Source organism: Benincasa hispida, chromosome 1 (genome assembly GCF_027475165.1).
Source record: "Benincasa hispida cultivar pf3 chromosome 1, pf3_genome.v1.1, whole genome shotgun sequence".
In the NCBI taxonomy this organism is placed as follows: domain Eukaryota; kingdom Viridiplantae; phylum Streptophyta; class Magnoliopsida; order Cucurbitales; family Cucurbitaceae; genus Benincasa; species Benincasa hispida.
This window is the reverse complement of record NC_143478.1, coordinates 51,418,274-51,490,362: the sequence shown is the minus strand read 5'-3', so window position 1 is coordinate 51,490,362 and position 72,089 is coordinate 51,418,274. Positions and strand designations below refer to the sequence as shown.

General features: G+C 30.8%; 3 protein-coding genes across 10 annotated transcripts; 1 reads left to right on the top strand and 2 right to left on the bottom strand.

The window, feature by feature from the left end:
* Nucleotides 1-4,899: 4,899 nt before the first annotated feature.
* Nucleotides 4,900-6,822, bottom strand: TCP20 (TEOSINTE BRANCHED 1, cycloidea, PCF (TCP)-domain family protein 20). The gene is made up of 2 exons (XM_039042525.2): nucleotides 5,266-6,822; nucleotides 4,900-5,138 (listed from the first exon to the last, which is right to left on the bottom strand). The coding sequence occupies exon 1, from the start codon at nucleotides 6,493-6,495 to the stop codon at nucleotides 5,569-5,571; it is 927 nt and encodes a 308-aa protein (XP_038898453.1). The 5' UTR covers nucleotides 6,496-6,822; the 3' UTR covers nucleotides 4,900-5,138; nucleotides 5,266-5,568.
* A 34,665-nt stretch (nucleotides 6,823-41,487) lies between these two features.
* YSL6 (YELLOW STRIPE like 6) lies at nucleotides 41,488-47,805 on the bottom strand. Its single transcript, XM_039038364.2, has 7 exons — nucleotides 47,439-47,805; nucleotides 45,667-45,839; nucleotides 44,883-44,980; nucleotides 44,589-44,726; nucleotides 43,718-43,907; nucleotides 43,131-43,263; nucleotides 41,488-42,602 (listed from the first exon to the last, which is right to left on the bottom strand). The coding sequence occupies exons 1-7, from the start codon at nucleotides 47,803-47,805 to the stop codon at nucleotides 41,674-41,676; spliced, it is 2,028 nt and encodes a 675-aa protein (XP_038894292.1). The 3' UTR covers nucleotides 41,488-41,673.
* Nucleotides 47,806-47,872: 67 nt separating this feature from the next.
* Nucleotides 47,873-56,540, top strand: LOC120082983 (regulator of nonsense transcript protein). Of its 8 annotated transcripts, none has more exons than XM_090317223.1 (8): nucleotides 47,873-48,011; nucleotides 48,389-48,512; nucleotides 49,161-49,367; nucleotides 53,414-53,460; nucleotides 53,539-53,605; nucleotides 54,235-54,974; nucleotides 55,528-55,801; nucleotides 56,235-56,540. In XM_090317223.1, exons 4-8 carry the CDS (start codon nucleotides 53,455-53,457, stop codon nucleotides 56,252-56,254), a joined length of 1,107 nt encoding a protein of 368 aa, XP_090173349.1. In that variant the 5' UTR covers nucleotides 47,873-48,011; nucleotides 48,389-48,512; nucleotides 49,161-49,367; nucleotides 53,414-53,454; the 3' UTR covers nucleotides 56,255-56,540. The 8 variants fall into 8 exon arrangements, with proteins under 8 accessions (XP_090173349.1, XP_090173341.1, XP_090173362.1 ...); XM_090317215.1 differs by having other exon boundaries at nucleotides 47,874-48,011; nucleotides 48,376-48,512; XM_090317225.1 differs by lacking the exon at nucleotides 47,873-48,011 and adding an exon at nucleotides 48,859-48,911 and having other exon boundaries at nucleotides 48,352-48,512.
* Nucleotides 56,541-72,089: the final 15,549 nt, after the last annotated feature.

Below are 72,089 nucleotides of genomic sequence, written 5' to 3'. Positions count from 1 at the left end.
TCTAGATTGGCTAGATTAGACAAACAGAACGCCAAAAGACAATTAGTAGATTGATAATGAAAGTTGATCATGATTATTCTTAATGTCATGCTTCTTAATTTAGTTTCAAGAAATTAGTAATTAATTATGTTTGCATGAGAAAATGTTGTTATTGAAGGATAATAATCCAAAAAATAGTTTCTAGATTTAGGCATATCTTTAACACAATATTGCATAGAAATCTTAGCATGATTTAATTAAGTAATTAAGAAAATCAATATCTAACATCTTCATTTCTTGAATTTCAATCTTTATCTTCCTTTATTTCCTTTTATTTTCAAAAATCACATCACCTACATTCCAATTTGTAAATAAAATCAACACGATTCTAAAATAGATAAGTTTAATTCGAGCATTTGATCTCTAGAGAACGATACTCAGTCTCTTAGGTCGTTTCACTATATTATACTTAATACGTGCACTTGCTTATTCCACATTAATGCCCCTTAGGGCACTGTAGCGCCATTGCATACTAGCAAGGCAATAGCGCCCAAATGGTGTGGCGCTATGGCACCACTTACGATTGCAGCACCGTCGCAACCCCAACAACATTGCAACAACTTTTCCCATAGAGATGCAACTCCATTTACAGCACTACAGCGCCATCACGTGTCCTATTTATATGTTCTTTCATTATAGGGTTGAAAGGAGGAGAGTTAAGCCAACTCTTAGGAGCCCGAAGCTCAGTTTTAGCTATCTTTTGTCAAAACCCATGAGATTTCTTTAATTTTTGCTTTGTAAGGAAGATTATGGCATCTAGATTCAAGGTTTGATGACTGGTTAAGGCCCAAATGTCGATTTTAAGATTTTTTGGGCATGGATTTTATGGGATTTTCATGAATGTTTATGAGTTTTTCTTATTGTTCTTGGTTTCTATTCTTTTCTTGAATCCATGTTTCGGCTAATGTGACAGTAGTTGTCTCAAAGCACAGGGTATACATATATTCTATGTGTGTTGGTCCTCTTAATTTAAGTAACGAATAGGTTGAGTTATAGTTATGGTCTTCTCTAGCACTACCAAGATCATCAGTAAGGAAAGATAAAGAAATCTAAGGAATGTATAAAAAAGCATTAGGTTAGACTAAGTTGGTTTAATCTAATATCCTAGTCAATCTAAGAGTTTAATGTGATCAATTTAGTAGTAGGCATTGCATGACACCTATTTAGTTAATTTAAGATTTGACATTCAAGTTGATTTTCTATCAAGGACGTCTGACCAGCACTAGTGACAATCGATGTGACAATCCAAGAGTTTATTGGGTAATTAGATAACCCAATAACCCAATTCATATCTATCAATCTATCTTATTTTCCACGCTTTAATTTCCTGCCTTTAGTTTATCTTGTCAAACCCCTCTTTCACTGCTTTCCAAAAAATTTACTTTAGAGAGATTATATCTTAGGTTGCCTGTTATTTGATTGATTGAATGCCTACCTTCTCTCTGTCAATAAGGCACCACATGCTCCATTGCCATTGTTGTCTAACGTGGGTTTTTAAATGCCTCAAAGTCTATTACAAACAATTTGAACTCTTTTCAAGTAGTCGTAGTCTTCATTGGAGGACCAAACGACCATGAGGCAATGTTTATTGGGGCAAGAAGGGTTGGACATCCAAATATAAACTTGATAATGATTTGACTACTGGAAAACGAGAATATCCCAAGCGATGATGGTAAGGAAAGGAGGCTTGAAATTATAGCAGACAACTACAGAATTATGTACATAGAAGAGGAGGTGAATGATGACAATAGAACAATCTCTATACTACATTCCATGGGTAGCAATTTTGATCTCCTTACGGTTGGAAGACGACATAGCAAATGTTTGGCGTTAGTCTAAGGCTTGGTGCTTTTGAATGAGTGCAGAGAACTTGGGGCAATTGGAGAGTTATTGGCCTCTTCATATTTCATGAGTAATGCCATGATCTTAGTTGTGCAACAACACACAAGAGTGGCTAATGAAGACCAGGAGAATCATCAAGAAACTATCATTTTTCATGGATAATACAGAAGTACAGGATATAGCAAGTTATAAGAGTTTTGATTCTCCCCCTCTCCTTTACTAACATTTATAACTCAGAGCTGGAGAGGTTAATTTTGTTCCCTCTTTTTCTCTTTCTTCTCTTTTTCTTTCATCTTTTCAACATTGCAAATCCTCTATTCATATCCACATGTTAAGAACATCATCTTTACAAATCTCAAACTTTAGGAAATTTTTTTTTAAGAATGAACTGTCAAGTTAACTAATAAACAATGTGATACATAGGAGTTCAAGCTTTAGCTCAACTAGCTCATGTGGGCATTCACAGATTATTTATTTGAGAAGTGTAAACTTCCCTAAATGCAGCTTAAATATATTAAATGGTAGGAACTAAGAATGATTTTATGAGACGACATAAATGTAATAAAATGTCTGATTTTTTTTTTTTTTGGTAATGAAAGTATGTATTAAAACACTAAACATAGTCTACATTACCAGCCTCCTCATCAAGGGTTAGGAGCGAATTTAGTATGGACTCAGGAGAGCTCGAGCACCCCTCAACTTTATGTTCTTTATATATATAATAATATATTATTGAAATCATTAGCTAACCCAGTAGTAAATCTACTTTTTATCCCCTTCAAAACCCAGGTCAAGCTCCACTCATTATATTTATTTTTATTAAATTATATAAAGTCCCCATCGACAAAATTTCTGGATCTACCAAGAATAGTGGAAAACCAATCTGGAAGACAAAAAGAATCTCATCCAACATTTTTAGAGAAGGAAAAAAAGGGATTTACAAAACCCCAAATATCACCGCCCGAGTGAGATGGTGAAAAGGGATTTACAAAACAAACTCGAAAGCAACCCCAGATATTGCCGCAAGGGCAAGACGGTGAACTGCTCCATTCGCCGAATAGGAACACCAACCAAAGGACTACTGTAAGCTATAATTGAACGGGAAAGTTAATTGGTTGCAAGACTCAAAATGGAAAAGCACAAGAAAAAAAAAAAAAATTGAATGGACAATTTCTTTTATTTCTTTTTAAAAATACGGTTAAAATATCATTTCGTCATGTAATTTTAATTTCATTTTATTAAAAGAACTTATAGTTTTACTTGTCCAAATTTTATCCTTATAATGTTAAGGAGTCTTAAATTTAATTTCTATATTTTCAAATTTTTAAATTCCATTTTGTCATATGAAGTTAACCGTTTTTTATCGAAATTGGTTAAATAATAATATTAAATTTTAAAAACACCATGCAAAGATATTTTAAAATTTTATTGAAAGAAAGGTAAGGTAGAGTTAAAAAAAATCAATGATAAACCTAATATTAAGATTGGTTGAAAGTACATGTAGACAATTAAAATTATAGAGACTAAATGATATTTTAACCCAAAAGTATTTTGATTTTTAATGAAAAATGTCGGTTTATTAAAAAAAATAAACGGAAATTACAATATCAACAAATTTATATGGAAGTCATTAATTAACATGAAAGGATTATTAAGCTATGTATTGATGTATTGAAAAATCGTAATCATAGCAATTATTCATCTACATAATTTTCCAGCTAAGCTAAATACAATGCGTGGATGACAACAAGGATGTTAACATAAGCAAAACAGATGATGAGAGAGCAAGCTTTTAATGACAATAAACACTTGAAATAATACAAAATTTCATCAAAATCAAACAGCAAATTCCTGTGTGTATGGCAATAAAATGGATACTGAGTTCCTGTTTTGGTTTTGGCCCTTTCCCTGCTGAGTCTTTATAGAACTATTAGAAGCTTCATTACCCAAATTTTCTCTCAGAATTGAGAATGTTTTCAACTCCTAAAGAAAGGGCAACAATAAACTCCATACTCTTACCTTTTTGCTAGAGAAAACTGAAGCCGGCATTCATTGAGAAACTCCGACCTTGACTCATTTAGCACATGCTTTGAACTTATGACATGATAGGCTCAACGGTCGGACTATAACTGTGTGTATAAATGATATGCCAGATCTAACAGAGGTGACTCAAGAAAAGATATACATGCTCGTTTACTGTCATATCCTAAAAGTTTTTTCAAGCATATGAAAGCAGAGTGGATGATGTAACGATGCGTAGTAGGACAAGAACAAAGGAAATAAATGTCGAAAAATGAGATCGACTTCCTGACCTGACTAAGAGAGAAGTAAAGATCAACATTACCCATGTAAAGCTCATAAACACATGCATGTGAGAAAATAGAGATCTCTCCAAAGGTTGTTCTTCTCAGCATTGATGTCAAATGCAACCTGCAGATGGATACTTGGTAAACAATTGTCATAGAACTCAAATGCTACAAAGGGAGAGCTCAGGAGCGGTACTAGAACCAAATAAGATATCCCATAGGAGAATGTTGATCGTATACCGCCTTGAACAAGTATATAAGCTCATGAAACGAGCACATTCTATAGTAGATATCAGAAAAGGCATATGACAAAGTAGCAGAAAAGGATGCCAAAATGACTAGAGTGCAGATAGATCTTAAATGCTTCAAACAGACTTGAGATGTCTGTCTAATGTACAATGTAAATATAAAGCTACAAAGTGTTACAATCGCCTTTCGAGTTAAGGAAAAGGCAACACTGGGATTTTTGGTGTGGACCAATGCAATGACTATTAATATATAGCATAAATACACATTATGTTAACTATTTGAATTAAAAGATCAATGAATGCATTAGATGCTTACCTAGCCCGACGACCAACAGTAAGTGAACATCCTAAATCGTTCCTCCGACATTAAGTGCACTCGGCCAGGAATAGCAAAATTTCAAAGATTGTAAACCAAAGTAAGCAGTTTGAGATTCAGAACTCAATGTTGTTTATAAGAGGTGAAATGCAAAGAACAAACTAATAGCTCCTTTGATTATTCAGAAAACAGAAGACTTAGGGACTGGGGAAAAAAAATTCTATCTCAAATTTCACAAACCAATTGTTCACCATTCCAGCAAGAACTAGAGAAGAACTGAACAAGTAAACTTACAATATGATCAACACACCTTTTTTAATAGAGAAACAAACAGAAAAAATGTAGTTAAGCTCAAGCCAAGCTGCTTTCAGTTGTATACAATCACACCTGCAAAAGCCGAAAGGAAACTACAATCAATAAGATAACAAAACAAATAGAAAGAAAGAAAGAAAAAAAACCTCCATGTTCCATACATCCAAAGGTTTGCAAAACTTTCAAAGAATCAAGAAATAACCTGGGATGTGAAGAAGAGTTTGAAAGATTGCAATCACAAGGAGGGTGCAAACCAAATAAAGATCACTATAGAATTTCCTCTCAGGTAGGTATCTCTCCCTCTCTCTCTCTCTCTCTCTCTCTCTCTCTCTCTCTCTTTTTTCTTTTCTTTTTGTTCTCACTTTGAAATTATACAATACAATACAAAAACCCATTAAGAAAAAGGAAAAACCAAAAGGAGAAAAAAAAAAAAAGATAGAAAAAACCCTTATAGCCATTTGCCATCCTCTCTCAAAGAAAAAAAAAATCCTTATTCTTCCATTTTCTAGCCTGAATCTTGAGAATCATCCTTAGCAGGAGGTTGCTGGTGGTGATGGTGTTGATGATGATGATGATGCTGATGATGCTGATGAACTCTAGGCTGTCCCATCTGTTGGTAAATCTGGTTGAGTGCCTGAGGATTTATAACCCCAATATGGCCATCTTGGGACAATCCAAGCTCCAAACCAGGTAATTGTTGAGTGTTTGCACCTAAAATGGAGGTGAAACTCATAGGACCCATGTTGGTTGGGGAACAGTCAAAAGGTGGGAACCCAAGTTTGTGAAAGTAATTTGAAGTTTCATTAGCTAAATTAGTAGCTGATTGAGCAGCAACAGCAACAGCAGCAGCAGAAGCAGCAGTTGAAGGCTGAAATCCAAAGCCAGTGACAGATGAGGGCCAAAGCCCTGTGGGTGTAGCGGCCAAATGGGGTCTCCCCAAATTCGCCCAATTGACCCTACTGGACCCCCCACCTCCTAATTCCTCCAATTTTTGATGCAATCCGGCCGACAGAGAAACCCCCTGTTGCGAAACAGAACCTGCCGCCGCCGCTAGAGCAGAAGCCGGAATGGTTCCGGTTCCTGTGGCTGCGATTATCGACGGCTCCGCCTGCTGCAACAACCACTGGATGGTCTCGCCGTCGGATTTATGACCCAATTCTCTGGTCAACTGAAAAATCCTAGCCGCACATAGAGCTGGCATCCGGATTCTTCGCCCTCTGCCTTCCACTTTGGTGTGACGGTCTTTGTTTGAGCTTCTTTTTGGGGCTAACTGTTTTTTCCCTTCTTCTTTCTCTGCAATTGCTATTTGGAAATCTTTTATTTCAGCTGGTTTGTTTTCACCCATGATTAATTCTTCTTCTTCTGGAGGCTTCAAAAAGTTGGCTACCACTTCTTGGGGCTGCTTTGTTGTTGATGAGGTTTTAGGATCCATAGAAGAAGAAGAAGGAGAAGGGCAAAAAAAGAATAAATTTTCTTTTAAAAAAAAGTTTTTTTCAAAAATAAATTGTCAAAAAAAAAAAAGGGTTGTGTTGGGTTGTGCTTGATTGAAGAAGTTGAGCTGAAAAGTCCAAAACTTTCATGGGTTTTCACTGTTTTTGGCAAGGAATGAGAGACAAAATCATAAAATAGTTAAAATCCCAATGTGTCCCATTTGTCATTTTTTTTAAAAAAAAAAATCATTTTCTTTTAGTTTCTGGGTTATCTCTGATATGTCCTTTCTTACCACTTTTCTCACTGTTTTGGGCTTTTGACCAAGCCAGATATGAAAGCAACTTTAACTGCCAAAATTTTTTCACCTTCCTTAACTCACTCACTCACTCACTTCCAAATACAATTCTTGTGTTCTCATGTGGAACATTTTTCGTTAATTGATTGCCACGTCAGCATTCGACAGAAATAACGTATATTCGAGTAGTATTAAATAATTATTTATAATATAAACAGCACTTGAAATTTCCTTCTTTTTCCATTTACATTTTCTATATCTCCTTTGAGACTTATCTTTCTCATTTCAATTCATAATTTCTCACCCTTCTTTTCTTTGTCTTCTAATTGCTACAACTCTCTCTTTTTTCTTTCATATCATTCAATCTCTCTTCTAAGTGACTCAAATGTACACATGGACAGAGGAGATTCCGCCACTTGGACCGTCATGATTGGCTTGTGGGGTTGCTTCAAATCCACTCTTTGCTCCATCCATTGTCAATGTTTTTCCAGAAAGACATGGAGGAGAGAGAGAGTACTGTTTTTTGGGTTTTGGCATAAAAAGAAGGGTTTTTTAGATCAATTTTTTTTTTTAATTTATTATTATTATTTGCCCTTTTTGTTACATGGAGATTAGAGAAATAGAGATACTCTCTGCATGGTCTAAGTGGGACCCTTTTTACCCTCTGATCAAATGAAAGCAAATTTAACTTTTTGAAGAAACAAAGAAAAAACAGACCCAAAAAACCATAAAAAAAACATTGTTTTTGTGTAAGCATCTAATGACAGATTAAAAACTTGCAGTTTGAGTGGATACCTACACCACCTCAAGAAAATGACAACATATTTGAATTTTTATCCAATCAAAAATGAATTTTTTGTTTTTTTTCTTAATCTAAAGAACAAAAAAAGAAAAAGGAAAAAAAAAAGTGGATACCCCATTAGTTTTTGGAAGCCTTGGTGTCAAAGAAAAATACCATTATATATATACATAATAATGAACCATCCTAACTTTGAGGGGGAGAATATATTATTATATATTTGGCTTTGAGGTAGTCCATGTAAACACCATAATTACAAGCATAACCCTTCCCCTAATAAACACCCATCTTATTTTATTTTACTTTAAATAATAGTTAAATCAACCACTCCTATTATAAAAAATATACAAATATTCTCCCATTGAGGCACCTATTCTTTAATTTATTTCATTTTAATTTGTATGTTTATGATTGTTAATTTGTTGCATTTCCCATCTGAGATTTTTGTAACTTTACCTACTTTGATCAGAAGTAGGAACCAAGAATAGGTCTTTTTTTTTTGTTAGTAATCATGTATTTATTTGTTTTTAATTGTTGCTTCTATTACTAGTTTAGTTTCCAAATTTTTAAAGTTGTGTTTGATAAAAATTTATATAAACTTTTAATTTTGTATCGAATGATTGGATTTCTAAAGTTTGAAAATATCGACAATTGAATTTTCAATTTTGTATCAAATGAGTCTTTTGTTTTTTAAAATAACATATTTATGGACCTATTATTAAACATATAATACTAAGAAGTCATAGTCTTATGAATAAGAAGAAGAAGAAGAAAAAAAACAAATTTTGTCTTAGAAACACTAGGCTCACATTTGGTAATCATTTGGGCTTTTGTTTTTTATTTTGAAAATTAAGTCTATAAACACTATTTCCACATTTAAATTTCTTCCTTTGCTATTACTTTTTACCAATGATTTAAAAAATCAAACAAAATTTTGAAAATCAAAAAAATATATAGCTTTTGAAAACTTGTTTTTGTTTTTAAAATTTAGCTAAAAATTCAACAACATTGTACTTAAGAAAGATACAAATCATTTGTAAAAAATCAAGAGGATATAGACTTAATTTTCAAAAATGAAAAACAAAAAATGTCACATAAAATTAAAAGTTCAAGTATTTATCGATGTTTTTCAAAATTGAGGGACTCATTAGATTATAACTTTAAAAATTAACTGACTAAACTTCTAACTTGATAAAATGTATTGAGTTCTATGAATGAAACTAATAATCCATTCATTAGATGGAGTTAAACTATCAATCATTTGAGTTTTTTTAGTTTAGTGATAGCTTAAGATTATGATTCAGAACTCCAACTTTGTGAAATAAAAAAATTAAAAAAAATAAAAAAAATAAAAAAATTAAAAAAAAATGATGAGTCTCTATCCATCTAGAACAAACCTTTTTTTCTTTGACAATTCAATTTGAACAACTGACTTTATTCACATCTCTGTTTGGTCTTTGGCAGGTGCAGGATCTTTGTTTCCTGTACCTTTGCCTTCCCAAAGTACAGATGGGAATATATTAATGTCAGATTTTTGTGGTTATCAGTGAAACCATGCATGCATCAATATTTGTATTAGAGAAAAATAATAATAATAATAATAAAACTCTACATGTTTTAATTTTTTTATCTTATACTTCGATATATCGATATATCTATTTATACATTAATATATATCGTTTGAGTTTTGATGTTTATTATTCAACCATTGGTGTTTCAAAAGAGACCAAGTTAATGTGCTATCGTTTAATGCTATATATTTGATGATCATCGGGACCTTATTCTCCCTTTCTTTTGTGTTACAAGGATCATTGGTGGCAAAGGCATCCACCGATCGAATGAGTTGGATGTTTTGTATATATTTTTGAATAATTAGTATGATTAGAATGGAGTGAACATCGTATAAATATTTACACTTTATAGTAAAAATTTTTAAAAATATATTTGTATTTTTATAACTTTTTGTTATAAAGTTTAAATATTTTTAAATATTTTTTTTATATTTAAAAATACCCTTTTTTAAAAGTTATTTCTTTTAGTTTTCAAATTTTGACTTGGTTTTTTAAACTATTGCTAAAAAGTAGATAATTAAGGAAGAAATTTGGTGGTGGAAACAATATCTATAGATTTAATTTTTCAAAATAAAAATTAAATGGTTACCAAATAGAGTCTTACTTTTTTTCAATTGAACTTATAAGTTGTTATAAGCGGAAAGATTTAGAACCTTTATTAGGATTATATTTGAAAATCGTCAATGCATAAATTCTTATAAGTGCGTATACTCCTACAAATATCGATTTGACGAAATTGACAATTTTAATTTGAATGTCCAATATTCAAATAAATCTTAATTGATAGTATAAATTGATTTCGCTTTATAAGTTTAAAGATTTAATTGATAAAATTACAAGTATATTTATCCAAATAAAACATATGAAGAATTATTGATATACTTATGAAAGTTTAAAGTTTAAATTAATACAATTAATAGTTTTGGGTTTAAATTAATACAACCCTAAAGTTTAAGGATATAAATTGATATTTAATTTTAAAATAATATTATAAAACTCAATCAAAATTAATTGATACGTACTCACTCCATACAAATTGGAGGGTCAATTATCTCCCATCACATTAAAACAAAAACGTCACTAACTTTCGTTCATGAACTATAACTTTTCTAAAATAATGAATCTGAACTTTTTTGAGTTCTTACCTGCGATATCCATTAGCATCAGTAATTAATAAATAATAAAATTTTGCTATCTTTATAAATAAGTTGGCTCATTTTATTGCCCATAATCTTAGTCTTTTTATATAATCATTTTATCATTTTTTATAGAAATTTTAAATTACAAAACTGTTGAAAATATTTACAAATGATAGCAAAATAACACAGTCTATCTATGATAGATCACGATAGACTAATATGTGTCTATCATGATATAGATAGACAGTAATTTATAGCAACTTATCGCGATCTATCGTAGATAGACAGTAAAATTTTACTATATTTATAAATATTTTGGTTCATTTTTCTATATTTAAAAACAACTATTTCCCATATGTATTTTGGAAATAAAAATGGAATAATCAAACTTTTTTAATGCCGCAACTTCATTTAAAATTCTCTTAGATATATATTTACGATTTTATAAACGAATGCTAAAAGAATTTATATTCTCTTCACTTATCAACCATCGTTGCTGCATTTACATTTTCATTAACATTTCTTAGCTTATTATTTAAATTTTAGTTAATTCAATCTCATTTTTAATCAATAATAATTTGTTTAGTATAATTATAATATTCAATAAATTATCGAGTTAATTTTAATTTCTATCAACATCTAAGAGATTGAGATGAAAAAGGAATCAATTTTCTAGTAGTAGGAAATTGAAGAGTTTATTCACTTTTTTAATATTTCAAAGTAAACTCTATAAAATTGTCTATCAATTAAAGTTGATAAAAATCTTCTCGAGTATCTGTTCCAATCGAGACAATGGAAGAATCTCCAATTTGACCGGAGATGGAGTCAAAATAAGAACACAAAATGGATGGCCTTTAACTACATTCGAATATTTTTTTTTTATTGTTTTTTAATATATATATATATTTCTATCACTATTTTAAAATGTAGCTTAAAGTTACTGTTTTTTTATTATTAATTTTTTTAACTTTTTTTTAATTTCATTACATATTATAATTAACTTTTAACTTTTCATTGAATTTACAATAAAAATGTTAAAATATCTTTTATTATTAATTTAAATAATTAAAACAATAATAATACTAATTTGTTACTAAAATATTTACAATATCAATATAAATACTAAATTTTAATTGATTTTAAATAAAAAATAATTAAAATAAAAATAAAAAAAAATGGAGAACTTTTCCTCGCGAGGACCTTGTCGGCAAACAGGGATTTCCTAACCCCAATTAAGACTATCATAATAGAGAATGAGGTCAGGATGGGGATTACAAGATTGGAATGGGGAGTGCATCTCCGATTCTGTCCTGCCCTAATACCAACTCTACTATCAATCATCATAAAATGAGTTTAAAATTTGTTGTATTTCTACCCAAAAAAAAAAAAAAAATTCATATTATGCCTCTTTACGTTTTTTTCATCTAGTAGCAATTATGAGTGTATTTAAATCTTTATTAATTCAACTTAAAATTGTATAAAACTATAATTTTTTTTATTGTAAGCTCTAATAGATCATCAAATTAATTTTTACTATTTTTTAAGATATAAATTTTAAAAAATAAGTGTCATCTATATTCAATTTTGAAAAAGCTACTTAATTAATCTAAATATTATATTCTTTTTTAGTTTATCTAAATATTGTGTCGTGTTATAATTATGTGTATTTAAACGTAATAATTTTATAAATATATATAATAGATTAACTTACTCCAAGCTCAATTTACCAAATAAAATGTTATATTATGTAGAATGATATATTTTTCAAAAAGAAAAGTATTGTCGATACTTTTTTATTTAATTAATTTACAATTTATCAAGTAATGCATTTCTCGTTGATAATTGATTAATCATTTGTGGTGCATAATTTGTAAATTAAAGAATTTAATAAGGGTAACAAATAATAGCCCAAAAATGAATTAGGAGACATAATATATTGGACTTGAGAAATTAATATATGCACATAATAGTTCAAAAAAAAAAAAAACTCTAAATAAACAACTTTTTAAGATATATAAATATGATAGTACAACGATAATAATATCATTTCTTATTGTCGTGATTTTAAGGAGAAAATCATTGAGTATATTCTTTTAATAACAATATAATAATTACTATAATTATAAAAGAAATTAAATACATTTTAAAGAGGAAAAAAAATCTATGAACTTGACTTTAAACATACTTGCACTTAATTTCATTGGGCAATATATCATCTTAAACTCTGTTCTTTTTTTTTCTTTTTTTTTTTAAATTCTGCATACCTTCATATCTTTTCTTTAAATACAAAAGAACAAAGTTACAACAAAGAAAAAGCAAAATGAAACTTAGGTTAAGTAATCCAACAAAAAAAAAAAAAAACATTTGACGACAAAGCAAGACAATAAATAATGAAGAAGAAGCAAATCTCAACTTAGGAAAAAAATCAAATACTTGTAAAGAAAATGATAAAGGAGAGCTCTCTCTCTCTCTCTCTCTATATATATATATAGTTGTAGGAGAAAGAAATTACAAAATCATTTAAAATTCTACTATTAAACATAATTAAAGATAAACTCACATTTTGGGAGTTAAACTATAGGAATAAAGAGTTACAACTTATATTATAACCTCATCAACTCTTCATTTATTTAAAAGAAAATACTTATATAGGTATGAGTTATTTATGGATAACAACTTGAGAATTTGAAAGAGGTTAAATGTAATTATTAATGTTAATTTTATTGTATATTTCAAAAGGTTGTTTTCAAATATAAAAAAATGAACCAAAATATTTATAAATATAGTAAAATTTTACTGTTTATCTATGACAAACCATAATAGATTACTATATGTGTTTCGGTCTATCGTAGATAGAGTGTGATATTTCACTATTATTTGTAATTAATTTAAGAATTTATTTAAAATAATTTTCCTATTTTAAATTAGACTAAATTATAATAAATACCTTTAAACTTTATGCTTTGCATAAAAAAGCACCTTTAAACTGTCAAAAGTTTAAAAAATATTCGTAAACTTCCAAAATAAATTTTAAAAAATACCCTTATTCTTAGTTTTGATGGAAATCATTACTTGTTGTTTTGTGTCAAAAAACTCTTAAACTTTCAAAAGATTAAAAAATACCTTTAAACTTTAAAAATAAAAAGTTTAAAATATTTACTGTTATATGAACATAAATCGTTAATACCGCTTTACTTCTCTATTTTTTCTCTTTTTACTCCCCTTCCATCTTCAGTATCTTCTTAGTCCCATATTTGTTAATTGTTTAGCATTTGTTTATCTTAAAATAAATAAATAAATAAAATTGTACACTTAAATAAAAAGTATGGACTATAATAAGAAGAAAGAGAATAATTGAAACACCAAAGAATTTTAGGACCTAAATATTATAACAAAATTGTATTTTAATAATTGAGTGTGTGTTGGTAATCAAATTCATTTTTTTATTTGATTATTTATCGTTTTGGTATGTTTTAAGGAGAGATTTCAATTTTGAAATTTTGTGAGATTTTATGTCTTAACTTAAAATTTTGGCTTTTTTTATTGAGAAAATTGATGTAAGAATTAGAAAATAAGAGGAAAATGAGAGTATTTATCTTTATATATGAGAAAAAAATAGGATATTGATATAATTATTTTTTAGATTGGTTGTTTTCAAATTTAAGAAAACTTTAAACAAATTGATCATCATGCTAACGGTAGAAATATTTTTAAACTTTTTTTTTTTTAAAAAAAAGAAAACTAGAGCTATTTTTGCAATAAGGTAGTAAGGTTTCAATTTATGTACTACATGAGGATACTTTTGAAACTTTTGAAAGTTCGAGGGTATTTTTGAAACAAAACTTTAATGGTTTCCATCCAAAATTAGCGGCAATGATATTTTTGAACACTTTTGAAATTTTAAAGATATTTTTTAAACTTTTGAATGTTCATGAGTGTTTTTATCACAAAGTTAAAATCTCAATGACATTTTTTTTATAATATAACCTTTAAATAAACATAATATGTGGAAAAAAAGCACAATAAATCGTACAGATGTATTGAATTATTTTTTGAATAAATAAATAATTCTTTTTAGTACAATAACAGTAGAGATGGGGATCGAATCTTCAATCCCCAAAAAGAAAATTCATGTTAATTATCATTGAGCTAAACTCACTTTAACATAATAAATATAATTTATGTATTATTTTTTAAAGGTAAGAGTATATTTTCTCAAAAAAAAAAAAAAACCATACTTATTTTCAAATTTTCAAATTATTATGAGTGACATATTTTATAAATTCAATATTTGACAAAGGAGTAAATTAGACCAAAAGTAATTCTACATCTAAGCCCCTTTAAAGTTCCAGTCCCCAAAACTGCGCCTTTTGTTGTTTTTCTATTTTTTTTCCATTTTTCTCTCATTTTATTTATTATTTGTCCTCTTTTTTTTCCCCCTTTCTATTTGCTTTTTTGTTTTTCTTCATTTATTTTCCTTTTACATTTTTTTTTTGACAATTGCTTTTACATTTTCAAATAACATAAGTTTAGTTACTTTTTAAGGTGAAGGAAGATTCTAATATTTTGCTTTTTTAAGAAGAATACTCGGTTTGCAATTTATTTATTATATTAATTATTATTAAATTACAACTTTAGTCATTAAACTATTTACTTCTTCAAATCTCAATTTTGAGTTTTAAAACTTTTCTTGAATTTCTTTCGTTGTATATCTAAATAATTAATGGAATGATAAAGTTATCAAATTAGTTCCGAATTTTTAAGTTTGTATGTATTTAGTCCCAAATAAAAACAAACCTTAACTGTCATGGATATAAATAAGTAATTTAACAATAATTAATACTTAATTAAATTTCAATTTCTTTAAAAATGAAATAAATTGCAATGTAATATAGGTCTTTTTAAAAAAATACAATATTAGAATATTCATTAACTTAAAAATAAATTGAAAATAAGAGAAAAAACCCAAAGAAAAACAAATAAAGGAGAAAAACAAATAATAAACAAAAGGCGCACCAGATGGGCTTCAACTCATGCCGCCCAATTCTAATTGTAAGTCAACATACTCACCGGAGTGTACAAACAAAAAGTGCTAGTTGCATAAACAGAATTCAAGCTCAAAATGATAGAATATGTAGTATAAAGATAAAATAATTACATATATAGATAAAAAAAATAGTAAAAGATTAAAAAACTCATGCCTAGCCACCATTTTGTTCGCTTCTTCCCGGTTTTCTCAAATTAAAAGCTATCACTGATAGTTGCTATCAGCTGCTGTCGTTGATAGCTTCTATCAATTGCTATCGATGATAGTTGCTATCAGCAATAGCTTTCAATTTTAGAACAATTAATACAATCTTGAAATATAAACTTTTAATTTGCTATCAATTATTATTAGCTATCATTGATTCATTTTCATCAATTGGAATCAACGTTGAAATATTACTACTTAAGGCTATCAGTTGCTATCAATGATAGATTTATAAATAGTGATCAACTTTGAAAGAAGACCAACAACTTTGATTACCATAGTAGTTATCACTAATAATCTTTTATCATGGCTATTACTGATAGCAGCTATCAGTCGTTATCACTTTCATCAATTAGAATCAACCTTGAAATATTAACACTTAAGCCTATCAATGATAGATTTCTATAACTGGTTATCACCTTTGAAAGAAACTCGATATATAGATATCACTTAAATTTTATCACCGATATCATTAACATCACTCATATTGTGGTTATCAGTGATAGATTCTTTCACTTATAACATTATCAATAAGATGCTATCAATGATCTCACTGATATCATGCTATCGAGGATAGTTCTCTATCATCGATAACGTGCTATCAGTAGTAGTTTCTATCACCGATAACGTGTTATCGAGTAGCTTCTATTATTGATAACATGTTATTAGTATTAGCTTCTATCATTGGTTACATGCTATCAGTAGTAGCTTCTATCAATCATAGCCACTGAACATCTTTTTGCCCATTTCTTGTCCTTCCCAAACATGTATAAGTTTCTTTTCTTTTCAATGATAGCGTCTACCACTGATAAACATGCTATTAGTAATAACTTCTAGGCATTCCACTTATATTTTAGTTCGAGATTCAACTTTATTAATTAAATTCACTAAGTTGGCTATCAATGATAGATTTCTATAAGTGGCTATTAACTACGAAAATATAATCAAAGATTAAAGTATCAATGATAGAAAATAATAGTGCCTATTACTGATAGCCTTTCATTTTCTATTTCTATTTATTATTTGTTATAATAATCAAACTTGATGATTGGCTTGTTGGTGTTAAGTCACTTATGAATTGGGTACTTTCAAGTCCTACGTATAGAACTCAGCCTCATAATTCTTGTGAAAAAAAGGGAAGAAGAAAAAATTCAAATAAAGAAAAGAAAAAATTTAAAAATAAGAGAAAGAGAAGAAGCGGAAACTGAAAAAAAGAAAGAAAATTAAATAGAAAAAAATGAAGCAAAAAAAAGGGACAAATGAAAGAAAAACTAAAGAAAGGAAAAGAAAGGGACGAAGCAAAAATTCAGAGAAAGAAAATAAAATAAAATAATAAAAAAAAGATAAGGGAAGAAGCAAAAATCGGAGAAAAAAAAGAAAACAAATATAAAAAAAGGAATAAGCAATAACTGAAGAAAGAAAATAAAAAAAAATAAAAAAGGAATAAGCAAAAACCAAAAAAATAAAATAAAAAAGGAAAAAAAAAAAGAAAGGAAAAAAAGAAAGAAATGAAAGAAAATAAAAAGGAAAGGAAAGAAAAAGAAACCGAAAATGAATAAAAGAAAAAAGAAAAGAAACAAAAATCAGATAAAGAAAAAAATAAAATAAAAAAATGTGGAAGAAGCAAAAACTGAGAAAGAAAATAAAATGAAAAAATGAAAAAAGGAGAAGCAAAAATCGAAGAAAAAGAAAATAAAAAGACTAAAAAAAAGGTGTACAACAAAAAATTAAAAAAAAAATCAAAGATTGACTAGTCAACTCATCCATATTTACAAATATTTTAAAGATGTAATATATTTTTAGATTTTTTCTCTTATTCTACTATGTATTACAAATATCCCAAAAAATATTGGAATTAAGTAAAAATAAAATTAATATATGTATAAATAATTGTGTTATAAATAACAAAAAAATATTTTTAAGTTAATAATAAATTCGGGTTGGTTTGAATTATATTAGGTAAACCATGAACTAACTCAATCCATAAAATTTTGGGTTAGTTGCATAAATGAAAGAATAAAATAAAATAAAAAAAAAGAAACAAAAATAAGATAAATGAAATTTTGGACTAGTTGCATAATTAAAATAAAAAAGAAAAAAATAAAGGAAAAAAAGAAAGAAATGAAATAAAATAAAAGTAAAGGAAAGAAAAAGAAAAGGAAAAAGAAGGAAACGAAAGAAAATAAAAAATAAAGGAAAGTAAAAAAAATCCGATAAATGAAAGAATAAAATAAAAAAAAGGAAGAATCAAAAACTGATTTTTGTTTATTTTTTCTCAGTTTTTTATTCTTCTTTTTTTTTATTTTATTCTTTTATTAAACTGATTTTCATTCATCGATAGCAATTGATAGAAGCTATCAGCGATAGTAGCTGATAGCAGCTAGCAGTGATAGCTTTTAATTTGAGAAAACCGGGAATAAGCGAATAAAATAATGGCTAGGCATGGGTTTTTTTAATCTTTTACCATTTTTTGATCTATATATGCAATTATTTTATCCTTGTACTATATATTCTATTATTTTTGGCTTGAATTATATTTATGCAACTAGCCCAAAATTTTATGGGTTGAATTGGTTCATGGTTTACCTAATATAACTCAAACCAACCCGAATTTATTATTAACTTAAAAATATTTTTTTTTGTTACTTATAACACAATTATTTATACATATTCTAAATTTATTTTTATTTAATTCCAATATTTTTTGGGATATTTGTAATACATAGTAAAATAAGAGAAAAAAATCTAAAAATATATTACATCTTTAAAATATTTGCAAATATGGATGAGTTAACTAGTCAATCTTTGAATTTTTTTTTTTAATTTCTTGTTGTACACCTTTTTTTAGTCTTTTTATTTTCTTTTTCTTCGATTTTTGCTTCTCCTTTTTTCATTTTTTCATTTTATTTTCTTTCTCAGTTTTTGCTTCTTCCACATTTTTTTATTTTATTTTTTTCTTTATCTGATTTTTGTTTCTTTTCTTTATTTTTTATTTTATTCATTTTCGGTTTCTTTTTCTTTCCTTTCCTTTTTATTTTCTTTCATTTCTTTCTTTTTTTCCTTTCTTTTTTTTTTCCTTTTTTATTTTATTTTTTTGGTTTTTGCTTATTCCTTTTTTTTTTTTTTTTATTTTCTTTCTTCAGTTATTGCTTATTCCTTTTTTTATATTTGTTTTCTTCTCTTTCTCCGATTTTTGCTTCTTCCCTTATCTTTTTTGCTTATTCTCTTTCTCTTATTTTTAAATTTTTTCTTTTTCCATTTTTTTCATAAGAATTATGAGGCTGAGTTCCGTACGTAAGACTTGAAAGTACCCAATTCATAAGTGACTTAACACCAACAAGTCAATCATCAAGTTTGATTATTATAACAAATAATAAATATAAATAGCAAATGAAAGTCTATCAATAATAGCCACTAATATTTTCTATCATTGATACCTTAATCTTTGATTATATTTTCGTAGTTAATAGTCAGTTATAGAAATCTATCATTGATAGCCAACTTAGTGAATTTAATTAATAAAGTTGAATCTCGAACTAAAATATAAGTGGAATGCCCAGAAGTTATCACTAATAGCATATTTATCAGTGGTAGAAGCTATCATTGAAAAGAAAAGTAACTTATAAATGTTTAGGAAGGACAAGAAATGGGCAAAAAGGTGTTCAGTGGCTATGATTGATAGAAGCTACTACTGATAGCATGTTACCAGTGATAGAAGTTAATACTAATAACATGTTATCGATGATAGAAGCTACTCGATAGCACGTTATCGGTGATAGAAGCTACCACTGATAGCACGTTATTGGTGATAGAGAAGTATCCCTGATAGCATGATATCAGTGAGATCATTGATAACATCTTATTAGTGATGTTATAAGTGAAAGAAGCTATCACTAACCACAATATGAGTGATGTTAATGATATCGGTGATAAAACTTAAGTGATATCTATATATCGAGTTTCTTTCAAAGGTGATAACCAGTTATAGAAATCTATCATTGATAGGCTTAAGTGTTAATATTTCAAGGTTGATTCTAATTGATGAAAGTGATAACGACTGATAGTTGCTATCAGTAATAGCCATGATAAAAGATTATTAGTGATAACTACTATGGTAATCAAAGTTGTTGGTCTTCTTTCAAAGTTGATCACTATTTATAAATCTATCATTGATAGCCACTGATAGCATTAAGTAGTAATATTTCAACGTTGATTCCAATTGATGAAACTGAATCAATGATAGCTAATAATAATTGATAGCAAATTAAAAGTTAATATTTCAAGATTGTATTAATTGTTCTAAAATTGAAAGCTATTGCTGATCACAACTATCATTGATAGCAATTGATAGAAGCTATCAACGACGGCAGCTGATAGAAACTATCAGTGAGAGCTTTTAATTTGAGAAAACTGGGAAGAATCGAACAAAATGGTGGCTAGGCATGAGTTTTTTAGTTTTTTACCATTTTTTTGGATCTATATATGCAATTATTTTTTATCTTTGTACTACATATTCTATTATCTTGGGCTTGAATTCTGTTTATGCAACTAGCCCTATTTGTTTGAATGATTTATTATTCAACAATTTTTAAAGGTAGTTTTTTTTGCACTTTAGAAAGAAAATTTTCACTATATAAATTGAAATTGAGTTGTTAATCTTAATTCAATATATGAAAATAATTAAATTAGATTTTTACATATTTATGTTTTGCTTCTTTTTAGAATAAAATTTTAAATAAATGACCCGATTAATCCGAACCAACTCAACCCAAATATTTTAGGTGGGTTGAGTTGGGTTCATTTTTTAATAAAGGTTATTTGGATTGAAGAAATTTAGAACCCAAACAATGGGTGGGTCTAAAAAGTCTTTCAACCCAACTCAACTCAACATATGAACATCCTTAAATTAGCCACGAAACGTCAATAATTTTGATATTTTATTGCATCAACGTCTCTCATTCTACATTTTTTTTTTAAAAAAATAAATTTAATAAAAAAAACGAGGATGAACAAATTTTCAATAATGTGTTTAAAAACAATCTTATTTTTTTAATAAGTTTAAAAGACAACAATATTAATAATAGAAGAAAAAAACTACCCCTCTTTTATTGCGAAAATCACTCCACCAATTAAAAGAGAAATTCAAACAAAAAAACCATCAACTATCAATTTGACTTTTCACAATTTTCCCTTTTTGCATTAGATAATTACTTTATAATCCCATGCACTTCTTTCTCACAATCATGTCCATCTAATGATCCATTTTCTTTCTAATTATTATTTTCTTTTCTTTTCTTTTCTTTTTTCTCCCAAAACATTTCGTGTTTTATACTCTCAACTTGATTGTTAAGTAAGTCTACACAATATTATTATGAGCACCTCTCTCTCTCTTTTTCTGATTTGGGTGTGATTAAAATTTCACGAGATGAATTTTACATTTAGAATTAAAAAGAATTAGTTTAAAGTATAATCTGGTCTCTAAATTTTTATATACATGTTTGTTTAGATTGAGCGGATTTACCTAAGGCCGCCTACCTTCCTCAATTTTTCATTGTCAACTTATCTTAATTAGCGGAAAGCTCTAGTTAACCAAATATTTCTTTGTTAAAGATTTTTTTTCTCTTAATCTCAAATTAATTAATTGATATTTTAATGATAACAAATTTAAATTAATTTACTAACAATTTGAGTATTTTGAAGTGTCCATTGCATAGATCTCATATTAACGAATCCAAAGTATTTCAAATCACTTAAATCAGAACTCAAACGAAGAAGATATAATTGAAACAAATTTAACTAAAACTATATGAGGTGATGATGTGGCAGCCAAATCATCAAAATGGACCAAATTCGAAGGTGACATGTGGAGCAGTGAAGGAGTGAAACATGGTGAACTTTTGATTTTTGTTGGGTTTTAAAAGAAAATTTTTATTATATTATATTATATTTGTGTCTAATGGCTAGCTAGTTGAGTTCAATAATAATAATAATAATAATAAATTCAGGACATGTTTCAATTTTTTTTGGCTATACTTTTTCTTTTAAAATTATTATTATTATTATTATTATTATTACTCCTAATTTTAAACCTCCACTATTCATTTTTTTTTCAACATCCAATAATCCAAGTTAAATTTGGAATTTCGTTCATTTGCTCATTCTTTTAAACTCTTCATCTTCTCCATAATTTCTTCAACAATTTTTCAATATTTTCCAATCCCTCATAAATACAAAGCTTCCATTGTTGCTCTCTCCAAGCTTCAATTTTCTTATTTTCATCTATCCTTGAGAAAGATTTATTGTATGGTGAGGATTGATTTGTTGAATGCTCAAATTTGTAAATCTACTTTTTAAAAGAGTTTTTCTCATCTTGTCCTTCATTTCCAAATCTTTTGTAAGGGTTGCTATTGATCCTGAAAAAGGACAATTGTAATGGTTTGATGGTTATCCATGGAAATGATTAAATTTACTGATCTTGAACTCGCAAAATGGTGGTTTAGCGGTTAGCTCTAATATGTGGAAAGAGTTGGTGAAAACTTTATCAAATACCTGAGAAGGAGTCTTGAGAAGTGGAGTAGGGATTCCGAACCACTATAAAATTTACGTTGTCATTTTTTCTATCCCTCTTCAATTTAATTTTGCAATTGATTTTTTATTATATTATCACGAAAATCAATTGCAAGATTAATTCTTGAATTTAATTGCTCATATTTGTTTCTTTTTATGGGAAATTATTACAATTCTATATCCATTACCAATTTTTTATCAGAGTTAAAATAGGGTGCTTTAAAATGTGATTGTTAACTTCTTGAATTTATTTGCATAAATCCCTTGTTTAAATTACTTATGAACAAAAATGTATTAATTTTTTTTAACTGAACCTACTTTAGGAAAAAAAAAATTTAATTAGTTTTAATAACTTCATTCATCCTCTAGGGTTGTCATGTCGATCCTATATTTGTTATAGTGGTCAAGCATCCCTTGCCCTTGAACCCACATCCTAACTTCAAGTTCTCCTTACTTTTTTTCTCCTCTCTTCATTTTTGTATTAAATAAAGATTTATTGACAGGATGTCGACTAGAATTGGACATTTGAAAGTAATAGACTAAAATTAAATAAATTTCAAAGTATAGAAATCAAAATAGTATTTTAATTTTTAACTCAAAAAAACATGCAAACCGTCAATATTATCAACCGTTGTTTGTTTAGAAACTGAAATTATTGATTACGATTGTAATATTCAAGACCAAGTTTGCATACAATAGTTACACAACAACAAAAGAAAATGCATTATTAGCCTCCAAATTATACTCTTACTAAATTTAAGGTTAATCCCATCTGAACCAAAAATTTTGATCTGCACTGCATCTCATCTTTCAAAATGTTTACTTATGTCTCATCTTTTAAAACATATGATACTAGGGAAGTAGATTATTAAAATAAATTAAAGAATGGTAAACAAAAGAGAAAAATCGATTTAAAACCAATTTACCTTCTTGCTCCCTCAAAAACTTTTTGGCCTACCTACCCTAATTTTATCAATTAGATTTTTTTAACAATATGATGTACATACTCATGGTTAGTTGAACTAAACTCATTTTTATCCTCGATTTTTTCTCTTATCTACCTATCAACATCATTGTGAAATCAAAACATTCAATTAAGTAACAACATCCACACAATTTTTTTTTTTTAAAAAAAATTGTTACTATATATCACCAAAAATATTCAAGGACTAAATAACAAAAAAGAAGGGGTGGTTTTTAAATATAGAAAAATAAATCAAAATATTTATAAAATATAGTAAAATTTTAGACCTATCAATGATAGACATTGATAGAAGTCTACTCGGCATCTATCATTGATAATTTTAAAATTTTGCTATATTTTATAAATATTTTAAACAATTTTACCATTTGAAATAATTTCCTAAAAATGAAAATAAAAAAACAATTAAAAACAATAACTCTACCATCACCCTATTAATATCTTTCTAATCACACAAGATTTCTGTGGTCATATAAATATTGAAATATGTTAGTTGTTATCCAATATCTGTTTCCCATATCTAAGACCAATAATAATTATTATATACTACTATATATATAGAGAAATAAAATATCCAAATATCTCTCTTTCATTTTAAAGTAGTTTAATGAGGTAGACAAAATATCTAGAGGTATGTGTTCGAAGAAGATGAACAAGATATGATTTGGTTTTTGTTTTTGTGATGAAAAAAAATTAATAATGGAGGGGAAAAGAAGGTATGTGTACGTTTGTGATTGAGTTGCTAGTCACATGTGCATCCCATCATGGAGACCAAGTAGGTCCCTTTTCAAAGTTAGCTATTGAAAATATCAAAACACACCATCTATATATATTTATATTTATATTCTCACTTAAAATTCAAAAGATTCAATGTCACACCAAAGAGGAAAAAAGAAAAAAGAAAAAAGAACAAAATATTAATTTTCTTTGCTTGATCATGGATTTACCTTTTTTATCATAGAATTTGGTTGGTTTTCATGTATAAGAGATAAGATTGCCAATAATGTTTATGTTAAAGCTAGCTCTTTATTTATTACACAAATTTCTAAGCCTCCTCAAGCTCCAATCTCATTTCAAAATTACCTAGGAAAACCTTGTTTTGTTCCTAATTGTAATTATCAACGTCTACTTTTAATTTTGCTTCAATTTGGTTGTATACTGATGAAAGAAGAGAAAAATTCTACCATTTTTTTTTTTTATTTATCTTCTTTCGGTTAAATATTAAGATAGATTGATAGTAATATCGTGTTTTGATTCTATAACATTTCGTATTTTTTAGGTAATTTTCATTAAATTATCTTAAAATATTTGCACTACAAGAAAAACAATCTTTCTTGATGTTTGCAATTTTAAATACTTGACATTTTTATGGAAAAAATATGTCAAGAAATAGGTGATTTTAAAGAAAAAACGTCAAGAATTGTTTTTAAAAAAGCGGAGGTTTTCGAAAAATATTGCACTCGACATTTTAAAAATGTCAAGTTCAATTAATGGTTTCTTGACATTTTTAAAACGTCAAGAATATTAGATTATACAGGGCAGCGTCGCAATGCTGAAAAGTTGTGTTGTAACACTACGGATTTTGATAGAAAAATGAAAAATGCGCGCGCCTCACGCAAATAACGTTGCAACGCTACGGGTTTTGAAGGAAAAATAGCGCGCCTCGCAAACAGCGTTACAATGCTATAAGATAGATTTAAAAGAAACTTTCCAGCCGAACTACTTGTTTTTCTTTCTTCTCCTCGCAAAATTTATGCAATTCTTCTTGGTTTTTCACTTCCCTTTGATGCATCTTTGTTATTCCATCAATCTTTAAGAGATTCTTTATTGAGGTAAGTAGATTTAGTTTAGATTAGGTTTAATTCTTGATTTTCTTGGTTTGAAGCAAGAACATTCAAAGTTAAGGTTTGATTTTCTTGGTTTGAGGCTTGAACTTTCAAAGTTAGGGCTTAATCTATTATGTATATTCTTGAATCTACATGTGATACCATAACTTTCAAAGTTATTGACATTGTATTATGGTGCATGTTGCAGGACATGTTGATTTAGCTGAGAAATTTGATTTGAAGACACTATGTGCTATTGGTATGTTGCATTTCTTCCATTTTTCAATACCTCTAATCATATATTTTGTCTAGAAAGTCACACATTTAAATATGGCTTGATTACCATTTCAAAAGTTGATTACCTCCTTGGTTTAAATGCAACTTTGGCTGAGGACCTCTCTAAAATTAGAGGGAGCAAGGGAAAAAGGAATAAAAAAGAAGGTAAAATTGAGATTTTTGCTTGCATATTTTTAAATTATTATTTTGATCTTTCTTGCTTTATTTGAAGTCATTTGCACTTTCCCTTTTGTATTGTGGTTGAGTGGCAGCCACTTGCAAGTGTAATTTTTTTTTGAATCTTTTATAGAAATAAACTTCTTCCTATGCCAAAAGTCATTCTTTTTGTGGTAACTTGTTACATAGTTACATTTATGTTGGATATATTTATTTGAAGTTCGATGTCTACAAGATTTGTAGGATATTTTACATTGATCTTGATGCGTTGACCAAAGTTGGGGATATTTATTTGAACCTTTGTGTTTGTATCATTTGTAGGATATTTTATACAAAGTGGTTCTTATTGACGTCAAGGTGCTGCTATGGGAAAAGTTTTAGCTTCGTAAAAAGTAATTTGTGGATGTTTGAGTTGTTGGGCTTTATTTTATTATGTCTAGTTGCTTTTCCTTCAAGAGGTATAATCTAAAATTATTATGCAACTCTCTTGTCCTGAGTTATATACATTTGACAAGTTTCATAGTTAGGTACCATAATACAATGTCAAAGGTAGTTTTGGATTGGTACATGTGATAGTTGTTATGTTGGTAGATGGATAATTTTGATAGAAGTTTTGGAAATGTATTTTTTAAAATGATTCATATTTGGTTGACTGTAAGAATTATGTTCCTTATATTGTTTTGGAAGTGCCCATATGTGTCTATCCATATTCTTCTAATTAATTTACAAAATCCTTCATGGAGTTGTAAAGTTTTACAGGACTTTGAGGTTGTGGTGCTTAAGTTTAGTAATTTTAAGTTGTTTAAATCTATATGTTGTAGTTTTGGTATATTATTTCATTGATGTAGGTGCTCAAAGCGACGAGTTCAAGGTGAGCTACGTTATTCTCATGGAGGTAGGAGCATAGTGAGCGAGATTCGGCTAGGATTACTTCATATGGGATTGATCAGTGTAATTTTTTTTAATTATTCTTAAAAGGGATGAGGTTGTTGATTGTACAATAGGAAATGTGTTCATATGAGGGTTGATAGTTGTTATACTTTTGAAATTATTCGTATGGGGTTAACTATAATGTTGGAATTGTTCATATGGGGTTTTCCATATTCTTTGAACTTAGAAACACTTTATGAGGTTGTAATATTGACAATGTTAAAGAAGTGAAGTTTTTATAAAGAGATATTGGTGAAAATTTGGTTAATATATAATATTGAAAATGCGTGTATTGTTTTTTTTATTGGTGAATGTATGTCATATATATACCAAATGTGGTTGTTGGATCAAAATATAGGAGCAATTATAGGTAAAAACGTCAACAGTACAGATTTTTCTAAAAAAATCACAAGCAAATTTCTTAACGTTTTTTCCTCGTCAAGATTATAGATATTCTTGACATGTTTAACAGGTCAAGAACTCCCATATTCTTGACATTTCTAACATGTCAAGTAGGATATATCTTGACGTTTTTTCATTGTCAAGTTAAAAAAATTTCTTGACATTTTTCCTTGTCAAGAACGCTTCTATTCTTTACATTTCAAACATGTCAAGTGTCAGTATTTTTTGATGTTTTTTAAATATTAAGTGTCACTTTTCTTAACGTTTTTAAAACGTCAAGAAAATCGGCATTCTTGACACTGACTTCCTTGAAGTTTTTTAAAACGTTAAGAAAAGTAATTCTTGACATTTAAAAAAAGTCAAGAAATATTGTTTTTGTAGTAGTGTTGGGTGTTATTTTGTTAAGTAGAGGTTAAAAATTTAATTTGAGAGGCAAGGTAATTAATTTAAATGATATTTGTAAAGAATTCACATTTTAATTCAATTTAAAAAAAAAATAGATTAATTTATTTGGAGATTTGAAATTTTGTAAGGAATTGAATTTCAATTTGGAAGCCTAATTTAATTTGGCATTCAAGTTTGAAAAGAAGAGAAAAAAAAGGGGATATCTAATTGTGTATATTCTATTATTTGGAATTTTGTTTTGGAGGGAGAAAAGGAAAGTGATATATATATATATATATATATATATATATATATATATATATATATATATATATATACACTATTGTATTTGGGTTGAAAGTTAAAGAAAAAGGAAAAAAAAAGAAATATATTAAAAACTCTTTCTCTCCCTCGGTAACACCTACGCGACCCCCCACGAAGTCGCCCGTGTCGCTCTCTCTCTCTCCAGTCTTCAAGCGATTGCCCCATCGCTGCCACTGCCTATCCGTCACATCTATTATCCGACGATTCTAGTATCATTGTCGAATAAAATACCTCTGATTTTATTAGATAAATAATTTGTGTTAACAAAACTACATACCATGAGATACACTAGATTTAGGACATCAATCCCAACATCTATATCTTGACAAGTCTGTCTGACGTTCTTACCAAGAAGCATGAGACCATGATGTTTGCGCGTCAAGTACATTTACAATGCACATATGAAGAAAGGTCAGTTGGTGAGAGAACATGTTCTTAACCTGATGGTCTAATTCAATGTCGTCGAAATGAACGGAGCAGTCATCAACGAGCAGAGTCTTATGTCCTTTATTTTAGAATCTTTTCCGAAGAGTTTTTTTTTCAATTTTGCAGCAATGCGATTATGAACAAAATACAATACACCATAACTACTCTTCTTAATGAGTTATAGACTTATCAGTCCCTTATGAAAGGTAAGGAGCTGGTAGAAAGAGAGGTAAATGTTGCAAGAAGTTCCACAAGGGTTCATTCTTGGGAACCAAGTTCGTTCCTTCATCCTCTAGTTCTAAGAAGATCCAAAAAAAGAAAGAAGGGAAGGGGAATGCCCCCGCTGCTGGAAAAGGCAAGGGTAAGGCCAAGGTGGCCGACAAGGACAAATGCTTCCATTGCAATATGGATGGTGTTGGGGATGATGCCCTAAAGTCTCGTGTCCTGTAGTTTGTAAACATTTTGTACGAACACTTGTGATGTATAATATATGATATTTTCTTTACTACTTGACTTTGCACATTGGATGTTTTATTTGCTTTACCACAAGCCAATAAACTAAAATTCTTGGTTGTCATTATGTAACTTAAGCATGTATATGGTGACATACAAGTGGATCATGTCTTATATGATAACCAAAATGGTCTGTAGTATATGGATATAGGAGGGAAACCTTATCTTGGTAACGCTACGGATGCGGCCTGCTTTGTAGAATAATTACAAGTGTTGTGACTTGCTACAGATGGTCTGATCCTAATAATTCGTGTGGGGACATGCGGGCAGGGGCATCAGATACAAAGAGTTCATATAAGATCTAACCACGAAGTGTTAACGTCTCGTTATATAACGTCGTTCATGATAGAGACTTCACTTCACCAGGAGGAACATAGGTAACATGACCTCAATCCTGAGTGAGTTGGGAACTCCTGCTATTGAGGATGGTCCTTTGATTTGCATGGATGCGAGTGGCCAGGTCGCCGACTCAAACCTACCACTTTGGAGATTCGTCTGATTTGGGAGCTGGGAACTCAACTACACAAGATGGAATTCACTCCTTCCCCGAAGCAAGGGTAAGTAGATAGATTACTCCTTTAAGGACTGATCCTGGAGCTTGAACGATGTGGTGCTACACACATTCTCATAGCCCGAGAGGTGTTCACACATAATAGGACTAGTTGTAATGTCAAAGGGTATAATGCTTGTCCAATATGTGTGGAGGAGACTTCTTCAATAAGACTACAAACATGGAGAAAAAAATGCATATATGGGACATAGAAAATATTTGCCAAGAAATCATCCATACAAGAGATAAAAAAAGCTTTTGATGGTAAGCAAGAGCAAGGAAGTTCTCCACATCCTTTGATAGCGATTCACAATGGTCGATTGTTGTCACACCAATTTATACTTTTGAAAAATTGTACTATTTTGTAGTACATACCGGAAGATGTACCATTTAAAAAAAAAAAAAGAAAAAAAAGAAAAGAAAAGAAAGTGTGAGGCCTTTCAAAATAGTGTTAGAATATCAAAATTCAAATGGAGTCTCTTTACTATTCCATTGAAGGCTCTCTCCTCCAACCTAAAAATGAATGAATTACCATTAAGATATATTTATTTTGACAAAATTAAAAAAAAAAAAGAATTAAATGCTCAAATAAGGTTCTTTGGCAAAATATTAGCAACAAGTAGGTACTTCCAAAACTATTTAAAAAATAAAGTGATTTTTTTATTAGATTACGTCTTCTGAAAAGACGAAATACACATAAAGATAATTAACTTTTTGGTCAACCAACATAATCAACTAAGTGTGTGATGCGTGAGTTTAATTACGTCTTTTGAAAAGACGCAATCCACATAACGTCTATTTTTTTTTTTTAATTCTTCTCTCATTTTTTAACTTGTTTTTTTTTTAAGTTAACATGACATCATTTTTTTTTAATTCTTCTCTCATTTTCTTTAGTTCATTTTTTCAACGTCAACGTGTTATCATGTTTTTACTAAATACTAAAAAATGACATTTTATAAAAAAGTTAGAAAAAATTAGGATACTTAGAATTCTATTTGCTTCTTTATTGGTACGAACAAACAATGGCGTTGAAAAATTAAAATGAAAAGATGTAGACCTAAATTCTATTTTAACTAAAGATTTCTAAATTATGGATTCGATAGATCACAAATTGATCTTAAAACCCATATTGAGTATGTGAGATCGATGTCCATAATAATTATTCTTGGATTGTCAAATGACGAGATTATCAGATATATGAACCAATTGTCATAAAAAGTTGCATAATGAATGTAGGTGTGCATTATTCAGTGAATATTGGAGTTTGATTATGCACTCCATATTTAACTGAACCATCCAGATATTGAACATGATCATCTTCTTGTTGAACAAGTTCATCTTCCTCCTTGTGTGATTCAACTCTATCCAAGTATTCAATTTCGTATATAGTTATGAAGTTCTCTACGGACCTCTAACCAATTATTCTAATTCAAAAATTATTTTTTATGTGTTGCACCTTCTGTAAAGACGAATACGAAAAGCAAATAATGACAAAAAAAATTCATCCCATTTTTTCATATAGTTTCCGAAGCACCCTATATTTTTGCTAATATTTTATCAAAGAGTTTAGCATATAATACGAAAAATGAATTACGACATCGAAATTTATATCTATATTAATTAAATCACTTAAAAAATGAAAATAAGCTAATCTTATATCCAACCAAATTTTGTCCTTAATAAAATTTTAGCAAAAATTAATCCAAAGATCAGTCTAATAAAATTGTCTTTACAGGTAAATCCAAATTGAAACAATAATTTCTTCAATTAGATTAATATTTGATCTCTAATATTACTTTCTTCACCCACCACTTCTTTCAAAATATATAATTAACTCCTCTTAAGAACAACATATATAATTAACCAGTGGTAGATTTTCCATATTTTTTAAAGGATATATTTTCCATATAAATTAACTAAAAGAGTTGTTTTAGCAACAAAAACTTAATAATTAATTATGGCCTCTCCTGTCAAACGATGTGAGGAGTTCAATGCTCTTGCTTACCATTAAAAGCTCTTTTTGTCTCTTGTATGGATGATTTCTTGGCAAATATTTTTTATGTCTCATGTATGCATTTTTTTCAATGTTGTAGTCCTATTGAAGAAGTCTCCTCTCCACATATTGGATAACCGTTACACCCTTTGACACTACAACCACATAGATTACCATATGTAGGAAAATCAATGATAGTCCATAGTAAGACAACCTGCAAATTGAAATATTCTTTTTTATATGCATCAAAACACTGGACCCCTTCTTCCTACAAAAGTTTCAAGTCATCAATCAAAGGTGCTAGATAGATATTTATATTATATCCTAGCTGTTTTGGACTTGATATCAATATTGTCAACATCAAATACTTTCATCTCATACACAACTATGGTGGAAGATTGTATATTGTAGTAATCACTAATGGAACATAAAGAAAACATGCAATAGCGGATTCTAGGATCGATAACATTCTAATTACATTAATACTAAAAGTAAACATGCATAAAGGGGTAGAAAATACAAACTTTGAAGAATCCCCCACAATCTTCCTCTCCGAGCTCGATCGACACCACCAACGGTAAATCCTCCCTATTCTCCAATTGAAGAACACAGTTGTGGGACCGTTTTGTTAGTGAACTAAAGAGAATTTCACTCTAGTAAAGTGGAGAGTAAAGAGATTTTGGTGGAAGAGTAAAGTCAAAAGTCAAAGAAGCATTAGCCTTTACACATTTCAAAAACCAAACTATTTAAAGACAAATTACATGCAAAATCCTATCTTGCATGCCTTCCACCTCAAACTCCACTAGCATGTAATCTTTAGGTATCAAGCTTTGGAAGTGTCACTTCAAAGTCCACTAGTCAATGGAAAAATCCAACAATTGGATTTTTCCACTAACTAATTTAAAAATAAATAAATCAAATTTTTGTGGAATTTTTTTTCATAATTTAGAAAATATTTAAAAACAAATTTAATATCACATATTAAATTTTTTTTGACACCTAACTTTGACCAATCACATCAATAAAGTTTTAAAAAACACTTTCATGCTAATATTCAGGAAAACTCTAAAAATAGATAATTAATAAATTAATTATTTAATTGTAAATTATATCTCATATAAAATACAATTTTTTCCAAGCTCGAATTTGAACATTTCAAATTCTTACTTCACCTAGTTCTTCAATTTTGTCCATAGTGAGCTAGCAAGGAGACCCGATGGACCTATAGATCTTGGGCTCCAATGATCCAAGACTAATTGGTCAAACTCTTTAACCTAGTTAATCAACATTCGTTAACTAACAGGACTATCCACTATAGTCTGTAGATGCACTCCCCTCACTGTAGATATATTATGTGTCCATTTGATATAACCATCATCAATAAGTTGATTCTTCACAGGTTGTTCGTAATCTTAGCTAGGTCAAATACCGAAATACCCCTGAGTTATATCTTTTCTCCTTAAATACCACTGTCCCTCTAATGAACAATTGATTTAGGATCATAATCACTAAATCCATCCTCTCTTAGGCCAACGAGAATTCGGACCTCTTGTTCAAGATCCGAGATTAGCCTTTAATTGAACAACCTTTCTACTATCCCTAAAACGGATAGGAGTGAATTCCATCTTGAAAATTCTATGTCCCCAACCATCTACCCAGTCTTATCCCTGAAATGAGAGCCATATTGAGTAGCGATGTTGAGCTTACCCTCACCTATGCAGATCAAGGGACAATTGCGAATAAATAGGAGTTCATAGACAGCTCAGGATTTAGATCAAGTTATCTAAGTCATCAAGAAGTGAAATTAATCGGTGTCAACAGTAAATAGTGTTAATACATATTAGTGATTATTTCATAATTTGTCTTATACAATCTCACCGTGTAGAACATCAACACCCCGCTCACATGTCTTTACATGAACGAACTAGCTATATCATTTATGACACTTTACAACATGTGTAACAATCATAAAGCGGGTTGTATCCGATAGTATCTCCAAAAATAGGTACCCAATCTAATCCAAGTACTATAAACTGTTTAAGCTATTATACTCGAACTTGATCTAGTTTATGTCTCCACATAAAATTCAAGTATTCATGACAATAGCCAAGAGTTCGTAGTTGATTGGATTTAGAGTTATAAAACAATCAACAACACTTATCTGAATAAACTTCATATATGTTTACCATTTATAAACTACAAGTTTTAGGACATACAACTCAACAATAACTGGCCAACAACTGTAGTTAGTCGATAAATCTCTATACGGATTCACTCCATCGATGGACAAAACTTAAATGAAGATTTCTTGATTCTGAAGCAAAAGTTAGTCATAAGTGATCTATCAATCTCCAAGATGGAGAATCAGCTGAGTGTCGCATAATGCCGTCTACTTTCCTATCGGTTGCATGCCAACATAAATTCTTTGCATGCTCAGAGCTCTTAAACATCCTTATAAACCCTGGAACTATTGGAAAGTATCATAATTGTTTAGTAGACACTCCTTTTATCTCTTCAACTAAGTTCTTAAGCATCTTCCATCTTGATAAATTACACTTAGGACGTCTAATGACGTTTGCATATCTTTTCATATACAAACAACAATCATTTGGACATGCATCTACTTTTTGGCAACTCAATCCTAAGGCACATAACGTTTTTTTTGCTTCGTACATAGAAGTTGGCATTTCATTGTTTTTAGGTAGGAGATCATTAATTATGGACAACAATTCTTAAAAGCTAGAATTACTCCATCCAAACCTAACCTTTAAGTTGTACAATCTTACAAGGGTCAATAACCTTGTGAATTTTTTACATCCAGGGTATAAAGGCTTTTTAACATCATCAAACATAGTGTCAAATCTATTGGGTACATCAAAAAATTGTTCATGAGCAGATTGCACCATGTCAAGTACATTAAATAAATCACCATCTTCTTCATAATTTTTAGTCACATTATTCTCTAATCCGTTGTTAACATTCTTTGTGGTCAAATATTCTTCATGCCAAAACCGTACCTTATAACTTTAAATGGGGCCTTAGTTCTTCGTAATTAGCCCGCAAACAAGGGAAAAACTGCACGAAATGTTATTTGTTAATATGGTATGAGAAGGAAGTATATTCTTCAGCTTTCACAAATTAGACTTAAAATAAGTAACAATCAACGTACACTTACCTATTAAAATGGAAACTAAAGCAACCTAAATATATAAACCATGGTGGAAGAATGAACCATGAAAAACATATATTTCAAAACTACATAAATATGCATAAATCATACACTATTGAACAACAGACATACATGTGTATAAACCAAAAATATCAAACTTCAACACAACTCTAATTAAGTCAAATGGCAAGAACTAAAATCTAAAACAAAGGTTTAAAATAAAATGAAAATAATTACTTCACCACAACAGTTTGGCTCCAAAAGTGGCAACTCTAGTATGGATGCCGATTATTTGACTATGACCATCATAAATCTGGTGGTGAACGACAGTAAGTATCGATGGAGGATGACCAGTGAATATCGACGAAGAACGACGAGTGAAACGAAGAAACGCTGGAAAGCGTTTGCGGGGCTGACTGATTTAACTCACTAAAAAGCACCCGATATAGAAATAGGAAAACGAAGAAACGTTGAGGATGTGCGACTATGGTAGGGGAAACATCTGATATGGATATGGAAATAGGGAAACAAAGAAATGTCGGGGCTGACTGTTTGGCTTCGTAGTTCAATTGGCCTACGAGGGTATAGGGGAAAAGTCTACTTTGAATTCTTGGAAATAATGTTAAATAGGGTTTTAATATATTTTTATTAAAAAAATAATTATTAGTTATATTTAATGACAATTAATAAATGTCATTAATTGATGACATTTTAAAACTGTCACGAATTATAAAAAATCCTAAAACTTCCGATTTTTCCCACCAAAAAACACAAATTTTCATATTTATGACACTTTTTCCTTCCCCCTCTCAAATTTGTAGAAATATATCATGATAAGTCAAATTTCTTGCAGTGATTACAAAACAGATATGATTTTAGATATTTTTAGCTGTCAAGTTGGATCATCTTTTATTTTCTTTATCCTATTTTTTTAAAAATTTACACCTATGATATTTGGAAAAGGCAAACTATAAATTTAATCTTATCATTTTTTTTTTAAATTTCTTACCAAAAAATTGAATTATGTTTTTATACCTGGCTTTACTTATCTGAAATAGTAGGCTCCTTAAATTTAATTTGGTTGAGTTAGCACCTTCAAAAACAACTATAAAGATTAATGCATAACATGTTAACATTCTATCTCTCGCCATTTTTGTTGTACTAAAAAAATAGTTTTAAAAATTTCAATAATATAGAAATATTCTAAAAAAAGAAATAAAGATATGATTTAAAAGTCTAGTTATTGAATTTATTTGTATCTAGTTGGTCAATGATTTTAAAATAATGTTTAGTAGGTCTTGAAGTTTTAATTTTGTATTTATTATACGTTTGTCTCTTTTGAAAATGTCTAATAAATTTCTCAATTTTCAATTTTTATCCCATAAATCTTTGCAATATTTATTTATTTTTTTTTAAAATTAATTGATATAATGATATAAAATTTAATTTTATATTTTTCATAAAGTTAAAAAATTAAATAGAAATAGAGTTGAAAGTTCATTTAAAGAAAACATTTAATTGATTTTCTTTTGAAAGTACTTATATTTATAAGTTATCTTAGAAGTGAATTAAGGTCTATTTGAATTGCAGTGTGAAAAAATTCTTTTCAAAAATGCATTTTTTTTTAAAAAAATTTAGAATTAAAACATTTATATGTTTGGTTACTTTTTTTTTTTTTTTTCTTTTTAATATTTTCATGCACAAATTTATTTGATTCATCCTACACTCAAAATGCATCTAGAGAGTTGTCAAATAAGTATAAGGAACAATTATTAAATACAATAAAATAATTTCACATTTGTCTCTAAAATGCTTATTGGCTAACCACTATCAGTGATCAGAACGGTGATCGTTGACGATGAGTGGAGTAGTTTTTGCTGTTGGTTAGTGGTAATGGTTGTCGGAGGGCAACAACAGAATTTGACAGTCATTGATGATAGTATTCAATGATCAATGGCAAAAGTCTTATAGATAGAGTCTTATTGATTCTTGGTTTATTTTAATTTATTGCATCATTAGATGGTAATTCATATAATTCTTTTTTATTTAATGAAAATTTATATGTCTTGTCATGATCAATATAATAATAGGAAAAAAATTAAAAAGAACGGCATGCAAATTCAAACCTGGACCTATTAAGAGGAGTTAGAACATCTTTCTATTATGCCATTTTGATAATTAAAATGACTTTGTTTTATACCAATATAAAAACACATTGAAATTGAGGGGTATTCGAGCCATCGAACTTATGGTAAATGCTTTTTTAATTAAATACCTGAAAAACAATCTAAAACGCATCCTTAATTATAATGAAAAGAACATTTTTTTCGAACGACATGAACACAAACACACATAAAAAAGTACAAAATTTATATCCAAAAATTGGAAAGACTCAATTTATAACTGTACGTAGTAGAAAGTAAAAAAGAAATGTAAATTGATCCTATGATGTGAATTTAGAGAGTAATTAATTACATGTTTGAAATCTGTCTTACCATAATTCACCGACCATGATTCTCTCTATCTCTCTGTCTGTTTGAAAACCTGTCATCTTTTTGGAACATTTCTTTTGCATCGGATGGTCAATATCAATTGGCCCTTATAAACCCAAAGTCTTGCACTTTGATTATTTATACCTTTAATCTAATTTTAACTTTATATTCTAATTTATATTTTTATATATATATATATTTCTAATTCTATATTTTATAACATAATTAGTTAATATTTTGTTGAGTTCAATTACAATAGGTAAAGGAGGAGGTTCTCGTATTCTTGATTGGGGACATATATCTTAATCAATTGAACTATGTTTATATTCATGTAATTTAAAATAAAAATGGTTTCTCATTAATTGAACTATCAAAGTTGAATGATAACAAAGGCATAAATTAATATCTAAGTTGTAAGAGAATGGAATAGAACATTTAATTATAAATAATTTACAAATCAAAGCAATATTTAAACTATCCATTAATGAACTATCGAAATTGCTATAATTGCACCTACAAACTTTTGAATGTAAATATTAAATCATGGAACTTATGGCTTGGTTTGGTAACAATTTTGGTTATTTAAAATTGTGCTTATTTTTTAATATAAAAAAATTGACGACAAAATATTAACAGTGTTTTCATCTCGAAATGTTGGTGTGGACGAGATGACAATGAGAAAACTTGTACGGCTATGGTAGTAACTACTACTCCTCTTCATGATTTAACACGTCATTAAATGATATATTTATTTATCATTACTTAACTCTTTTCGTCATCTTGTTCACATCAATAGTTACCAGTCCATTCAATATTTTGTTAGTTTAAAGTTAAGTTCAGAAACCATTTAGAATTGTTTTGCTAACCTTAGAAACTATTTTGTATCTTTTGAAAACTTTACTAATCAAATAGACATTAACTCAAAATAAGGAACTTTGTCACATTTTAATTTTTAAAGCGTGGCTTGAATTTTGAAATCATACTTAAGAAGTAGATAACAAAATTAAAAAAAAAAAAAAAATTCATTAGACAAAAATTAGATATCTTTAAATTTAATTTTCAAAAATCAAATACATAAACATGAAATAGACATCAGTGGACTCAATAAAAGATTTGGTGAAGTTGGAGCTAACCCCTGGGAAGAAATTATGTTTTGTCTTATCTAATTAGATATTGTATGCATTATCTATCAATGAAAATAATATTGAATCAAAACTTATAATTATAATACAATAGATAATTCAAGTATAACCAAAGAAACAAATTTAATTCTGTTAGAATATATTATAACAATTACTAATAATTCACAAGTGATTTTTAGTTCTTTAAATTAAAATCAGTTAAAAGATACATCAAACTATGAACTCTAAACTCAAATAGACAATATAAAAAGCTTAACCCTATACTATATATTCTTTTGATCATGATGAAAAAGAAAGGAGTTAAAACCCAACATCTCTTTTTTTTTTTTCTTTTGTTGAGATGCCATTTTCTTTGGGCATTTTTTTAGGGATTAGCCAAAGGAAGAATCAAAATTTAGGGAGCAAAAGTGATGGTAGTAAGTTCAACTCCACAATAAAGAAGAGAAGAGACAAATCCACCAATTGTTGAGGTTCTACTAAAGCTAGAATCTATAACCCAACCACAAGTCCTTTTATCATAAATATAGACCTCAATAATATTATCCCCTTTGTTATTATTATGCATGTGTGTCACATCTAACATTGAAATATGAGATATTCTTCCTTTTTCTTTCTTTGGCCCATTGAACTTCTTTAAGTTTTGTTTCCTTGTTTTCTTATGGCTCTCTTTTTTGCAATTTCCTCCCTCCCATGGAAATCAAGGGTTTTTCTCTATGTTTCTCACTTTATTCAACTTTAAAGAAACATCAAGTCCTTTTGGGTTTTTTTTTTTTCCCTTAATATTTCTTTCTCATATAGGTAGTCAAATGAGTTTTAGCTACAACTCTAAAACTTTCCTTTCATTCAAATCTTGTCTAAATTAACTTTGACGACTCTAAAACTTACATGTCATTCAAATTCTTTCTAAATTAATTCTTTCGTGAAAGTCAAGCTAATCAATTTGAGATAACTTGTTAAATACATGTATTATTGATCAAAATGTTAGGTATTAAATTTACCTTTACCACTAGCTTAAGTTTTTGGGTTAATCGGTGATTTAAGATGGTACTAGAGCCAGGTTAGTTCAGGAGGTCTTGTGTTCAAACTCATGGATTGTTGTTTCCTCCTCAATTATTATTCATTTCCACTTGTTTGGTGAAAGGGAGTGTTAGATATTTAATTAAATTTACCTTCACCTACCTTTTAGGTCAATCAGTAATTTAAGATGGTATTAGAGCAGGTGGTCTAGAGAGGTCTTTTTCAAACTCCTACAACATCGTATCTTCCCCAATTAATATTGATTTTCATTTTTTGTGTATTCTTCATACTTCAAGCCCATAAATGAGAGGGAGTAAAAATTTACCTTCACCTATCAGCGTTCTTGTTTTTATTCCATGAAGTTTTTTTTTTTTTTTTTTTTTTTTTTTTTTTTTTTTTAAAAACCTAGATTAAAGCATTGCTCAAATCCCAATAAATATACATGTCAATTAACATCCTTCAAACAAGGCATCAAAATCTAGCACAAAGAATGTTGAAATCTAACCACAATAACATCCAATGCTAACAAAGAAAGACAAAGAGAATTAAGTTTTCATGTGAAGGGGGAAAAGGAATGCCTTGTGAGAAAAGAAAAAAAAATATATAAAAGAATCCATAGATTAGGTTTTTAAAAAACCAAAAAAAAATAAAAATAAAATAATAATAATAAAAATAAATAAATAAAAGAAAAAGAAAAAGGTAGAAAGAGAGAAAGAGATGATAACCCTTCTACTTGATCACAATAGATAAAAGAAGGTTTCAAAACCCTTTCAATCATAATAGAGTAGAAAAATCATTCTAATCTCTGTTTTGCAATCTCACAAAGCAATAAAAGGAAAAGGCCTCTTTTGCTTCTTGCACAATCCCTATACTCTGGTAGTAAATTGTACACAAATAGTTTTTATATATATAGATACAGACTTCGTTGGTAACATTCATATTTCTCTTGTTTTTAGTTTTTCATTTTTCAAAATGCTTTCGAAATTACATAATGATTTTTTAAAACAACTCAATCAAATTTCTTGTTTTTCTCATTCCTTTTGTTGGGGTTTTCCCCTCAAAACATAGATTAAAATATCATTTTTTTTTAGAAAACATTCATAGAAACTAAAGAATTATATCATGATACACAAGTAGAGAAAACCACTCAAGATAAAGGGAGAGAAGTATAAAGGAAACTCGCTCATCTAAACTAGTTGCAACAATTAAAACTAGTATTTTGAATCTTAACACTAGTCTCAATTACCAGTTTATTGTTGATTTCTTTTCAAAAGGAGTCTATTCTCTTTTTTCTCATTATGGAAACATACGTATGTTATCTTGTTTAAGATGTATTGAAAGTACATTGACAAAAATAAAATGACTCGAAAGCAAAAAATGATATTTTGACCAGTAATTAATATCTTTATTGACTTATAAAGTATAAAATAAATATCTAAAAAAAGAAATAATGTAACAATTTTGAGTATTTATTTGAAATAAAATATTTTTCATATAAGTTTTTTTTGTACATTCTTGAATTAAAATTTTAGAGAACAAGAAAGAAAAAAAAAAATACTAATCATGTATATATTTCTCTTTTTAATAATAAAGAAAAAAGAACGAGAAACAATTATCAATTATATTGCTCTGTTATAAAAGAGAAATGACAAAAAAATTCAAAATAACAATAAATAAATTTTGAGCTTTGTATTATGTTCATACAAAACGTGTTACATTAAAATTTTGTTTATATCTAACCAAAACATAAAAGTAGTATAATGAAAATTCTTAATCTTGATAAAGAAAATTGAAGCCAAGCTCAAATTATAGGGACGAAAGTGGCAATTAATTAAATAAGTAAATAAACTTTTAAGGACCAAAAGGTATACTATATAGAGCTATCCCAAGTGCTAACTAGAGCTACATATGCCATCACTTTATTGAAAGAGATTAGGAATAGGCATGTCATAAGAGTGCTAGTTGGTGACAATGATTTTAGATATGGAGGACCCAAAATGGGTGGTGGTTCAAAGCTAATTGAACCAACAAAAAGAAGAAAAAGGAAGGAAGAAGAAAAAAAAAGAGAGTGAGATTCCAATTTGGAAGATTGATGGTGAATGCAAATAGAAGAGGTCACTATATGTGCCATGTGCTATGCTTTGCTTGGTAGTTAAAGTTTGTTGAGTATTTGAAATATCCTAAGGTCAGCAAAGGGGATAGATTTTCCATCCTTTTCACAAATAGAATCTTATTATGTTTATGTTGGTTTTTTGGCTTTTATTCTTATTACAAAATCAATCCAAAATATCTTGCTTTTTAATTTGCATCTCCACTTATGGAAGTCAACTTGAATTACAAATTTAGAAAAATAAGAGTCCTAGCCAAAATTGACAAACAAACCCAAAACCATTCAAAATCGATTCGATTTAGTTTATAGTTTAACCAAGAAAGAAACGAAATATGGTGATACACGCGACGGACTCAGAGTATAATTTGATTTGTCCATTAAATCTATGTAATAATAGGATAATAATTGCAACAGATAACACTTTACGTCTAATAATTAAGTGTATAGCAACATTTTTAAAGAATTATAAATATAACTTCTATCGCAAATAGATTTTATTGTTGATAGACTCCTATCTATAATGATAAGACTTTGAGACCTTTATCTAAATTTGGTTATGTTTGCAAATTCTTTTGTATCTACTTTGGACTTGATTGTTATGTTTGTAACTGACCTGCTACAAAACATGGTCACATATCAGAGATATATATCAGACAAATGGAACCTTAACTACTCGGTATTTTGCCTTAGAAATGAAAGGTGTGAAATGTTCCTTCGTACAACAAGGTTGAGCAAATAAAGACTCCTAAAATTTAAGGGGGCAGTGGATCCATATATACAAAGTAAAACAGAAATTTAGCCTGTTTCATCGTGTACAACGTGAGCTAGCTTCCAATCATGTAGCTCAGCTCGTAGGGTTGAACGACATGCATATGGGAGGATTGATCCTGAAAATAGAAAGCACAGCTGATGGAATTGTCCATATGCCATCACCACATATCAAACCAGAAGCAACTGCGCCAGCATAATCCTCTGCATCCTTCCGATTAATCCGCTCCCATATAAAGAGGATAACGGTCCCAACAAACATATCGATAGCAAAGTAAGCCCCGATGTAGAATGGAACAGCCATGGCCATCGGAATTGGGATGAATTGTGCGATTTTCTTTGGAACAACGTCTCTCAACAGGTTCACTAAGAACGCTGCCACGAAAAACCCGCAACACATGGCCAGACAATGCTTGGGGAGTTCTGAAAAACCCTCAACACCTAGAATAGCCATTTCTCTAAATATTACGGCATAAGGGGCTTTGTATGGACTATCTGGCAATCCGATATCAAAAGCACTCCAAAATAACCAAAATGTAAGGGGAGCAATCACACAGCCCATGGCTGTCCCTACTAGCTGACTTACAAACATAGACTTGGCTGAAGAAAGTGTAAGGTAACCCGTCTTGAAGTCTTGCATAAGATCAGCAGCTGTTGAAACAATGGACATCATAACACCGCAAGCTGCTAATCCAGCAATAACTCCTCCGTTGTCTCCAACTAAAGAAGCAAATAGAAAAAGACCAAGCTTCCCATAAGTTGATGATAGACTCCAGTCAGTAAGACCGGTGCCGTACGAGTTGCAGAAAGCAAGGGCAGGTGCAACAACGTAAGCGCTGAGAACCAAATACCACTTCAAGGGTGGGAAGATCATTGGCATTGTTGCTGTCGAAATGGCTGCTAGGCCAACATATCCAGATGCTGCAAACCATGTCGGTATTCTATCTTTGAGAAATACCTCATCCTTCCTTCTTTCCTCCGCAATCAATTTATACCCCTCACCATCTGTCAATTTAGACATCAGGACAGTTCAAGACCATTAAATCCAGTTTTTCTGACAAACTATTGTCAATGCAAGTTTTCCAGAGAGCCTAAGGATTATGTCAAATAGAAACAATAAAATCCCAAAACAGAATGCCTACAACACCATTTTTCCTCAAATATGCAAGTCTTATTCTGCCTTCATATAAGTCATATAACTATTTATAAGACTATGCATTAAGATCAATCAGTTGATAAGCCATGAAACACTTGAGAAATAAGCATCTCAGCAAATCAGTTAAATAAACCTATTCTAGAAAAATAAATTCATTAACTAGGAATCTAGATATGATGTTTGGACACATTGCCTAATTACATCACGGACTTTTTCGCAAGATATTAATGAATGTCCATTAGAACCTATCAATATTGATTGTCATCACTATTTATGATAACCATTTTAATTGGAAGGCTCATGCAGTAAAAACAAGTGAAAGAAATCTAGGAGGAAGTAACATAGAATCAACTCGAACTCCAAGGTAAAATAACCACCTGTGGCCTCTTTTATGAGGGGCAGGTTACTCTTTGTGGTGCTTTTGTTGCAAATTTCTTTGACAGTGAGGGATATAATTTTTATCAAATTATAAAGACCGTCACCAAGGATGAGGGAAATAGCTATGAAGACCTGCAGAGAAACAGAAAGTAAAGCAGTCTGAGGCAGACTACAAATTCATAGACAGCAAGTTCATTGAGAAAAAAAAATAAAAAAATTTAAGGGCATACAAAAAACCAAGCCCACAAAAAAATCCATTCAAGGAAGGGATCCACAGAGAAATATGAAACCCAACAAGGACCAAATGCCACTAGGGCTTCTCTCCAAACCTCCAACACTATTATTTATCTCTCCTTAAATATCCCACGACAAAGCACACACTCTGAAAATATGCGAAAAGTTTTTCATTTTGACACTCTAAAATTAAAATTGACTGAAGGCATACACATATGGTCTAGAATGTAGCAAGACAGTGGGAGGCCAACACAAATATTCTCATTTGATAACACATAAATCCAAAAGAATCATTGTAAACCGATGTCTAAGAGAGTGACACAAAATCTAGACTGTTCAAAACTTCAAGTACCTTGTATCCATAAAGTCCTTTAAAGTCATTGCTCTCAAGGTCAGCTGGATACCAGTTCCCAGCATGCCGAGTAACGAATGGCCAAAGAAACCCCCATGATATAATTGCTCCAAGAAGAACAGAGCAGTTTACAATGTGAGGACAAATGAGGCCACAACCCACATAAGTTGGACTGAAGTCGAAATAAAACCTGCAACAAAATAAGTAATTAATTACACAAATCTACATGGTCTCAGTAGAGTTATAGAACATTTTGTGGAGGCAATATTTGTTTACAGTTATTTGTGGAAAATTAAGATGAGCCAAATGCAAAAACATCAACTTTTGATAAAACCTATAGATTCAAGAGATGGTGGGGATTGGGGAGGGGAACAAAACTTCTATGCAAAACCTTAAAATTTCAAAGTTCAGCCCAATTCCACAGTAACCTTTTTCTCATCAAAGCTAGCAAAAAAGCCAATTAGAAATTATTACTGGATTGTTCATGAATTCTTGGTGTAATACTGCACTTTCAGGTGTGATTTGATCTCATCAATCGACCATCACTACCCAGATGTATAATTTAATTGACTTTCAAAAAAGTCATAAGTTGAGACTGAGACACATTAATCAATTTGCTTCCATTGTACTAGAAATAATTTGGATTCTGAGTATGACAAACTTAAATTCAATTTCTTGCATCTTCTTCCTTCTTAGAGCAATAAGAGAAGGAAAAAAGAACAAAAGAAAAAAGAAAAAGGTCCCATGAGTAAATAATGCAATGTTTGTGTTGGTGAACAGCATGTCTAGTTTAACACATTTAATTCTCTATTTTTCTCTTCCCTCTTTTCGGAAAGAAGAAAAAGGCTCAAGGAAAAAAACCAAGACTTACGTATTCTTATATAATTCCAAGCCAAGAGTGGGAAAATTATCAAATCCACAAGAATCTCCAACACCACTGAAGAACCACTTGAAACAGCTCCAAATGAAACTTATCCCGAGATATTTTCCAAGACAATGTACCTGCTTTCTGTAAAGAAAAGTAAAAGAAAAAGAGGTATGAGCTGCAAAGGGAAACATCCACTTAATATCCACAGCAATTAAAATATTATTGGAATATTAAAATGGGCTTTGGGCGAAACAAAGATCCCATTCCCATTTGATCTTCAGACTCAACAATGTTTACCCTGCAAGCTCAGCTCCTGTGTTTGTATGGAAACTATTTATCAGCATGGCCGTGGCTGTTCCGCTGGGATATGTAAGCTTGTAATCCAAGACCATCACCTGGACTCATCCAACAGTGGATAATAAAATTAAAAAAAAAAAAAAAAGAAAAAAGAAAAAAGAAAAAGAATAGGAAGAATGGATATCTGTGAGTGGGTGAATCAATTTACACACGCTTCAACCAATTTCACAAAATTTGTTAAGAAACTCGTAAAATTTTAACAACATAAAAAGATGGCCAACATGGGATTTGAGTTTATTCTTCCACCCTCCTTTTATTTTTATTTTTTTTTCAGGCCCCAAGCATTGAAATATTTTACTTCACTTATTTGAGCAGCCAATCTAATGCAAAATGTAATACAGGGCTCCATTGCAATATGTTTCATCTCTCCATTGTTTCTTCAAAGTGCATTAAAGCAGGGTTTTCCTAGAGAAGCATATCATGCATCAAATGAACTGATTGTAAGAAAAGATAGATTAATCTGGTAAATGGTTCAGCCAATAACAAGCTTAAGTAATATCTTTTGACCATATAGATTATAGAATGGTAAGTAAGGATATACGTTAAGATATGAGATTTCATCCATTTCTCAACCGGCCAGAAAAACAAAACAAAACATCGAAATTGGAAAGAAACATATTAAATTTAATGCAAAAAAGAAGAGAGAGAGTAGGAAGGTTTAAGTTGAACAAATTCAACAGTATAAAGATTAAGTTGAATATCAACAAAAGCGTATAACATTCACCTTACGCAAAGGCACAAGACTAAATAGCCCAAGGAAACTGACAACAAACAAAAAACCAATCATCCACGCCAATCCTGGGTTTATCACATCTTCTGCCCGGTTACCAGGATAATCTGTGCCAATTAACTTATATGTTCTCTCATCCATGGCAATTATGTAAGAACCGAATCCTCCTGAAATGAGATGAAAATTAATGAATTGGATTAAACAGAAAAACATATGGAACCCACAAGGGTAAAAAATTACTGCTCATAATACAGATAAGATAGAGGGAAACTTGGTTCAAATCAAATGTCTAAATCAAGACGAATGCATTTGCTTCTTTACCAAGTCAACCTGTAGATGCTGACAACTCAAAATAGACAAATACATAACGCACAATGAATTCCAAGCAAGAAAAAGATTCTAAAATTGACAATGATAGAATGTGAAATTCAGTTAGTCTTTAACAAACCCCTAGAAAAGTTACCATGGGAACAAAAAGTATACAGTTCAAGCAGGAAAAAAAGAAGAGGAGAAATCAACTAATAAAGATACGAGTCACAGATTTACAGCCAGTGTTTTTTTTTAAAAAATAAGTTTGTAGATCAATGATGCAGTTCCAGACAGCATTCCACAAAGCCAGTTAAGTGAAGACAAAGTTCTGAAATATAACTCCTAAGAACTAATAAATACTTCGAAGATTAAATAGTTAGGTTTGAATAAATCAATAAGTAAACTGGGACATCAAGATATTAGCTTAACTCGAGTCTGCACTGAGTCTTCCCATAGCGTTTCTTTTACCATAAAATGTCAATACTGAATGCTGCACATGAATGCTTAGAAGACTGATATCGGACTTATCCAGAGAATTGTGATTAATATTAAAAAGCTTCTCGTGGAGATTCAACTATTATTGTAAGCAGTGAGGATATTGTGGACTCTCTAGCACAAGATGATTTTGTTTATGAGAATTCAGAGATTTACTTTGCAGATGGTTTTGATATCTTGTTTCAAAATGGTGAAAATATTCAAGCAGAAATGTGACCCATAATTCCAGCCACATTCACTGCTTTGATTGAAAAATGTGGGTTGCAGATGAAATCAATTCCACTTTGTTCTCCATCAGTTAAAGTTTAGCTTGATGGTTTAGTCCAGGAATGAAACTATTATTGTGGATTCTCGTGTTAGTGCAATGCAACTAAGCCTTACTTTTTTGCACTTAAGAAGTGTTTTCCCTAGTATTTGCAAGCTTGGAAGAAGTTGGTTTGCTTTGTGGTTTGATCCTCACACTTTTAGTCTTAAAGGACTTCTTTCCTCGTCTGCTCATTGGTCTTCAGTTGGTTTTGGCTTTAAAGTTTATGTGTTCTCTAGCTTTAGTTTCTTTTGTGGAGTTGGTTTGTTAGGTTTCAAGTGTTTGCTTTTTGATGTCTTCTCTTCTTTGTATCTAGTATTGTCTTCTTTTGTTTTCCCCGGTTTCTCTCTTGTCTGCTGTAGAAAGTCAAGGCACTGATGTTGTTGCCTCACTTCACTCCCAATTTCACTTTCTACTTTCTAGTTTCAACGGCGACGAATGGGTTTGATTTACTGCCCATGCATCTCAAATTTCTAGTCAAAAGTAGAAGACTCCAAGAAAACTAATACCAAAAGGGTACGTGGCTTCAGAAATTGAAGACAAACGTACAAAATTTACAAAGAAATGGAGAATCGCTATATGAGCAATCTCAAAATCACAAGAAGACAGCTTAGATAAAATAAATGGTCAGCGACAAAGAAGAAAAAGAAAAGATTACCACTGAAGGCCAGGCCGTAACAAGCCACAACGCATGTCTGAATGACGGTGTTCTCTTGCTTGGTAAATGGTGCAACTGAGAATCCGATTTTGGACAAAACCCCTGTCCATGATTTGACGAAGAAGAAACCCAATAATCCAGCGGCGACGTTCAAGGACGGGATGATTCCCACTGTTAGATTCAGCTTGTGGGTAATGATACAGAACAAAGTTCCTAACAAAGCACTCACAGCCAACCCTCTGACCGTGATTTGCTCTTTCCAATCTGGGATTTTCTCCAAATCATCAGATTCAACGGACCCCCCATGATTGTCAGGCTCCACCAACAACGGTTCTGATATTTCTAAGCGATTGTTCTCGGTCCCCATCGAGATGATGATTCTTCAATTTCTTCCCTTCTCCCCCGATAAGATTCAGAGATTCAATCACCTAATAGACGTAATAAAATTCCCTTTTAATCCTGATGCGTTTCTTGGAATGTGTGATCCACAGAGTTGATTAGAAAAGGATTTGATTCGTTGGAATGTGCGCTGTGACAATAGTGGAATTGATTTGTTTTTCCTATTTTTCGCAGGTCAGATATTACAGTAATTTCACCTCTAATTAAGAAAAATATTGAACAGCACATTTTGATTGATTTTTAATTTGTTTCTTTCAAGTTGTAATTAAGAAAAGATTCATCGCTTAATCTTCCTAAAACAAACAAAACCCAACAAATTTCAATTATTTTTTTTGATGGGTAGTTCTAAAAATGAAAACTTTACTGTTTTTCATTGATATAAGAAATATTTTTATTGGGTTTGTCTTTCCTACCCTATTAATCAATTTATTTGGGTCAATTAACTTCTTTCATTAGAACTAATCTGGATTTTCATTTGTTTATATCATGATTGATCCATTTGTCCTAAAAAATTAGTATAATCAAATTTCTTTATTAGTTTTTAAACACAGAGAGAGAAAGGACGGCGACAGTATTTTCCATCGGATTCTTCATTTCCCGGGAAAGTTTCCAAGAATCCTCTCTGATCGGCGATGAGCAATGAAGGGTTCGATTCCATTTTTCCCTTCGTTCAATGTGAGTTCACTCCCTTCTTCGACATCGAAGAACTTTGATTTTACGAAATTTTTGGGAGATTTCTTCACGAAGGGACCATTGTCAACAGTTCAAACATAGTTTATACAGAATCTGAATAAAAACTGTTTCTAAGGAGAACTGTTGCTATTTACTATTGTACTGTCAGTATCTACATAAGAATAGGATCTCCAAACTATAATCTGTATGATAAAGAATGTTGATATTTAACAAACTTTAGGGTAAAGTCGAAGTAATGAATGTAGAAGTAGAAGGAATAGTGGTGTCAAGAAAAAGGATTATATGCTTCTACAGTTGCTTGACTAGAAATCTTTTCTTGAACTCAAAGGATGTAGGAAAAAAATGAGGTGAGGAGTCAATTTAGACGGACATTTAATAAAGGTATTGAGTTATGAAGTATGAAAATGATCAAAGATGAGTATGTTCTTTTGCCCTTTTCCTGTTTTAAGTTACGAGAAAGTATATTATCGTCTTGCTTTACAGTGTTCATAATTTTCATGATATTGGCCATTCTTTATTTGGTATTTCTTCATAAACAGTTTAGTCCTGTGTCTTTCTAGTTGAATTTGTTCATGTTATAATGCACTCAAGTGGAAGTAAATCCAATACCAATAGCTTTCTTTTGCTCAGCTGTTTGTAATCTACTCCAGCATATACCTACAAACCCCAAAGGGATGGACAAGGGATGAGATTGAGATTGAATTCACTGCCAATGCATATTCTTTATCAGCTTCAAATGCTGCCCACCTAGGCAGCATTCGAGTAGAGATAGGATTTGGAATCTGAAATCTCTGGCCCAGTTCAACCTTCAAGTTGCTTCTACTCATCTTTCTCCCAGTATGTCATCTAGTTATTTATTTATTTTTTTCCTTTTTGTTTTCCTGGAACAAATGTGTCCTGCATGTGAGATGTTGAATGTTACTTGTTATGAAATGTAGCATGTTGTATATCATTAACAATCTTCAGACAAGTAAATGTTTTATACAAAGAACCTAGATGCTATATGGTTCATGTGAATAGTAAAGGGATAACAATAAAATTGCAAGGAGGCAAGAAGGACAAGATAAGGTAGTTAACTGTCAGTAAACCTACACCTTTGGTTTCTTGAAGTACAAACCCAAGCAAGAATTTAGGAAGAAAGAAACACTGGTAAGGATAAGCAATAAGTGATGATAGTTGTTTCAAATGGTCGTGAAGGTTAAGTGTAGAAGCAGGAAATTTCATTTTTCTCGCGATACTTGGCTTCTTGGTTAGACATTTGAAATTCAAACTTCCCATTTGAAATTGACTGTCTAACTTGAATTAGGAGTGAAATAATTACATCTTCAAATCTAAGAAAATTAATTTGCACATGACTCTACAATATTTGGCATTGAGAAACTTATAGTCACCTCCCTCTACTGCTGAGGGAACCATGACAGTGTTGTCGACATCAGTTCTAACTTGCAATGCATTCACATTTATCTTGGTGCTTCAAATCATGAACCTGGCTTTGCTACTTGAAAGCTATCACTTAACTTACACCAATTTGGATTTCTAATAGAAGCTGTAACTCTCTCTTTATTTTGTATAAGATCGAATCTTTGATAACTTAGGTCCCTTTTGATAACCATTTGTTTTCTAGGTCTTGATTTTTTTATCAATTAAGCTTATAAGCACTGCTTCTACTTATTGATTTCCTATGAAACATGGACACTCCATTTTAGGCAAAGTGTTCAAGTCAGGCACTTTCGGACACGTTCCGGACACTTGTCCGACACACAAATTTTCGTTTCCTATATTTATTTATTTATTTATTTTTAATTACAGACACGTGGGGACACGTCTAGGACCTTCCTGGCATGTCTAGAAAATATTTTAAAGAAAAAATGGTCAAACCTTTTATGTTGGACCGATATTTAAAGCCCAAATCAATTATATGTTAAAATAAGATTTTTTTTAAAAAAAAAAAACTTTTTTTAACATAGATTGGAAAAAAGAAATATACGCATGCATAAAAAACTGTAGCGTCATGTCTGTGTCTATGCTTCTTAACCAAGAGTGTATCCCCAACGTATTTGTATCTGTGTCCATATTTCTTAGTTGATTTCTTTTTTTTTTTCTTTTGTTATCTATTTTTAGGAGTGTATTAAAAAACCCAAGTCAAATTTTGAAGAGTAAAAAAACTAGTTTAAACACCTTTTTTGTTTTTGAAATTTGGTTTAGAATACAAATGTTTAGTTAGGATAGATGAAAGTCGTTGTAAGAAAACAAATACAATTTTCAAAAACCAAATGGTTATCAACCGGGATGTTAGATGAACAATTTTGGACCTATGGAACACAGCCAGAATTCTGAATTCAAGGGTACAGTATATCAATAGATTATGTGTTCATCCCCATTGGGAATGGGGAATTTAGAAATTCCCCAATTTCTAGATTTCCACGTGGAATTCACATGTCCACGCCTGATCATGCATGGATCCAGCTACAGCCTACCCCACGAAATGACTCACATTTTACACAGTTTTGCATTTGTTTCAGAGTGGATGCCCTTTCTGCTGCTCTCCAAATGAGGCAACTCATTTTGTTTCATAGTAACTTGTTGCTTAGCTGAAAATAAGGATGCTAACTTACCCACTTAAAGCTAATTGGTAGATTTTGATGGCAGATTGGCAAGCTTGTCAACCCCCAATCAATCATAGTTATCAATGATGGTTGGAAAGAACATGTTCACATGTCTTTAATAGTAACTTCTAGGATGAAAAAGAAGCTATGCTTTTGTAGGTTGTCATATTTGGAAACCTGCTGAGAATTCACTTTCTACTTTTAATTCAATGATTTCGAAAAAAAAAATAGCAAATAAAGCCAATGGAATTTAATCATCCAGCTCTCTTAAAATCGAAGAGTCAGGAGAAAAAAAAATGACTGCCACAATTGAGAAACTGATAGGTACTAACTTAACTAGCTTTTATCAGAATGAAGCCTACTGGTATTAGCTCTAACTAACATATTGATGGAGTGTTTATTGCACAAGAAAGCACTTGTCACGTCTCTTTTTCTCATCCATGAACAAGAACACAAGAAACATATCAGAACCATCCCTGAATAGCAGGAATTTAGCATTAAATATAATACAATCAATCTGAGAAATCCAGTTAAACACTTCCAGCTATGAAGCCATTTGGTGGTGATTTGAGTAAACTTCTCACCTAATGGAAGGATTGTACTTAAATTTGAATAATTTAGCTTATGTCGGTCTGAGTATGGGTAAGGTAGACAGACGATTGTCCCATCTTGATTTGAGCTTAAGATCATGATGGAGAAAGATAACCTTCAATTATTAAACTGCTATATGTAATTGATAGGAGAGATTACGTACAAATGCTAAATCTAGGAACTCTAATCTGGAGTTGCTTTCTGATATTAGAAGTAGACCAATCAAAGCCGATTTATGTCATTATCTTAACAAACTATTAAGTAAACTCTTACATGAATATGTTGGCTTAATTGGTAATTTGAAAGGAATCAATAATATGGTATTGAGTCATTATTGATTTGTGGCTTTAGTTGAACAGCCGATGTATATCATTAGGTTATGCTGTGGATCTGATAAGCCTACAGGCAAAAAATGATAGCAAGCTGAGTTTAAACTTCTAATCTGCTAAATGATATAATATTAAATTTACCTTCACCCATCAACTTAAGGCTTTGAGTCAAATCGGTGATTTAAGATAGTAGCAGGCAAGTAGTCCAGAAGGTCTTGTATTCAAACTTACCATTGCAATATTATTTCCTCCCCAGTTAATATTGATTTCCACTTGTTGGGTCTTCTATATATTTTATGCCCACAAGTGAGAGGGAGTTTTAAATAATATAATATTAAATTTACCTTCACCCATCAGTTTAAGCTTTTGGGTCAATTAGTGACTTTAGATAGTTAGTAAAATTATCTTGTTTGGATAATGATCAACAGGGTTTTAAGAGAATGAATAGATCAGCTAATACATCTTCAACTATGATATAGTTTAAACCTTAAGTGTATAATGTATATGCTGACGTTTTGCTAAATTGAGTTTAACTTGTACTCCTCTTGATGTTGGGAGTTCAAGTCCCTGACATTTCTATTTTTGTAGATGAAGGAATCTCAGGTAGATAACCAATGACTCAATCATGCAACGTTTGAAGGATACTAAAGCTAGAAGTTAGATTAAAATGAATCAGTATCAGCATTTTGCTACATAGTGGAACTGGTGAACCTAACAATAATCTTTTTAGTGGGGAGCAAAGAACTAAAAAGTCTGAAAACATACCTATTTGGGACCCTTAAATATCCATGGTCATGATCATTTGTGTTAATCATCTCTGCAGCCAACAATATCAAACAAGCATAACTTCTCTCTCATTCTATCTAGAATGGCTTAGTAGGCTTTCCATATAAAGTACTTTTTGTGATATAAGCAATTCTGAGATTCTGTCAACCATTATAGTTCAAATTTGTTTGAAAAAAGATACGCATACCTATTCTCTCTTTTTTAGTATGTCCATGGAGGATAACTACACATTCAATTCAATAGTGTATCTGTGCAACCTAATCTTGGCACGTATGCAAATTCATCACACTATAACCTTCAAATTGGAGTTCTCAAACAACTCTCCTATTTGTCCACATGATTTGATGTTGAAAAGAATTGCCAACCAAAAGTTTTGTAACTTTCTATATGTTTTATTTGCTCACTTCTTTAAGATCATTCTAGGAATCCACTGAATTCCAACTCATCAACAGTTAAAAGGGAAATTAATCTGCATTTTACTTCCCTTCTGGGATATTTAATTGTTAAGGCTATATTTTCCTCAAATATCTAAACCTAACAAATGTCCTCTATTTATGCCTCCTATGACAAGCTAAACAACTAAGAATCAAGTCTTTGAAGAGAGCTTAAAAAATGAAGGTAAGTGAAGAGTCTATACACTTCAAGATTTATACCCTTTAACATCCCATCCATTAATGTTGCCTTTCATTCCTGCAGTTATTAGGATGGATGCACAACAAATTTTGGCAAAGTGGAATCGAGTCGGTCAAGGATTTCACAATTGGTATTTTAACAACCTCTTTCCCTCACACTTTTATTTCTGATCATAATTCATATCTTAACAAGAAAAATGAGCAGATCATACATAGTACATCCATGATGATTAAGATGTACAATTCAAGTTCTGCTGTCGGGATTTTTCCGGTTGGTGTATACCAAGATTTGTTGTATACTAGTTGAAAACTTCTTAAATTAGGGAACAAGAACGGTTACAAGAACAAAGTTAGAAATGTAAAACCTCAAAGGTTACCCTCACAACATCATGACTATATAATCTTGCAATTTCTCAACATTTCGTACCGTGGTAATCAGTCTAGCTGAAGCCTGAAGTATGGCCAAACATGATGTTTCAAAGAAACATTACGGTTTCATTCTCTCAGAAGTTGGGGCCACCTGGGAACCTGTAGGAACCTCTCACTCTCAAGCCTCTTTCTCTACTGTTGAAACTTCCGAGTAACATTACTTTTAGATTGGTCCACTGTGTACTCTTGCCAGAAGTAGAAGGGAAATAAGAAAAGGACATTCAAGTTACGCTGTCTCACTAATGAACAAAAGGGGATTTTGTTTCTATTTTATTAAAAGAAATCATGGTTGACTCCAGAAATGTTGAACTCTTTTTTTCTTTGGTTTCAGCAAACCCATGCATGTGCCTGTCATTACAAACACCAGTTGATGATGAAGACATCTATTTGAAGCCAGGTTTCGGTTGCAGAACCGTGCAGCCCCATAGTCAGGATTATGAACAATCATCTTTTGGAGTTGAAGCCAACAATATATTGGAAAAATGTGGGGACTTATCTAATTCATCTGATATTTTCCATGGGTTCCTCACTATTGGAACTCTGGGTTCTGAACCTGCAACACCAACATTCTCCTTGGCTTTTGAAAACATGATTGAGTTGCCAGATGAGGTGACAGAGGATGACCTAAAACTGATAAATTATGAGTTGGAAAAATTTCTTGAATCTGAAACTAAGGAAGACTGTTGTGATCAATCACCTGGGAGGACAAGCCATGCTAGTATTATCACACTTGCAGGCAAGCATACAGAAGTAACCGAAGATGAAAATGATGGGAAGACTCTAACATGTCCACTTCAGGGATATCTATTTGGATCTACAATTGAACTTCCGGACAAGATGATAGATATGAGGAAGGAAAAACCTTCATCTTCAGAGTTGTTCCAAGGGACTATAACAGCAAATGAGAGTTCCAAACTGAACTTTGAGAAAAAGGAGGTGTTAGTCAAGCATTCAAATAAATCTGCACTAAGCTTTGTGAAAAAGATGCTTAAGAAACTTCGTACCTCTTCACATGGTTCAAGCACATATGACTCAGGTGATTCATATTCAACCAAGAAGAAACTCCAAAAGGTTAGTTTTCAATAGCTTTATTATCATTATTCTTGTTATTATTGTTATTATTATTTTGAAAAGAACTTTATTATTATTATTATTATTATTATTATTACTTATTACTTATTGAAATTAATATTCTTGAATGTCCACTGTGATTCATCAGGCAAAAAATGAAGAGAGATTCTGATAGAGACACACATATGTCATGCATGCATAACACTTGATCCCAGGAGTAGTTTTAAAATAAGTGCTTTCAGCAAAAATTACTACTTCAGTTACAAGCATCTTAGTAAAAAGTGCATAGTTACAAAGTTAATAACAATTCACTTTGACATTTGGTTTAAACTCAAAACAGTACTTTTGAAGTGTTTTCAGGTAAAGTACTCAAGAAGATTCTTCTCACAGAACACTGTGAGGTGCTTGCTTTTGACTTTTTCCAAAAGTATTTTCATGTGATCCAAACATAGAACTCATTCGTAGCACTTGGTGCCTCTGACACACACTCATTCAACTAAAAATCAGTTTCTTTCTTTGTCAAGCTTTTTGAGTGTATTATTTTGATATTCAGGTGCTACGTAGGTTCCATAGAAAAATACACCCTGAAACCTCTACTGCTACAGACGAAGGCCGAAAGTCCCAAAAATACATCTTCGAGAATGCGTCTTTCGATAACTTCAATAATGGACGTGTGATGAACAGAGTGGAAGATCGAATAACGTATTGTCAGGAATTCATCTCAAAAGAGGAAATGTGTTATTGGAAGACCAACTTGGGCTTGCCCCTTTATGGGGTTGATACCTCAAGTGCAAACAGAGGGCACTGGATCAAGACAGATGCAGAGTGTGAGTCATTTCATATTCACTAGTTTGAAGAATCATCTTCAATGTTTAACTATTAAGCTTAACCCTTTGATATGTTTAATTATCAATTACTCAGATTAACTGTTCCTGCACAAGGTGACAACATACTTCTCTCTTATCTCTATCATGTGCAAGTGTTAGGATAGAGTAGAAAATCAGTCTTCCAATATTCAAAAGTAAATGTATGTGATAAACATCTTCATCTGGTAAACATATATGAAATTTGGACTTACAAACTAAAAGCAATCCAAAACTATGGAAAGTTTGGATTGTTTTGAGGAATCCATCAGAACTCTTCCTTACTTTTTGTCTCTTTAGTTCTGATTTCTCAACTATTGAATGGAAATGCACTTTGAATGAAGATTATTTTGATGTTTTTGATGGAACTCATCAGGTTTTGTTGTTTCCATTATAGACTTGGTGTTGGAGCTTTAAGGGAAGATGATGTCTACAAATACCAAAGTCCATCTACCAAGCACAAGGATCAGAATGGTATCATATATTATATCATCATGTAGAATAATCTCTTGCAAGTTTTTAAGCGATGACGTAATCAATAATGTACATGTTGCTTTGTGTTTTAAGTGTGATAGTGAAACTCTAATTTGGTTTGGCATTTGTTGTAAGCTTTTATAAATGGTATGGACTGTCTACTAGAGTCATTTGAATTCCTGTCACAATCATTTTCATCTGTGAAATGTCAAGTGTTTTGTTTCCTTTACATGTACATTCTTCATAGATTATGAACAGAACTTAAATAAGTGGGTTCTTTTAAACAAAACCCTTTTGAATATTCTGTAATCTAGGAACTTCAATTCATTTTCTGCCAGATTTTCTATACATTTGAAAGGATGAGATCAATATTTCGTTCGAGTTAGGATAAAGCTTCACCATTTGTTCCCATATTTCTCTTTTCCCCTCAGAAAGTGTAAAAATACAGTGAAATATTAGGGTTCCTTTCGTAACATTTCCATTTTTCATTGAAGAACTAGAAATAAGATTATGTTTGATAACTATTTATGTTTTCTGTTTCTTGAGGGGAAAAAAAAGAAACAAAAACATGGTCATTGGTAACCATTTCGTTTTTTGTTCTTGGTTTTTGAAAATTAAGTTTATTTCTTTCCGTTTCTTATAATGATTTGCATATTTATTAAGTACAATGATTGTATTTTTAGCCATAGTCCAAAAGCAAAAATAAGTTTAAATTTTTTTTTTTTTGGTTTTCAAATTTTGGTTTGCTTTTTAAATTATTGGTAAAATAGATAATTAAAGAAGAAATTTTGGAAGTGGAAATAATGTCTCTATGCTTAATTTTTAAAAACAGAAATAAAAAACCAAATGGTTACCAAATGAGTCGAGTTTGTTTGATAATTTCTTGTTTCTTGTTTTTTTGTATTTTTTTCCCTTAACTTTTTTCTTAATTTATAATTTAAATATAATTTAATTAGGTAAATTAAATAAAAAATATATAGTATGTATTAGAATATAAAAAAATAATTACAAGACATTTACATTATCAAATATAAATAAGTTCTGATGCAAAATTAACAATAATAAAATAAATGTTTTTTTACTTCAAATGCTACTCAATTTTGATTTACAATATTATTTTTCATTTATATCATTTGCCTTAAATAATGTTGATTAAAATCGAACTCAGATATAATATTATGTAATTGTTGAGTGAAAAAGATTATAAATTATAAAATTTTATATATAAACGTGTATATTGCATCAAAATTCAATTTTTTTAGGAAAATATATATCTATTGAAAATTTAAATGGTACATAAATCTAAATATTGGAAAATTTAAATTAAAAGTAAACTAATATTTAAATATTGCAAAATTAAGTAATAATGAAATATATAAAAAAAAAATGCTTGCTACACCTGGGATTTAAACCCATGATCTGTGAAGTGAGAAGGAGAATTCGAACCCACCGATAGATAGTAACATTTTACTATATTTTAAAATATTTTCAGCAATTTTACCTATTAAAATAATTATCTTAATAAAATAAGGGATTAAATAAAAATAGAGTTGTATTTCATGTTTTCAAATATGTGTTTGGTAGCATAATTCAAAAATTTAATTATAATTTAGACAATTGTAAACTAGTTGTAGTTATCCACTAAATATTAGTTGACTAAAATTATCATTAATTTATTTATGAACATGTTTTATGTTAAAAAGATTCCATAACTATTGTTTTGTAATATTTTGTAATTTATAGGAAAATATGAAATTTTAGCCCATGGTTTGGAGTAAGTTAAAATTTAAGTCTTATAGTTTATGGTTTGATAAAAACATCATAATAAATAGTCCCTATGTTAGAAACTATTAGGAGGATTTAACAAATTATAGGGACAATATATGAATTTATATCAAATCATAGAAACTAAATTCTAAATTTTAGAATCATATAGACCGACTTTTAACTTTATCCAAACTATATGAACCAAACTTAGAATTTAACATAATTTAATTTTTAATACTTTACACAATACATTTTTTAATTTTATTAAAAAAAATGATATTTATAACATGACATACTATATTTCTAAATATTTTTATCTTTATTTAATATAATTCTGCATTTTAAATTTTAGAATTCAAATTATGGTTACAAAGAAAACATAAAAATGTTGTTATCAGAATTTACACAATTTGGATCATAGAATTTGAAAATAGTTCCTCAGAAAGAATTTGAGTTGTCTACCAAACATATAGTTATTAAATTCAATGAATATGAAAACATGAGACAATATCTAGATCGCGAACCAAATATGCCCTAAATTTTTCATGAAAATGTGACTACCATAATTAGTCGTCACTCTTGAAGAAGTAAGGAGAAAATATATATTTTATTCATTTATCTCAATATCCTTAATGATATCAGAAGTGTGGAAAAAGTATTTTATCAATTTATCTCATATCTTTAGTGATGACTAGATAGTAAATATAATAAATAGCTTCTTGCAAGCCTAAGGAAAAATTTAAATTATTTATTGGCATAGGTTGGAGTAAGAATAATCATCAGAACTTATTCCTTTAAAAAAAATGATCAAAACTTATTAAATGATATTGATCATATAAAATTGGCCAAACAAGAGTTTACCTCAGTTATTACTTAGATGTTGATTCAAATCTTCCTACCCAAATTTATACTTTTATATATATATACACAAAAAACCGTAATATTTACATTCATTAATTTCTTCCATTGTATACTCACAAATAATTTACACTAAAGGTTAATAATTAAAGTCCTATTTAGTAACAATTTGGGATTTGGTTTTTAGTTTTTTATTTTTAAAGTTTATAGACACTATTTCTACCTCTAAATTTCTTCATTTGTTATCTTATTTTTACCAATGATTTAAAAAAACCAAGCCAAATTTTGAAAAAAAAAGTAGTTTTTAAAAAATTATTTTTGTTTTTGGAGTTGAGCTTAGAATTCAACCATTGTACTTAAAAAATGTAAATCATGGTAAGAAATAGGAAGAAAATAGACTTAATTTTCAAAAGACAAAAATAAAAAACCAAATGGTTACCAAACAGGGCCTAAGTATTTAACAGTATTTTAAAAAAATATCAAAATTAATAATAGACTCTATTGTTGATAGATTTCAATTAGCGATATAGTCTAGGGGACTTCGTGGATTGGGTTAGGTTGGGTTGAAATACATTTTAGACTCAACCTAATCGTTTGAGTTGTAAATTTCTTCAACCCAAACATTTCTTATTAAATCATGGACCCAATCCGACCATGAAACATTTGAGTTAAGTTGGTTCAGGTTACTCAGAATCATTACTTAAAATTTTGTTTCGAAAAGAAGTAACATGTTCATATATAAAAGAATTTGTTTAATTATTTTCACATACTGAATTAAGATTAGCAAATCAATTTCAATCTATATGATAGAAAGTTATTTCCAAAGTACCATTTTTTTAATAATTGTTGGATAATAAATAATTTTAAAAAAATCTTGAAACTAAGCAAAGTTTAAATAAATAGATGTATATATAATTATATTGAAAGTTTAAAAAAACATACGTTTTAAAACTAATAATAAGATCAGATTAGTTTGAATTATTTAGGTGAACTCATAAACTAACTCAACTCATGAAATTTTCATTTATTTGAATCCAATCCATATTTATATAATTGTGTTGGGTTGATCGGATTTTTCGAGTCAAATTTTTTTAACATCTTTAATATAGTCGATTCTGAGAGTTAGATCTAAATTTTGTCATATTATTTATTAATACAAATCTTCTTATATTATTTATTAATATTTTGAGTCTGATTATTATATTTACAATTGCTTAATAATTTATTTTTAAATTTAAATTACTTAATTTGCCCTCCTAACAACATCAGCCTTTCATTAGCCATATATTCACATTTTTTAGGAACAGTTTTAAAAATGAATATTGAAAGTAGGATATTATATTTTAAAACAATTTTATAGCTTGACCTAAAATGAACTTTATTTTTAAGTAACAAAAAAGATTTGCTCAGATATATTTTAAAAGGGCATTATATTTTAGTGCGTTCAATTATAATCAAGTTAATCACATATTCAATATAGAAAAAGTATTTGTCTTTTTTTCTTTTTCTTAATGGATATGTTTCATCAAGTACACAACATGTGCTTTACCTTATCCAAACATAGAAAGGAAGTCGCCACCCTTTTTATTATTCCAATTTTATCATCTTTAGTGTCGTATATCATATGTATATCAATAATATATCTGATATATTTTATGTTTGATATATCGATTAGTTCACTGATATATTTTATGTTTGATAAAATAGTCAATCATACAATTATTTAACATTCATTATACCAAACTTATTACTCAGCAAGTGCTCATCCATTTGCTATTACTTGTAGACTTAATTTGAATCTTTATTCATTTGTTTTAAAGTACTTATTTTAGTACATTTTCATCAACTTATAATGGTTCAATTCATTTTGTTGGTAAATTATGTTGGCATCAATGTTACACTTGAAATTGAATATTGAAAGAGTGGTTATCTATTACTGATATATTGAAACAAATGTGTTTTTAAGAAGTATTGATTACTAATGATAGACCAATGTTATACTTGAAATTAATTTTGAATTGACGTTGATATAGTACTAATACATCAATGTTATGCTTAAAATTTAATTGAGAATTAATGTGATTGGAATACTATTGATACACCAATGATATACTTGAAGTAAATGTTTAATGACTATTAATATACTAATGATACACCACTGTTAAGTTTTAAATGAATTTTGCATAGTGTTGATAAATTATTGATATGCTAATGTTATATTTAGTACAAATTATTGATATATTAATGATATAACATGAAATGCATTTGAATTAGTCCTTATATAAAATTGAAATACAAATATTATATTTAAGTGTATCATTTTGAATGCTATACTTTGTAATTGGTATATCAACAATATCGTTGATATACTTTTCTTTCTCTTTAAATATGATATATAAGTCCACTCATATATGAAATTTGAAGCATATATGTACACGCTTGAGATACCAAATTAAATGTAACTTACATGTCATCAAAACCATATCAAAATTTTAAAAATAGAACAAATTAATTGATATACTTTATATTTTGTTATATTAGTTGACATTATTAATACAATTAAAATATACCATCAGAATCAAATAAAAAATTAAAACATAAAAAAAATTAATGTCAAAACCTAAATTTAACCATCAAAATCAAACTAATATGAGTGAAAACAAAATAACTTCCATCATGACACAATTAAAATCATGATATATCAATTGTATAAATGATACATACATACATATATTAAAATAGTATCAATGAATGCATTCCTCATAAAGTTTAATCAAATACCTATTGTACACTAACATGTTTACAATGATTCTCTCGGCTAAAGTGTTTAAGAATCACCTAGTAAGACTAGGAACACTAGGTTAATAACCTAGGGCAAGTGGGAGAAATATCGGGTATGGGATATCGAATGGTAAACCATGGGTATGGGTGCCCTAATTTATTTTATTTCTCTATGAAACTTAGAAACTCCGTCTTATATATTGGATATATAAGTTTACCACTGGAGTTTTAGTCCAAGTAGGAGTTTATTGGATTTTATGTCCTAAAACTCGTGGTTTCTAAACAATAGAACTTATTCTGAAAATTCAATAAGTTGTTATTGAATATATTGCTTATTTGAAATCCAATAAACCTAAAAGTCCTTTGACTATTATATGAGTACTTGAACTTTATGTTGAGACATAAAAGTGGATCAAGTTCGAGTAAATAGTAAAAAATGATCTATAGTATATAAATAAGGTTAGGTGCCTAATTTTGGTTGTTGGGTTTTATGTCCTAAAACTCGTGGTTTGTAAACATTAGAACTTATTCTGAGAATTCGATAAAGTTGTTGTTGAATATATTGATTTCTAGAAATCCAATAAACCTAAGTCCCTTGACTATTATATGAATACTTGAACTTTATGTGGAGACATACAAGTGGATCAGATTCGAGTAAATAGTCAAAATGATCTATAGTATATGAATAAGGTTGGGTACCTTATTCTGGTAACACTATTGGATGCGGCCTACTCTGTAGTTGTTACAAAGAGTTGTAAAGTGCTACATACGAAGTGATCCTAATTCGTGCATGTTAAGACATGAGGAGTGCAGATGTCCTATGCAAATGATTTTTGTGCAAGATCAGACCACGAAACCTGTCACTCTTACTTTATAACGCTGTTTACTATTTAAGGCTGACTATTTCAAAGCAATGACCTAGGTAACTTAACCTTAGTCCTGAGCTAACTATGAACTCCTGTTTGTTTAGGATTATCCTTTGATTTGCAAACGTTGAGAGTAGACCAAATTGCCTATACTCAATAAGCTTACCATTTTGGGGATAAGACCAGATGAATAGTTGGGAACATAGGGTGCAAGAGGGAATTCACTCCTACCCGATTAGGGTTAGTAGAGAGGTTGTTCCCTTCAAGTGCTGATTCTGGGTCTTGAACAAGGGGTTAGATCGGTCTAATGAGTTTAGCCGATTAATCTCGAATCGTTAGAGCCCATGATCTGTAGGTATGCGAGGTCCCCTTATTAGCTCGTAAATGGATAAGCTTTAGGATAGCTTGAGAAATTAATTTGAAACGTTCAAATTAAACGGAACAAGAGAATAAATATTTAAATATGATTTAAATATATGAAGATGATTATTGTGCAAAAATTAATTTAATATTTGATATTAAATTAATTTATGAAATTTATTTAAGAGAATAAAATTTTGAATTAAAATGATTTAAAGTCATTTTATATTTTAAAAAGAAAATGAAAAAACGTTTTGCATGGTTGTACAAAATGGAAAATGAGTTTTCTCCATTACTATCATCTTTATGCTCATACACAAACCATTACCTTCTCTACTTTGATTCTCCAAGCATGAGCTGCAAGCCATGCACTCCATCTCTTTGCATGTTCATCGGAGTTGTTGGAGAAAAAAGGAATACAGAATTTTGAGAGAATTTTCTGAAGAAGAAACTGTCTTCTTCAGTCGGGCTACTGTGAGATCTTCTTGTTTCTTCACATCTTCAAGTTGTTCTTGAGTCTCACAACTCTACCTAAAGCTCTAAGAGCATAGTGGGGAAAGATTTGAGATGGTTCACGTTGATATCAAGCTCTAAGAGCACTGATATGTTTTTTTTTTTTTAGTTTTTTGGCTTTTAACTTCTCTTTGATTTCTCGATTAAATTTCTAATTGGCTCTTGTTTGATGAGCTTATATGTGTTCTCAAGAGTCTATAATTTATTCGGAGTCATTAGAGTTGAAATTAAGCTATAATTGAGGAAACAAGTGAAGAAGGCCGAGTTGCAGATTCCAGTTTTCAGCCTTTGTTTATATCGTCGTTGAGGTTCAGTGCTAGACTATTGTTTAGCTTTAGGCAGACGATGTGAAGAAAAGCTAGACGATCGTGTAGCTACGGGCGTTGATGCGTTGAAGCGCTATAAGATGGCACTACACGATTGTGTAGCTTCGCTTGGGAGCTAAACGATGCGTTGAAGAGCTATGCGATAGCCTTACATATAATGTATATAGGTACATTATAATATAAAGTTAATTTTGAATGAGATTCAAAATTAAAATTTATAGTGAAGGAGATTTATTATTTGAATATGATTCAAATAATCAATATGAATAGGATTCATATTAAAACTATAGGTTAATAAATATGAATGAGATTCATATGAAAACCATAGGTTTTGAGAGAGATGTGCATTTGGATATGATTTAATGTACATTTAATTAAAAATCAATTGACTAATTTGATTATTTATTTATTTATTTTAATTAAATGAATTTTATTTCATTTTAACTAAATGAATGTGAAGTGAGGGTTTCTTTGGAGGGGAAAGTTTTTTTCTTGTAGAGTTGGTCTTTGTAGAGAAAAACCACTTCCTCCCATATCAATCTATCACCTCCTTCCATCTCTATCAATCTCCTCATCATCTCTCGCCAGTTCTTTTTTAGAGAACCATCTCACTCAAGTTATTTTCTCAGAGAAAGAGTTCTCTGTAGAAAAACTCTCATCCACAACAAGATGCCCTCTCTCTTTCAAAAGTCGCTTCCCACAAACCGATTCTTGCCAAGAGCAAGGAAGACCCTATGGTTACTTTTCGTGGAAGATTGGTTTGTTGAGAAATTGTGAAGACTAGGAGAAGTTTGAAGAACGATTCTTCAAACGTATGTTTCTTCTTCTCTCTAACTTCATGCTTAACTTACTACATATTGATGTATGTTTTCGTTGGTGATTATGCTCTAAATCTCGTGGTTTGTGATGTATAAACAATATTCATTTATTTAATAAAATAAGAAGTTATTTTATTTAATATTTAGAATTATATAACTCAATCCAAAAGTCTCCAAATGAATTGAAGCTATTGCCACCGCATCTAATGATGGGTAGATGGTGAAGAAGTTCCTTTTAAAGAACATCTTTAGCAGATATGGAATGCCAAGGGCCTTAATAAGTGATGAAGGGTCGCATTTTATGAAACATTGTATGGCCACATCATACCACCCCCAGACTAATGGTCTGATAGAGTTGTCAAACAAAGAAATCAAAGGCATTCTCGAGAAGATAGTGGATCCATCTAAGGGATCAAATCCTACAGAGGAAGCATCTCTCGTGTGAGATTGTTTTCCATCCAACGATTCGATTTTTACAATAAATAAAATCATTGTAATAGACGGAATGGATAAACACGTAAACTAGCATGCTAATGGGGAAAGGATTAGAACGATTCTTACGTTTGTAGATTCCCCAAGTGTCACGAATAATCCTCTCCAAGATTCCAATGAATGGATATCCAAACGGTTTTGATCACAAACGACTTCTTGAACGATCTCAAACACTATCACGAGAGTTACCTTGTTATTCTTTAGGATTCCAATAGAGGGATAGGTGGTATCCAACTGTTGAGAGAAGGAGAGGAGAATAAGGTTTTGTAGAGTAGAGAGGATTTATAGCTTAGAGAAAATTCTACAAAATTACACTAAGAAGTCGTGTATTGTCAAAGTTTCTCTGCAATGAGAGTTGTGTATTTAGTGCATTCCAAAAGGGCCATAGGGAGATCTTTATATAGAGAAGGACCAAGCATCTTTTCCAATATATTTTCCTTTTCTGTAATTAATCAAATAACATTTATTTAATAATTAGTCTATTTAATTAAATAACAGTTATCCAATTAATTAACCTAATTAAATAACTCTTATTTAACTTTGATTTCTACTTATACGTTAAACCCAATTTAACGTATACATTTAATAATCATATACATCCGATGTATACGTGCAAAACCCCTCTATTAATTAATTCTTTGTGAATTTAATTCACTTAAATTAATTAATTGAATCTTATTCAAATATTACTTTCCAATTTGATTATAGATCATATTCAGAATTAATTATATATTAATCACATTAATATATAGCTTCCTCAAATTAATTTGAACAATTAAAATTATCCCTCTTAAGTATCCTCTAGTGAGCTAACGAGGGGACCTGGTGAACCTATAGATCAGAAGCTCCAACGATAATAAATATTCATTAACTTTTGGTACACTCCACTAAAGACCCATAGTTGCACGCTTCTCACTACAAATATATTTCTGTGTCCACGGATATAGACCAATACCAGCAAGTTAGTCCTTCACGAGTGTTTGTAACTCAAACTGGGTCAAACTACCATTTTACCTTTGGGTTACCTCGGGCTTCTTAAGTACCAGTGCTCCTCTAATGAACAACTTGTTTATGGTCCAACCAATAAACGGAAACTTCTCTTAGGCCAATGAAAAGGTAGGACCCTTTGTTCAAGTCCCGGAGACACCACTATAGGAAACACTCATCTACTTATCCTCAAGGAGGGAATGAGTGAATTCCATCTTGTATTATTATGTTCCAAGCTCTCCACTCGATCTTGTCCCCAAAATGGTAGACATATTGGGTTGACGATCTGGCCACCCTCACCCATGCAAATCAAAGGATAATCCCTCATGAAAAGAAGTTGGTAATCAAGATTAAGACTAAGTCACCTAGGTCATCCTATTGAAATAGGAACCAAACTAGTCAACAATGTTACATTTAGTGGTTCCTATTTCACGGTCCAGTTTCATATAAACTCATTGCATAGGATACCTGCACTCGCATGTCACCTACACGAACACATTGGATCATTACGTTTGTATAAAATACAAAGTGAGTCGTATGCATAGTGTTACCAAGATAAGGTACCTGGTCTTATCCCTATACTATAAACCCTTTAGGCTGTATCTTGAACATTGATCCCTATATGTCTCCACATATAGTTCAAGACTCATAAGATAGCCTTGGATGTTATTTTATTGGATTTGAGGTTATTAAGACAAAATAGACAACAATACAAATAATAACATTTATCGATTTAACATCTATAACATTTATTGATGACGGTCAATTAATAACATTTACTATTTACGAGTTTTAGGGCATAAAACTCAACAAACTCCCACTTGAACTAAAACTCTAGTCAGTGGGTTGTACACAATCCAAAGGCAGGATTATTGAAAAAAAATACAATAAGCTAGGGCATCCATATATCCATTACACATCTTTCACTTACCTAGATTATACAATGTACATTTCTCGTAGACCTAGACTGTTTAGATGACCTTCATACACTTTAGCCTTGAGAGCCTTCGTAAATTGATAAGCAATGGCTATTGCCCCACTATTGTCATAGTATAAGGTGATGGGCAAGTCTATATTTGGAGCCACTTCTAAATCACTTAGGAACTTCCTTAGCCAAACTACTTATTTTGTTGCTTCACAAGCAACTATATACTCAGCTTCCATAATGGAATCTACAATGCATCCTAGCTTGATACTACACCATACTACAGCTCCCTACTTCAGGATGTTCTTAACCATTGTCCAGTGGTCTAACCCTGGATTGAACTAGTACCTGCAAACAATTCACATTGCATAATAAATGTCTAGCCTAGTGTAGAGCATAGCATACATTAAGCTGCCCACAGTTAAGGCATAGGGAATACATCTCATATCTTCAACTTCTTGAGGTGTCTTAGGACACTGTTCCTTAGACAAGTCAACCCCATGCCTGAAAGGTAATAAACCCTTCTTAGAATTCTGCATCGAATATCGAGCCAACATTTTGTCGATATAGGTTGCTTGAAACAGAGCTAGCATTCTATTCTTGCGATCCTTAATGATTTGGATCCCAAGTACATATTGCGTCTCTCTCAAATCTTTCATTTGGAACTGGGATGCCATCCATTCCTTAATGTCAGTAAGGTATCCTACATCATTCTCAATGAGTAGGATATTGTTCACATAAAGTATTAGAAAAGCTACTTTATCGTTAATGATTTTCTTGTAGATACAAGGTTCATCAACGTTTTGATCAAAACCAAAAGATTTGATCGTTGTATCAAATCTAATGTTCCAAGATCTAGATGATTTTTTCAACCCATAAATGGATCGATTTAGCTTGCAAACTTTTTGCTCCTGACCTTGGGCTATAACCCCCCCCCAGGCTGAGACATAAAGATATTCTTCTCAAGATTGCCATTCAGACATGCAGTCTTGATATCCATTTGCCATATCTTAAAGTCATAATATGTGGCTATGGACAAGAGAATTCTTATAAACTTAAGCATAGCAACAAGGGAAAAAGTTTCCTCATAGTCAACCCCTTCCCTTTGGGTATAACCCTTTGCTACAAGTCTAGCTTTGAAGACCTATACCTTTCTAACTACATCTCTCTTTCTTTTGTAAATCCATTTACACCCTATGGTTTTGACCCATTCAGGTAAATTTACAAGCTTCCATACTGAATTGGAGAATATGGACTCCATTTCAAGGTCCATGGCTTTGACCCATTGGTCCTCGTTTACGTCATTCATTGCTTGTTTATAATATAATTGATCCTCAAAACCATCATCTGGTATGACATCCTGAGTTTTTGTTAAACCCAAGTAATGGTCAAGTTGTATCACAACCCTCCCACTGCGTCGAGGCTCTCTCAACAATTAAGAAGGACGAGACTAATCTGAAGTGTTGGCTCCTTCATTAACTTATGATGAAGGTGTTGGGGTATATGCCCTAAAGCCTCGTAGTGTATGTTAGTTGAATCAATGATTGATTGATTTTATATTACTTAAGCTAACGGAAATGGAAAAACCCTACATGGGAACCTACCTAGAAAGGTGAATTAGATAGATTTGATGCATGCATTAAAATTTGAGGATGGTCTGTTAAAGAGTTTAATGGGACTTGACTTGAACTTGTTTAATATCAAAGACAAGAGTTTTTTTTTTTTTTTTTTTAGCAATTTAAACAGACTTAGATAAAATCATAGCCAAATCATCTAAGTTAATGAACCCCTAGGTAGAACATTCAGTGGGAGGTACTTGGGGTATATGATACTTCACTTAAATATCTTCACGTTTCTCCCTTTATGTTCACACCGTGAGATCTATCCTTGGCCTCGTGGCACCTTGGGAGTGTCCCCCTAAAGGATGGTGTTTGGGTAGGTCAATACCAAGGTAAATGGAGAGAATGTTCATAATAAGTGGGAGTAGGACGCGTGACAACATATCTCACGATCTCTCTCATTAGGTTGGATAACGTTTTGTGCATCGCCTCGAGGCACCCTTGGAGTGTCCCCCTATAGGATGGAAATTTTGCACGACTCTTTATCTGATCTCCTGTATAGGATAAGGTCGCTTTAGTCTCTTGTCCTAATCTGCTTTTACCTTACGGTGGGCTCATTAGAGCAGGACTCTAGGGCCAAAAAAGGTTAAAAATTCTTGACCAAAAAATGGTAATTGTTAGGGTCAGTTACAAGAGTTGTTTCTGCCTAATGGTTAAGAGTGTCTCATCCCAGTGATGAGGTATCTGATCACCCCACCGGTGACTTTTGTCCTGCCTCGTTGGGGCATCATTGCGAAATAGATGATTTTTCACTTAGGGTACATGGAAACTATTTTGCTAAAACTAAAATTGGTGTTAAAAGTGGTATTGCATAGACTCATTAAGTTTGTTCTATTTTCAGCAATGTAGAAATGGCTACAGTCACATTAACTCTTTTAAGTGCTGATAAGTTGACTACCGAGAATCACGCTTGTTGGAAACACACGATAACTACAATATTAATCATCGATGACCTGAGGTTCGTCCTTACAGAGGAGTGTCCTTCTATTCCGCCTCAGAACGCCACTTGAAATGTTCAGGAGGCTTATGAGAGATGGACACGGGTGAACAAGAAGGCTCGAGCTTGAAGTTTTGACCAAGAAGCATGAGCCTATCGTCTCGACGCGTGAGATGGACACGGGCGAATGAGATGAACACGCCACTTGAAGTTTTGACCAAGAAGCATGAGCCTATGGTCTCGGCGCGTGAGATCATGGAGTCTCTGTGGGGAATGTTCGGACAATCGTCTGGACAGCTCAAGCATGAAGCTCTAAAATGCATCTTCAACTCTAAAATGAAGGAAGGCACATCTGTTTGTGAACATGTTCTGAACATGATGGTCCACTTCAAAGCGGCAAAGATGAATGTGTTGGGGTTGATGCCCTAAAGTCTCGTGTCCTGTAGTTTATAAATAGTTTGTATGAATGCTTGTGTTGATAATATATGATATTTACTTCACATCTTGTATTTTGCTCAGTTGTATTTTATTTGTTTTACCACAAACCAATAAACATAAAATCCCTGGTTATCTGTATGTAACTTAAGCATGTATGTGGTGACATACAAGTGGATCATGTCTTGAATGATAACCAAAATGGTCTATAGTATATGGATATAGAAGGGAAACCTTATCCTGGTAACGCTACGGATGCGGCCCGCTTTGTGGAATGGTCATAAGTGTTGTGACTTGTCACATATGCTTTGATCCTGATCATTCTTGTTGGGGACATGCGAGCGGGGGCGTCTTGTACAAAGAGTTTGTATAAGACTTGACCACGAAGTGTTAACGTCTCGTTATATAACACCATTCATGACAGAGACTTTACTTCACTAGAATGACCATAGGTAACACGACCTCAATCCTGCGTGAGTTGGCAACTCCTGCCATTGAGGGCGGTCCTTTGATTTATATGGGTAGGAGTGGCCAGGTCGCTAATTCAAACCTACCATTTTGGGGATTCGTCTGATTTGGGAGCTGGGAACTCAGCTACACAAGATGGAATTCACTCCTTCCCCGAAGCAGGGGGTAAGTAGACTGATAGCTCCCTTAAGGGCTGATTCCAAGGCTTGAACGATGTGGCGCCACACACCTTCTCTTGTCCCGAGAGGTGTTCATACATGATTGGACTATGTTGTATTGTTCATTAGAGGAATCAGAGGTACTTAAGGAGTGAGATGTAACTGCAAGGGCAAAACGGTAAATTGGTCTAACTATACTTACGAGCATTTGTGAAGGGTCATCATACTCATGATTGGTTATATCCGATGGACACAGAAATATATCTGTGGTAAGAAGAGTTCAGCTGTTGATCTTTAGTGGAATGCCTGACAGTTAACGGATGGTGGATCTCGTGGCTAAAGAGTTTAGTCAGCTATTCACAGACCGTTGGAGCTTCGAGCCACAGGTCCATTAGGTCCCCTCGGTAGCTTGGATAAAGTCGAGAATCAATATTTGGGTTAATTTGAAATGTTCAAATTGACAAGAGAAAGTTCGATTATATATGATATAATTGGACTAGTTAATTATATAAGATATAATTGGCTAAATGTATTAGATACATTATTTTGGGGGAAATTAGATTTAAATATGATTTATATCAAGTAGAGGAGAAATTACTATAGTAGATATGTGATATCAAACTATAGAGTAAGAATATAATATGATTATATTTATTAATTACTTAATTGGTTAATTATATGATAATTAGCCTAAAACTTCTCTTGGATGTGCGTTAGTGGGAGCAGCCACTTCGGTTATGGTAACCGAAGGATAAAAAGAAAATTAGTTTCATTTTGCAAAAGTTCGAAAAAATTGGCATCGATGTGAAAATGTAAACGATCGCATAATTGAGAGCCTATACGATAGTCACTCAGTGCCTAAACAATTGCACACCTTGCGCCTAAACGATCGCACGCTAGTCCCTAAACGATCACTTAGCTTTCCTAAACGATCGCATAGTGTGCTGTGTTTTCTAAACGATCGTCCACCTTTAACTAAATGATCGCTCTTAGTAAAACCTACACGATCGTTTAGTTAAAGATGGACGATCAATCTTTCCAGGTCAAATATTTAGTAGCTCTTGCTCAAGTTCCAGTTCTTTCCCTAGTTGTTGTAGAAGTAGCAGAAACTCCATCAACAATTGCTTTAGTTGAGGAAGTAGCTTCAAGTACAGTAAATTCTCTATAAAAAGCTTTCTTTTTTATTTGGACTTGGTTGGCAGGGTCAGGGCCTTTCCAGGGTAAGACAACATTGAAAGTAGTCAGATACCTAGGATTCTACACGATCGTGTAGCTTCTTCTAAACGATAAACACTTAGCTATATGATAGCTTCCTTTTCTTTCCCACTTGCTCATCGTCTACACGATTAGTTCTTTCTTCAACCTCTACCAAACTCACCAAAGACCACACTTTGGATTCTCACTCCGAGAATACCAAGGGCTCTATTTTGGTGGAGTCGTCCCCGCTGCGTTCACTTGTTCGTGATAG

Coding starts and splice junctions, on each gene's coding strand:
- TCP20 (XM_039042525.2), bottom strand. CDS start 6,495: ATGGATCCTAAAACCTCATCAACAACAAAGCAGCCCCAAGAAGTGGTA.
- YSL6 (XM_039038364.2), bottom strand. CDS start 47,805: ATGGGGACCGAGAACAATCGCTTAGAAATATCAGAACCGTTGTTGGTG. Junction 44,981..45,666: donor GTCTTGTGCCTTTGCGTAAG/GTGAATGTTATA, acceptor GGATGAGTCCAG/GTGATGGTCTTGGATTACAA. Junction 43,908..44,588: donor TTGGAATTATATAAGAATAC/GTAAGTCTTGGT, acceptor ATTTTGTTGCAG/GTTTTATTTCGACTTCAGTC.
- LOC120082983 (XM_090317223.1), top strand. Junction 54,975..55,527: donor CCAAGAAGAAACTCCAAAAG/GTTAGTTTTCAA, acceptor TTTGATATTCAG/GTGCTACGTAGGTTCCATAG. Junction 55,802..56,234: donor GATCAAGACAGATGCAGAGT/GTGAGTCATTTC, acceptor TTTCCATTATAG/ACTTGGTGTTGGAGCTTTAA.